Source organism: Dromiciops gliroides, chromosome 2 (assembly GCF_019393635.1).
Source record: "Dromiciops gliroides isolate mDroGli1 chromosome 2, mDroGli1.pri, whole genome shotgun sequence".
NCBI lineage: Eukaryota > Metazoa > Chordata > Mammalia > Microbiotheria > Microbiotheriidae > Dromiciops > Dromiciops gliroides.
In genome coordinates, this window is record NC_057862.1 from 157,794,024 (window position 1) to 157,847,744 (window position 53,721).

The following is a 53,721-nucleotide window of genomic DNA, read 5'->3' on the forward strand; positions in this document are numbered from 1 at the left end:
CTGCAATAATGAGTAAGAAGCAAAAAAGAGCCCTCTCCATTGAGAGTTTCTGTATCAATAGGGAAGAAGCCAACACAAACTCAGATGAGGACAATACCCTCAAATTGCCTACATGTGAAGCCTCACCAGGGAAGGTGAATTGGTCTCAGGAACAAAAAGCTTTCCTGGAAGAGCTCAAAAAGGATTTTAAAAATCAATTGAGAGAGGTAGAAGAAAAAATGGGGAGAGAAATGAAAGCAAAACAAGAAAACTATGAAAAAAGAATCAGCAGCTTGAAAAAGGAAGCACAAAGATTGACTGGCCAAATGGAAAAAAAAAGTGCATAATTTCACTGAAGAAAACAATGCCTTAAAAAATTCAGTTGGCCAAATGGAAAAAAGGTGCATAATCTCATTGAAGAAAACAATGCCTTAAAAAATTCATCTGGCCAAATGGAAAAAAAAGGTGCATAATCTCATTGAAGAAAACAGTACCTTAAAAAATTCACTTGGCCAAATGGAAAAAAAGGTGCATAATCTTACTGAAGAAAACAATGCTTTAAAAATTAAAATTGGACAGTTGGAAGATAAGGAATCCATGAGACACCAGGAATCAGTCAAGCAGAATCAAAAGAATGAAAAAATAGAAGAAAATGTGAAATACCTCATTGGAAAGACAACTGATCTGGAAAACAGATCAAGGAGAGACAATTTGAGAATCATTGGACTGCCTGAAAGCCATGACCAGAAAAAGAATCTAGACACCATATCCCAGGAAATTATTAAGGAGAACTGCCCTGATATCATAGAATCAGAGGATAAAATCATCATTGAAAGAATCCACCAATCACCTCCTGAAAGAGACCCCAAAAGGAAAACTCCAAGGAATATTGTAGCCAAATTCCAGAATTATCAGGTGAAGGAGAAAATACTCCAAGCAGCCACAAAGAAGCAATTTAAATATCATGGAGCCACAGTCAGGATTGCTCAGGACCTGGCAGCTTCAACATTAAAGGACTGCAAGGCTTGGAATATGATATTCCGGAAGGCAAAGGAGCTTGGATTGCAGCCAAGAATCTATTACCCAGCAAAAATGTGCATTTTCTTTCAGGGGAAAAGATGGACATTTAATGACATTGGGGACTTTCAATCTTTCCTGGTAAAAAGACCAGAACTGAGTAGAAAATTTGATCTCAACATACAAGACTCAAGAGAAGTTTAAAAAGGTAAACAGAGGGGGAGAAAAAAAAAAGGTTACCCTATTAGGTTAAACTGTTTATATCCATACATGGGAAGATAATACTCATAACTCTTAAGAACTGTAAATGTATTTGGGCAGAGAGAAGGACTTTACACAGAGGGTATAAATATAAATTGTCTTTGATGTGATGATACAAAAAAAATTTTAAGGGGTTAAAAAGGGAGTCTATGGGGAGGAAAGGGGAGGTGGAAGGGGATGAATTATATCATATGAAGAGGTGAAAAAAACCCTACTACAATAGAGGGAAAGAAAGGAGGGGTGAACATTGTTTCAACCCTATTCTCATTAGATTTGATTCAAAGAGAGAATAACATATACGTTCATTGGGATAAAGAAACAACTCATTCTTTAGGGAATCAAAAGGGGAAGGGAAAGGGGGGGACTGATAGAAGGGAGGACAAAAGCAAGGGAGAAAAGGGTAAAGAAAAGAGAAGAGGGTAATAAAAAGGGAGGGCAGATTGGGGGAGGCAGGGGTAAGAAGTAAAACATCGGTGAGGAGGAATAGGGTGAAAGAAGAGGGGGAAAGTACAAAGGGGATAAATAGAATGGAGGGGAATAGAGAGTCAGTAATAATAACTGTGAATGTGAATGGGATGAACTCTGCTATAAAACGGAAGCGAATTGCAGAGTGGATTAAAAACCAGAATCCTACAATATGCTGTTTACAAGAAACACATTTGAAGCAGAGAGATACACACAGAGTAAAGGTAAAAGGCTGGAGCAGAATATATTATGCTTCAGCTAAAGTAAAAAAAGCAGGGGTAGCAATCCTTATCTCAGACAAAGTGCAGGCAAAAATAGATTTCATTAAAAGAGATAAGGAAGGAAATTACATCTTGCTTAAAGGTACTATAGATAATGAAGTAATATCAATATTGAATATGTATGCGCCAAGTGGTATAACATCCAAGTTCTTAAAGGAGAAATTAAATGATTTACAAGAGGAATTAGACAGTAATACTATACTAGTGGGGGTTCTGAATCTCCCCCTCTCAGAATTAGATAATCTAGCCAAAAAATAAATAAGAAAGAAGTGAAAGAGGTGAATAGATTACTAGAAAAGTTAGACATGATAGATGTCTGGAGAAAACTGAATGGGGATAGAAAGGAATATACCTTTTTCTCAGCAGTACATGGCACATTTTCAAAAATTGACCATATATTAGGGCACAAAAACATCATAGTCAAATGTAGAAAGGCAGAAATAGTAAATTCATCCTTCTCAGATCATGATGCAATAAAAATTACATGTAAGAAAGAGCCAGAGAAAAGTAGAATGAAAATCAATTGGAAACTAAATAATTTCATTCTAAAGAATGAATGGGTCAAACAAGAAATCATAGAAACAATCAATAACTATATCCAAGAAAATGACAATAATGAGACAACATACCAAAATCTATGGGATGCAGCCAAAGCAGTGTGTAGGGGAAAATTTATAGCTCTAAATGCTTACATGAATAAAAAAGAGAAAGAGGAGATTAATGAATTGGGCATGCAACTTAAAAAGCTAGAAAAAGAACAAATTAGAAATCCCCAATTAGATACTAAATTAGAGATCCTGAAAATCAAAGGAGAAATTAATAAGATTGAAAGCAAAAAAACTATAGAATTAATCAATAAAACTAAGAGCTGGTTTTATGAAAAAAACCAATAAAATAAAATCGATAAAATATTGGTTAATTTGATTTAAAAAAAGAAAGAAAACCAAATTACTATTATCAAAAACGAAAAAGGGGATGTTACCACCAATGAAGTAGAAATTAAATCAATAATTAGGAATTATTTTGCCCAACTGTATGCCAATAAATTTGACAATCTAAATGAAATGGATGAATATTTACAAAAATAAAAACTGCCCAGGTTAACTGAAGAAGAAATAAAATCCTTAAATAAACCCATATTAGAAAAAGAAATTGAACAAGCCATTAATGAATTCCCTAAGAAAAAATCCCCAGGGCCAGATGGGTTTACGGGTGAATTTTACCAAACATTTAAAGAACAATTAAATCCAATATTATAAAAATTATTTGGAAAAATAGGTGAAGAAGGAGTTCTACCAAATTCATTTTATGACAGAAATATGGTGGTGATACCAAAACCAGGCAAAGCAAAAACAGAAAAAGAAAATTATAGACCAATTTCCCTAATGAATATTGATGCTAAAATCTTAAATAAGATATTAGCAAGGAGATTACAGCAAGTGATCACCAGGATAATACACTATGATCAGGTGGGATTTATACCAGGAATGTAGGGCTGGTTCAACATTAGGAAAACTATTAACATAATCAACCACATCAATAAGAAAACCATCCAAAATCATATGATTATCTCAATAGATGCAGAGAAAGCTTTTGACAAAATACTACACCCAGTCCTAATAAAAACACTAGAGAGTTTAGGAATAGGGGGAGCTTTCCTTAAAATAATAAAGAGTATCTACCTAAAGCCATCAGCAAGTATTATATGCAATGGAGATAAATTAGAGGCCTTCCCAATAAGATCAGGGGTGAAACAGGGATGTCCATTATCACCCCTATTATTTAATATTGTCCTAGAAATGTTAGCTTTAGCAATCAGAGAAGAAAAAGGAATTAAAGGAATTAGAATAGGCAAGGAGGAAACAAAACTATCACTCTTTGGAGATGATATGATGGTATACTTAAGGAATCCTCAAGAATCAACTCAAAAATTACTTGAAACAATGAACAACTTTAGCAAAGTAGCAGGATATAAAATAAATCCACATAAATCATCAGCATTTCTATACATGACCAACAAAGTCCAGCAGCAAGAGATAGAAAGAGAAATTCCATTTAAAGTAACAGTAGATAATATAAAATACTTGGGAGTCTACTTGCCAAGACAAATCCAGGAACTCTATGAACACAACTACCAAACACTCTTCACACAAATCAAATCAGATCTAAATAATTGGAAAGATATCAATTGCTCATGGATAGGCAGAGCTAATATAGTAAAAATGAAAATACTGCCTAAATTAATTTACTTATTCAGTGCTATACCAATCAGACTACCTAAAAACTATTTTATAGAGCTAGAAAGAATAATAACAAAATTCATCTGGAAAAACAAAAAATCAAGAATATCCAGGGAAATAATGAAAAAAAATTCACAGGAAGGTGGGTTAGTGGTACCAAACCTGGAGCTCTACTATAAAGCAGCAGTCATCAAAACTATCTGGTACTGGCTAAAAAATGGAGTGGTAGATCAATGGAATAGGCTAGGCTCAGGAAATGCAGTAGTAAATGACACAGTAATGTAGTGTTTGATAAACCCAAAGACTCCAGCTTCGGGGATAGGAACTCAGTATTTGACAAAAACTGCTGGGAAAACTGGAAGATAGTATGGCAGAAATTAGGCATAGACCAACATCTTACACCTTATACTAAAATAAGGTCAAAATGGATACATGATTTAGACATAAGAGGTGATACCATAGGTAAATTAGGAGAGAAAGGAATAGTATACCTTTCAGATCTTTGGAAAGGAAAACAGTTTTTGGCCAAACAAGAGATAGAGTATATTATAAAAGGCTAAGTGGATGATTTCAATTACATTAAATTAAAAAAATTTTGTACAAACAGAAACAATGCATCCAAAATTAGAAGGGAGGCAGAAAGCTGGGAAACAATTTTTATGGCCAGTACTTCTGATAAAGGCCTCATTTCTAAAATAGATAGGGAACTAAATCAAATTTATAGGAACCCAAGTCATTCCCCAATTGAGAAATGGTCAAAGGATATGAACAGGCAGTTTTCTGATGAAGAAACCAAAGCTATCTATTCCCATATGAAAAAATGCTCTAAATCTCTAATGATTAGAGAGATGCAAATTAAAACAACTCTGAGGTACCACCTGACACCTATCAGATTGGCTAAAATGACAAAAAAGGAAAATAATAAATGTTGGAGAAGCTGTGGGAAAATTGGAACACTAATCCATTGTTGGTGGAGCTGTGAAGTGATCCAACCATTCTGGAGAGCAATTTGGAATTATGCCCAAAGGGCGATAAAGCTGTGCATACCCTTTGACCCAGCAATACCACTTTGGGGTCTTTTTCCCAAAGAGATCATGGAAGGGGGAAAGGGACCCACATGTACAAAAATATTTATAGCTGTTCTTTATGTGGTGGCAAAGAATTGGAAGTTGAGGGGGTGCCCATCAATTGGGGAATGGCTGGACAAGTTGTGGTATATGAATACAATGGAATACTATTGTGCTATAAGAAATGATGAGCACGAGGCATTCAGAGAAACCTAGAGGGTCTTGCGTGGGCTGATGATGAGTGAGATGAGCAGAACTAGAACATTGTACACAGTAACATCAACATTGAGTGTTGATCCACTGTGATGGACTATATTCTTCTCACCAATGCAATGGCACAGAAGAGTTCCAGGGAACTTGTGATGGAAGAGGATCTCCAAATCCAGGAAAAAAAAAAAAAAAAGAACTGCGGAGTATAGATGCTAAATGAACCATACTATTTCTTTCATTTTTGATGCTGTTGTTTTTTTTCTATTTTGAGGTTTTCCATCATTGCTCTGATTTTTTTTCTGTTATAACATGACTAATGCAGAAATAGGATTAATGTTATTATGTGTATATATATATACATATATATATACACATATATATTATATACATATATACACATTATATACATATATACATATATATATATATAAAACCTATATCAGATTACCTGCTGTCTAGAGGAGGGGGAAGGGAGGAGGGAGAAAAATCTGAAATTGTAAAGCTTGTATAAACAAAGGTTGAGAACTATCTTTACATGTAACGGAAAAAAATAAAATACTTTATTAATTTTAAAAAAGGGAAACATAACAAAGTAAACATGATCATAAGGGACTAAAAAGATAATTTATATAATAACATGGGGAGATGACTTATGTTCCCCTCAGAATTCTATCAGAATCAGGGGTCATAGGAGGGTCTGGGAATAGCTCTAATATGCCTTGATATTCCAAAGAGAAGGAAAGTACAATACACTAGGGATGGAGAAGATAGATTAAGGATGAGAAAAATTATCACATATAATAGGGGTGCACAAATAGAGGTCTGTACAAACGATGACAAAGTAGTAGAGGGACTGGGAAATCCTTGAACCTCGTTCTCAGCTAAAATGGTCATATTTGTTTGGGTTTTTTTGTTTGTTTGTTTTTCTGCAAGTCAATGAGTGTTAAGTGACTTGCCCAGGGTCGCACAGCTAGTAAGTGTCAAGTGTCTGAGGCCAGATTTGAACTCAGGTCCTCCTGAATCCAGGACTAGTGCTATATCCACTGTACTACCTAGCTGCCCCTACACACACATATTTGGATACAGAAATACATTTCACTGAATAGAAAAAACAGGATAAAAAGGGGAGAAATAAGAGGGGGAATAAATGGGAGAGTAAATTAGGGATGGGATTAGTCCTGAGCAAAATAAAATCTAACTCAAGATGTAAAAAAAAAAATTATAGCAGCTCTTTTGTGATGGCAAAGAGTTGGAAACTGAGGGAGTGCCTACCAATTAAGGAATGGCTGAACAAGTTCTGACATATAAATGTGATAAAATACTATTGTGCCACTAAAAAATGATAAAAACAATGATTTAAGAGAAATCTAAGCAGATTGGTATGAACTGAGGTATAGTCAGGTGAGTAGAACTAGGAAATAAGTTTATACACTGACAACCATACTGTAAAGACCATAAAAATAATGAAAAGAATTTTGAAAGATTTAGAAACTCTAATGCAATAATCAACCACAATTCCAAAGAGCTCATGTTCGAACATCTAATGTAAGGTGATAGATTTATAGCACCAGTTCAGAACTGAATTGGTAATTAATTTATGAAATTATAAAATGGGACAGGCACATCTGGTTCTTTGATTACTTGCTGGGAAAGATCACAATGACAGCAGTAAAGCTGCAATCACTCTTTAAGGAAACTTAGAATACATAGGGTCAAATTGCACAGAAAATACAGAGATAAGATGGGGGGATGGGGATGGGGATGGGGTGGTGGAAGAAAGCAGGCAGAAGTGGGAGAGAAGATGAGGAAGAAAAGAGGTACAATCACTCACTCATATAACCATGGGTTTGAGTTGAGAGCACTCACTAAGCAGCATGGACCTGATGGAGATGCAAGAGTTCTTGGGAGGCAAGAGTTTGAGGTCTCATTTTTGTAGGGATTTGGGGGTAAACTAACTCTTGTATGTGTCCCCTTTGGATTAGTCCATTTACATATCCAAATCATCTCAAAGTTCTCAGTACAACTTTAAAGTTAACATGTCATCTCAAAGTTATCAGTGATATTTGGTATTTTACTAGTTTTACCATGGATATCTGGAATTCATCTGAGAGTTACATATCATAGGACCAAAAGGCTCTAGTGACAAAGTCTCATTGACTTCTCCCAAATCTGCACATATTATCAGGATATATTTTTGTTAATATGGGATATAATTTGTAAAATTATGCTCCTTTAATCCTTTGAGATGGTTTGTACCCAACTTCCATGTTCCCCCTTGAAAAATTATTTTGTGCTATTACTACTTTATACTGGCCACTTGGAGGCAGCTAAATGGCTCAGTGGATAGAGTGCTGGGTCTAGAGTCAGGAAGACCTGAGAGTTCAAATACAGCCTCAGACATTTACTAGCTGTGTGACCTTGGCCAAGTCTCTTAACTTCTATTTGCCTAGGAAGTAGCTAAGTAAACAAGCAGATAGCCCACTGGAGCCTGGAATCAGGTACAAATAAAAATAGCCAAGTACAAATTGGGTGTTAGCTGTGTGACCCTGTACAAATCTCTTAACCTCTGTTTGCTTTAATCTACTGGAGAAGGAAATGGCAAACCATTCTGGTATCATTGCCAAGAAAATCCAATGGACAGTATGGTTCATGGGGTCACTGAATCAGCTGACTATCAACAACTAGACACTTATAAACTTACTATGCTGATTAGAAGGGGCTCCATATTGAGGGGGGACCAGAACAAGATACAATTTTTACACAGACATATTTTAACATGGCCAATACAAGAATTTATCTTGCTTAACATTATACATCTATAACAGAGGTTTTCTTTTTCTTTCTTAGTAGAGAGGGATGTGAGTGAGATTTTCCACATCCCTTAGATACAAGTGATTTAACAGTAGTAGTAATCAGTTTATAGACTACAATCTGTGATTTAAAATATTCAGAAATTCTTAATAGCTTAAACAAATGATAGTGAAGATAGATATTAGTAGAAGAAAATGCAAATGCTATATTGTCAACTTATCTACTCTACAACTCACCTAAAATTCAACTATCTGACTTCTAGTTGTGGTTAGGTGTAGCTACCAATCATTTTAAAGGTCAGATACTTAAAATAGTAACTTCTTAGCTATAAGGGACCAATCAGAGCCAGTGAGGAGTTGAAAATCCAAGCTTAGCCAATATGGTGGAAATCCTTGACAGTAGCAAACAACTCAGAGGAATAGAGGTAAGAGAGGAATCATCTGAGATGGCAAAGACATATTTCAATAGATGGCTTCCTATGTTATGGGCCCATTACTTATTAATGGGGCTTTTAAAATAGAGTATATAGAATGGCAAATGACTATGCTGATATCTGACTAGTGGTTTCTTTCTTCCCATTCCATATATATTGTTTATGTACAACTTGGATTGTGTTAAATTGTGGGAGGAGTCGTCAAGTATAAATATCCATGGATCCTGAGGCTCGGGGTGTCTCTAGGTCCTAGACCTGAGACTGGCTTTATTGTGAGACAGGATCCCTCTCTCAATAAACCTATTTTCTTTGGCTTGGAGACTTCGGTTTTTTCTTCATCTAACACTGACTTAGAAATTTTCACAACAGAGAAGAAATGAGAGGGAGAAAAGGCAGATTTTCATTGACTAAAAAAAAAACTTCATTTGAAAAAGTTTTAAGAATTAATGCATGAGAACCAGGAGAACATTTTACATAGTAACAGCAATACTGTATTATGATCAGCTATAAATGACTTAGCTCTTCTCATCAATACAGTGACCCAAGACAATTCCAAAGGTCTCATGATGAAAAATGCTATCCATATTCAGAGAAAGAGCTGATGGTGTCTGAATGCAGATTGAAGAATACTATTTTTCACTTTCTATATTTTTTTCATTTTTTTTCTTTTGGTCTGTTTTTTTTTCTTTCACAACATGACTAATATGGCAATGTTTTACACTATTGCACATATATTACCTATATCAAATTGTTCACTGTTTTAGGGAGGGGGAAGGTGAGAGAGGGAGGGAGAAAATTTGGAACTCAAAACTTTTAAATGAATGTTAAAAATGTTCTTTATCCATAATTGGAAAAAAATAAAATACTATATAATTTTTAAAAGAAAGCACAGATTGGCTCTGTGGCTCAAAATAAGCTATAGTTCAAAACCAAGCTGGAAGTCTGAAATTCAAAGAGAACACTAGAATCTGAGCTTCAGGGAAGATAGTGATCAAACCATTCAGGATACAGATACTGGAGAGTAAAGAAAATAGTGGTCATACTCTGGATGGGCAGTCAGGAACAAAGGAATCCACAGGAACTGGGATCTGGGCAATGAGCCTAATGTCCAGACTCACAATTGAGACAGTAGTGAGTCATGAATGCTAAGTAACAAGAACAGCTAACAGTATAATACAAAGAGAAAAGAAGCCAAGCTATAGATACCAACAGCAAGGCTTGGAGAAGAGGAAACAAGTCAGGCATGGGAATGGAATTGGCCTTGAGAAGGCCTAAACAACAACAGAAGATGAACCTTGGGTTTGGAGCAAAATAATTGGTGCAAGTTCAGCTTGAAAATAAGTGCCATAAACCATAGAGTAAGGCTTGGGATTCAAAAGATACTCAAGAATCAGAAAGATTAACATATTCAAAGGCATGGTCATTGATTGGAGACTAACTGAAGAATCAGTAATACAAAATTTCAAATGAACCAAAAAAGGGTAATATAGCACTTTCTGAACCCAGACCAATAGTCCCTGAAGCATATGACCTCAGAAAAATAGATAGGTAAATTGAGCTGAGGATTTGGAAAATAGATCAGGTTTTTTGGTCAGATCATCTAAATAAAGACAAAAGGTCCCAGCTGTAGCAAGAGAATCTTGATACAGAGATAATGGTCTACCTAGTAAGAAAAAAGTCCAAATAGTCAGTTTCCTCAGGCCTTTGGAAATCTCTCTAACAAGTCACTTTGGGGTTAAAATATGAAGTATCCAGAAACAAATACAGAGTTCAGAGTTTAATTAAAGTCTTCCAAACAATGGTAAGAACAATTTTTAAAAATATAAAACATCAACACATTTTGAATGATCATTTCCCCAAACCATTCATTCCTTCATTCACCACTCTCTCCAATTCTTTTTTTCTACTGGTCATAGATGAACTCAAGAAATACTTGTATTAATTTGAATTAATCAAAAACTTCTTCCTTCTTTTTATCTGATCATTACACTAATCACTTCATGGCAGAGTCCCTTTTGGGCTGACCCAGGTCTCTCCATTTAGAAACTGGTTAGCTTTTGGATTAGAATGAAACTTTTAAAATTAAATAAAAGGCATTGTTTCAAAATTAGTAATTAAAGAAAAACTGATAAGGCTTTCTCATGTGAGCCTTAGGCTAAAGTATTATTCTAATATTAATTTGTAACATGTAGCCTAGAAAGGAAAGGTGTGGAGGTGGGAAGGGAAAGGGAGGGTTAATTATATGCCTCTATATTGGGAACAAATACTAGGATGCATTCAGGTCAACACTCCTGGGTGAGAGCAAACAAGTTATATTAGGCAACTGATGAGAAATTTGGCCAGGGTGAGGAAAGAATGTTAGAGGTAAGAAAAGATTATTACATTTAACAATTTTTTTTTGAAAAAGGAGAGAACCTATGTATCTCTATTTCATTCAAACATACCTATCTTAAGCCTTGAACATTTTGGTCAATGATTATGCATTACTTCTACTTTGTGATGGTGTACCAAATGTTGTGAAAGTGACTACTTCTGTGATACATGAAATATTTCAAATTTTTGTTAAAGATTCAGAACATAAGTTTATTACTCTGATCTCCATTCCTCCCTGCCCCCACATTGGTAACATTTCAGAAAACTCATCTTTGGAGATATAGATAGCTCTTTTGCTTTTTTGATATTGCTATCTCTTTTGGGGGGGTAAATTTTAAAATTTATTTCAGACAAATACAAAATAAGAAAAGAGAAAAAATTACCATGTACACAGCAGAACATAGGGGAGGATGCAATATAAAACAATAAATTTCCATTTCAAGAAAACCCATATAATAAATACTACATATTGTTTCCAAATCTGCCCAAATTTTCTTTACTTCCCTGGTGGTTTTCTTTTGTTTTATGCTGTGTCCCTTTTACTATATTATTTTCCCCCTCCCCCTCCAACCCTAAAGAAGGCTTCAATTAAGCATGGAGATATAAAGATATATACATATATATATACACATACATATACACATATATGTAAGACTATACTATGCTTATTTCTACTCATCTGTTTCTCTGAAGGTAGATACCATCTTCCTTCACAAGTCCAAGTCTTTCCATGCCTTTCCAAGTCAACCAGCTCATCATCTCCTGCACCACAGAAATAGTCCAATCACATCCTATCTGAGAGATTGTCTATGAAAGTTTTTTCCCCAATTTTCCACATTCCTTCTATTCTTGGCTACATGGGTTTTATTTATATTTATATTTTAAAATCACCTCATCATACTTAGGTCAGCCAAAGCCTTTCTATCAAACTATCCATATAATAACAACCATCATAAAAGTACTGCTAATATTTGCACAGAGAAGAAGACTTTGTCCTTATTGAGACCCTTATAATTGGTCCTTAATATTTACTTTATATTTCTTCTGGATGTTATATGTTGAATTTTCCCTTATGTTCTGAGGGTTTTGTCACAAAAACCTAAAAGTCTCTCAATTTATCAAATGTCAATGTTTTTGTTCAGAAATATACTTAACTTTGCTGGGAAAGTTACCCTTGGTCATAACTCCAGCTCTTTAGCTCTATGGAATATAGCATTACAAGGCTTATAGTCCTTCGATCTAGTATTTGCTAGATCTTGTATAATCCTTGTTGTAGCTCCATAATATTTAAATTGTTTTTTTCTTGTTGCTTCCAATATTTTCTCCTTAACTTGGGAGCTTTGAAACTTGGCTATGATATACTTATAGGTTTTTATCCTGGGATTCAAGTGGTAATCAGTGGATTAATTACGTATTTCTACTTTGCCTTCTTGTTCTAGAACTTCAGGGCAGTTTTCCTTGACAATTTCTTGTAATATTGTATGAAAATAATTTTTTATTTTAATTTTTAGGTAGTCTGATCATTCTTATATTATTTCTCCTTGATCTGTTCTCTGCATCAGTTGTTTTTCTACTGAGATATTTCACTTTCTCTTCTTATTTTTTCATTCTTTTGGTTTTGTTTTATGATTTCTCATTGTCTTAGAATGTCATCTTCCCCTTGCCAAATTCTAGTTTTCAAGGAATTATTTTCTTCCTTAAGTTTTTGCTTCTCTATTTCAAGTTAGTTAATTTTCTTTTCATAACTTTCTTGATTTTCTTGGATAGCTCTTAATTTTTCTATTTTTTCCCTAATCTCTCTTATTTGGTTTTTAAAGTCCTTTATAAGTTGTTTCAAGAACTCTTTTTATGCTTGGGACCATTTGATATTTCTCATTGAAAAAAAGAGTGGCTTTTTAGCTCCATTATCTTCCTCTGACCCCATAGTAACTGTCTATGGTAGGGTTCATTCTCTTTTGTTTGCTCTTTTGTTTTATTTTTTACAATTATTTTCTGAGATCTGTCTCAGGGCCAAACCTTGATCTCTCCTTTTCACTCCTAAGCCACGGCTAGGCCCCTAGCCACATTGTTCCCCAAACAATCTTGCTCCCTGAAGTCCCTCTGGTGCTACAAACTACAGTTGTCCCTTCTGCTCTGCAACTGAAACCAGGAACTCTGCTCTCCTGCAAGTGCCCACAACCAACAGGGTCCCTCCCAACCCTCCAGCTCTGCTACTGTACTCACCAGGTATGTGCTATGTGTAATTTAAGATTCTAAATGTAGATTCTAATCTGTTCCCCCAGTTTTGGGGGAAACTGACTAAAATCACTGATAAAACAAGTTTAGGTTTTTAAGGGTTTATTGAAAAATAGAAAGAAAAAGATTGAGAACAGAATTCCAACAGCCTGGCATTCCTATCTTTCCTCAAATTGCCTGTGAAGTCCTCTGCCGCCCCCACCACCATCCAGTCAGGAACCCAAAAGAGAGAGAGCTCTCCACGCAGGCTCTCTTTCCTCCTTCCTGTCTCCTCCCAGAAAATAGGAGGCTCCTCAACTTGATTGGCTGGTAGCCTTGATAGACAGCACCCATAAGCAAACATCATTTCCTGACGCCAAGGAAAAGCCACATGGCCTTGCCCTCTGAGGCATTTTCCTCATGGCAGAGCTTTCCCACAGTAAGTCTCCAGTAGGTGGCATCATTCCAATCATTACAGTCAGCTCCTTCTGCCTGAAACCACAGTCCAGGACACATCTGGCCAGTATAGGCTGTATTTGAGATCCCTCCACAGTGGAAGGTCTTTTGATCTCCTGCTCAGCTGTCAGACCCCCACTTTGTCTTCCAAATCAAAGTGTCAAAAGGTGAAGCTGCCTCTCAACCCAGCTTCACCCATGGCTTATTGTTTGTTGTCCTGAAGAGTTAGCCTGAAGGTCTTTGTACTTCATTCAGGCCAAACCTCCACACCCTGGAGGTTCAGTCTTTCTGCAGTCTTCTCTTAGGAGGACAACTACTTTACTCCATGTTTATTTCTGCTGCTTTGAGGTGATATCTTTTTTGTGGAGGATGTTTGGAGAGCTGAAAAGTTTTCTGACCTACTCCACCATCTTCCGAGAATCCTCTCTATTGTTATGTCCTGATATTAGTTGGCAATGTGGTATTGTTTTAAAGATTCTGAAGTTAATGGGCCTGAGTACAAATCCTGTTTCTTTCCCTTACTGTGTGACTGTTAGTAGATTGCTTCACTTCCTTGGGCTTTAGTTTCCTCATCTTTAAACTTCAGGAATGTACTAGATGGTCTCTTTTTTCCAACAAAGAACCTTGGGAGACAATATGTGGTATGTGCAAGGCAAGTCAAACAACTGGCCATCACTTCAACCACTAACTCTCCTTAAGACCCTGATGATGATAGCCTTGGACTCTGTGTTCACTAACCCTGTGCATAGCAGGGTGCCCTAGATCACCAGCCCTGCTTCCAAGTTGGTGCTCAATGATATAACCAAAAGAAGCAACCCTTATGTAAAATGGCCCCACCATGGCTGCCAGCCAACAACAACCACTCGCCTTCACCTTCCATCTACAGAAAAGTAAGCTCAAGATCTCATAGTTACTGAAGACCTAGAAAAGAAAGTTATCATCAACATAGTACTTGGAATTGTCAGCTGACTTAACACCAGAAACCTATAGGGTTCTATCAGGAGAAATAAAATTAAGAAGATACATTGTCATCTGTTGTGCTTCTGTACCCTAATTATCATAGAGCCTTTTAATTTAGCTTACAGCTGAAACCACCTATATGTGTCATCTGCTCCATTAGAAGGTAAACCCCTTAGGGGCAGCTAGGTGGCACACCGGCCCTGGATTCAGGAGGGCCTGAGTTCAAATGCAACCTCAGACATTTAACACTTACTAGCTGTGTGACCCTGGGCAAGTCACTTAACCCTCATTGCCTTAAAAAAAAAAATAAGGTAAGCCCCTTGATATCAGGAACTGGCTTTATTTTTCTAAGTGTAATCCTAGTATTGAACGATGTTTTGCACATAGCAAACACTTAATAATGCTTTTTCATTTCATTTCCTTCATCCATTCATTCATTCTAGCTCTAGGTTTCAGAGCCCCTGTACTGTTATCAACTGGTTAACTATTCCATTTATAGAGGATACTGACTCCCTACCTCTCTTTCACACTCATACAATCTCTGCTCTCCTTTGCATCCTTTTCTCCCTTGGCCATTTCATCATTAATAAATATTTCCATCAAACTATAATAAAACAAAGAGAAAAGTAGAAAAACTTGCTCCCTGTAGCATTATTTGTTATCATATCTGGAGACGTCTAGTGGGATGAAGCTGAAGACTTTGGTTACAATGAAGATTTGAGTGAATCTCCCTTCATCTCAAAATTCTTGTTTTCCTTGATCCTACAATTTATGGCATGAATAGTAGACTTGACCATTGTATATTTTGCTTAAACTTTCCTGGAAAATGATGATAACAAAGCAGTTTTTCCCATTTTTAACAAGGTACATATTCCTAATCACTATCTTCTTGTCAGCCAGAATATCAGTTAATTGCTAAGAGTCAAAACTTTTGAGACTTTCCAAGCAACATTGTTTGAGGCGAAGAACTTTGAGGAGTAACAGTGCAAGACAGTAGCTTGGAGGAAAGGGATCTGGCAATAGTGGGTGGATTCATTTATAAAGTTCTTATAAAAACAATCTCAAAAATATCAATATTCTCCAAAATGAAGTTGTGCTGATGTTAAATGCACCTCTTCCAGAGAATAATATCCCTTAAAATAAGTGGTTTCTTCCTATTATTTAACTTTCCCAAATTCATTTCACTTGGACATCCTCCTTGAAAGGTCACCAGTACTGTAAATCTGTAGGTAATTTACTTTTTCAATTCAAGCCTGATCCCTAAAAATTGATGGATTTTTTTTTTAAAAAAGAGAGCTGATAACAGTCAAAATGATCAAAGAGTTAGTGTGGTTAATATTGTAAATCTTTTAATGTTAAATATTATAGATCAGCCTCTTAAAAGTTATATGAATCTATTGTATCTGAAACCTTTTTGAACTTGAATTAATTAATTGGTTGAGGTATTCCCTGTACACATTATTCTTGACTGTCTCATTCTGTTATATTTCTTTTCTTATTATAGGTCATAAGCCATTGTTACATATTGCTCATTACTTCCTTTGGTAATACCATGAAACACAGGATGGAGGAGATGACTTAATCACAAGTCATGTGAAAAACACCTCAGGATTTTAGCTCCACCACAAGCATGGTTGAGTCAATAGTGTGACCTTGTCCTCTAAACCTGACAAATAACTAGAACTAGAAACAGATTTTCTTGCAAGTCACTCTATTCAAAATGAAATGCAAATAATTTTTAAGGAGATATTCATATAACCTCCTCTACAAACTCTCAAGAGTAGTCTTATTTTGACATGGTCACTCAGAAAGGTCAACAGACAACACTTTGGAAAGGAAAGAGTAGCCTTGGTAATAAGGAATGTTTTACTTTCTATCTGTGCACTTCTCCAACAAATTCAGGAGAAATAAATCACTGTGATGCCCGAAGGAAGGCAGACAGAATCAAATGGTTCAGAGTAGATTAGCAATAACATGTATATTGTTGAAATGACATGAGATCATGGAGGTCCTTGTTACAACCAAATTGATCTTTTAACCACCATGTGTGGAAGTACATGCACAAACATGAATATATCCATATATGGTCTGCATTACAAGCAGTTGAAAGGATTATCATATTGCACTAAAGAGAAATAATTAAAGGCTATCATTTTTAAGATGGCTATTTTAATGAACTTTCCTTAAATCAGAGACTATTAGAACCAAAAGGGACTTTATAGATGATGTAGTCCAACCCTTTCATTTTACAGAAGAGGAAACTGAGACTCAAAGAGGGGAAGTGAAGTAACTTGGCTGAGAGTGGTGGTACAAATCTTCCTCTTCTTACCTATTCTGCCTTTCCCCCTCTGCCTCTATCCATTTTTATTATCATTGTTTTTCTTTTTTTCCACTCATGTTTCTAAGTATTACAAGTTTGGGGGAAAGAGTTTGAATGAATACTGATTTATTTTCAAAATGTAACATGCCCATAAATAAATTATTTAATGTTGTAAATTGGACAATTTTCCACCCTAGGAAGGTAAATCTGGTATTAAGGAAAGAGTACTCAGAAACAGGAAAGCTGCATTTAAGCCCTGGCTCTGTCACTATTGATGGCATGGCCTTGGACACTTATTTTACCTCTCAGTTTCAACATCCTTAAAATGAATGAGTCAGATAAATTTTATAGGAGAAGGATGGACTGGAAAGAGCTGATACTTTCCAGCAATGTATCCCAACAATGTCTACATGAGAAGTGCCTCTTGTACCTGTGTAGACCCCTTTGAACATAAATCCTGCTCATGCACTGTCTGAAAGAAAAACTGTTGCTCCCACTTTCCAGTGTGATATACGATGCACACAGGGCTGTGTCTGACAAGATCCCCATAATTTTGTATGTGGTTGTAGTTGATGATCCCTGATGTTCTCAAACTACATGGGACAAATGGGAAGAAAGGAACCAGGTCAGAGAAGGCACCATGACTGCTTGCCTTCCTGTCACCCTTTCCATGACTCAGCCTCACATGGGGCCAAACGGTAAGGCCATGCTCCTCTTGGATGAACTTGGAGTCACAAACTGCCATCATTCCAGGGAGATGGTGGACCAACAGTCCTTGTCATCACCCATCTATTTATTCTTAAGTCTTCAAGGGCTTACTACATCCTCTGAAAGTATAACCTCAATATTCCCCTGATACTGCCACTTCACATTCTGATACACCCTAAGCATCTCTGGACCTTGCCATCCACCCCACCATTACATCCTTAGCACTTTTGGGCTTTCCATCTGTCCTGCAGCTAAAGCCATTTATTTATATGTATTACCTCTTCCAAATAGATTATGAACTCTTTGAGAACAGAGACTATAGTACCTTTTCTATTTCTGTCAAAAATACTTAGCACAGTGCTTAGCATCTATAAAGTACTTGATAAATGCTTTTTCATCCATTCACTTCTCTCTATCCATATTTCTCTCTTTAGAGAATTATGTGCAGATATCCATTTTCACATGCCATGAACATATTTTCTACTTTTTTCTACACAATTTGTGAATGATAATAAAACCACTGAGTACCTATAAAAATGAATAGTTAGAGTAGATCAGCTCTAAGGGCCCTCCCTATTCCAAAATTCTCTCATCCTAAACACTTTTTTCTGCATGAAGAACAAATTTAGATATCTGTGATTTACCATTATGACTGGTTTTCCCTACATCCAAAAATAGTTTAAAAATTTTTTTATATTTTGAAAAATTAAAAATCACATGAACTGAAATTCCAGTTCATTACCATGGGCCTAAAAATACCATGGAAAGGTTAATTGATGATTAACTACTGACCACCACTCCTAAAGTTGTCCAGCTTAACTTGCTTTTCAAAGAACCTTGCAAGCCTGAGGCAAACAGAGGTAGGCATAGGCTATTAAACTTTTTATGAGATTGTTAGCCTTGTGTATCTCCTACAAAATCATACAGCCCATAAACATGTACTCCAGTTGCCTGCAGTTGATTTGATTTGATGTGATTTGATTTGATTTCCTTCAGTGTGCTGTGTGATGGTTATAGTTTCTTCACTATCCATCAGTTTTTAAAAAATAGTACAAATGGAAAACTGGCCAATATTTTAAAATAGAAATTCGTTCATTCTGGCCACGGGTGGAAGGCATTCTGAGTCTTCAAAAAGGTGAAAAGTCAGTGGACAACACCAGATCATAACAAACTTATTTTCATTTGAAATCTTGTGAAGTCATTGGAAGCTCATTATATTTTATAGTCAGACAAAAAGGTAATGGCATCTGTAGCTATGGAAATGTAATTGGGTTTTTATTTAAATGTAGTAGGGAGTTTATGCTCATTATAGAAAACAAATGAACGAAGACGAATCACCCCTTGGCTTCATCGTGCACATTGTACTGGTGGTTAGGCAGTCGGCGGACTTGGGCACACACCCAGAGCCTTATGATCTGCTGCAACTGAGCTGCAGAGCCAGCAACATTTACTCTGATGATCAGGCTTCTGTAAGTATGCACACAATTTAAGAGAAGTGTTTTTTCTTCATATGAGGAAAAAGGTAAATCAAACAATTTATTTAACTTGTGTACATCTATAATATCACCATTATATTAGATGCCATATTCCTCCATCTCTTTACCTCTTTACAGGCCAGTGAATTCTCTCTTGTCTTCTCACTAGAAGTACCTCTACCTAACTTAAATTCATGTCTTACAGGCAGTCTTTAAGACTTCCTAGATAACTCTGGCTAGGAATGTGCACTTCAGGACATGGTGCAAGGTACAGTGAAAAGGGAACTAGATTTGCCCAAAGCCACACAGGTAGTAAATGTAAGAGTCGAGGTTTGAATCCTTGTCTCCTGACCTCAAATTTAATCTATGATTATATGTTCTAGCAAATTAAAGTCACAAATGGGGCGGTTTCTTGAGTCTGTAGAGTTGAGGTTTTTTGAAAGTTGTTTTGTTCTTCAATATCTTAGATGATAGATAATAGATCACTGGGAGGCAACAGAATAAAATGACAAATGCTTTGGATATGGTGTCAGATGTAGGATTGAATTCTTTTACCTGATTGACCTTGGATGAGTCACTTAACATTCCTGGGCCTCAGTTTCCCCAATTGTTAGATGAGAGATTTAAACAAATGGCCTCTGAAGTCCCTTTCAGTTCTAGAGTTCTGATTCTATAGAATTTTAAAGCTGAAAAAGTCCTTAAAGATAATTTCAAATGTTGTCACCAAATCGTGTGTTTTAAATCCTCAATTTTTGTCCCCAATCCCTTTACCTAATGGTCCTCATCCAAAGTTTTTTGCTCTAAATGGGCAAAGCTTCTACAATTGCCATGTGTCCAGTCTACTCCTGAACTCAAGCCATCCTCTGGAAATGTTCTCCCCCGTTGTTCTCTATGAAATAATGTCCTATTCTTCAAATAAAATTTTAAGAGAATTCTGCATGTATATCTTCCAGATGAATCCAGCTCAGATCCAGCTTCTCCATTCATTTTTGCAAGTTCTATGCTCTTCACTTTTCCCTCCAATCCTTTAATTGATTCCTCAGCTCACTGATGTGGAACCTCTGTCCAGGGATACAGTGTGTAATTTATCAATGCATTCTCATCCTGAGCACCTCTTGTCCATGAATTCCTAATTCCTCTAAAGGATATCCAGTCAATGGTCTAGGAACCTTCATCTAGTTCTTTGGGCATTGTGTATGTATCAATGGAGTACACGAATTATCAGTTATCTTTTCTGATTGTACCTTTCTCTATGCTATCCTTTGCACAGCTGCTGTTCAGTTATATATGGCAGTCTATTCTTGTCTACCAAGCAATGCTCCATTGCTCTATGGGGTATGCATAATTTTAATTCTTTGAAGACTATGGGAGTCCATGCTACCTATCAGCAGAAGAATATTGCTAAATATATGGGCCTCTGTTTGGGGAGAAACTTAGGGTAATTAAAAGTTCTCTAGAATTTCCCAAAGGCAATATTATTTTCTTTGCCTTCTGTTCCATTTTGGGCCCAGATCATTGCCCATCTGTAATATCAATCCAATATATATGTGCTAATAACAAGCTTTGTGTTATACTACTTTCACACTGCTTCCCTTCTTGATATTCAAATAATATTTCAAAACTTCAAGGATCTTTGAGTCCCTTTATGTGGCTACCCCCTTCATTAACAGATATGAACACATTCCATCTTAATGCATTTGTGTAGCTGAAAAATGCATTACCTTGTAGCCCCTCCAAACTTCAGTTGGCTGGTCCTCTGACAACAGAAATAAAAAAATACATTGCCAAGGTCATCTGCAAAGCCTTTCTCACTTAGTTGGACACGACAGCTGGAACTCTGCTAGAATAACTTTGGAGAAGAAGGCCTTAGAGTAGGAGTTTAGATGAGGACTCAACAAACAAAAATTCTTCCTTGAAATTTTTTCTGAATAGGCAACATTGTCTATCATACTCACTCCTCATTCAATTCCTTATCAGAGAAAAAATCAGCAGCAAATTAAATATACTCCTCTACGCATTAGACTCCTGTGTGTGACATGAACATCAAAATGAGTCATCTCAATTGTTTTATTTCTGTCAGAGGCTCCATTATTCTCCCAATCAACCAGGCTCAACAATTCATAATTATCCTTGACTCTTCTCTCTACCTCTCCCTGACTCATCTAGTCATCAAATCTTATTCATTCTTCCTTTGTGATGTTTTTAGAATCAGTTTCTTCTTTTCCACTCCCACCACTACCATCCTAGTCAAGGTTCTCATCTTCTCATGCCTACACTTTTGCAATAGGTTCCTAAGTATTGGTCTTCCTTCCTCCAATCTCTCCCCCTCATTCAATCCATTGATTGATATTCCAAAAGCAGCCTCCTTGCTCAAAAACATTTAGCGGCTCACAGTTGTCTATAGCAAAGGTGTTAAGACCACATGCAACCCACAACACTCCTGAGTATAGCCCAAACCATAAAAATCCTTTAGTAATTTCCCAAAGGCAATATAATTCTCTTTGCCTTCTGTTCCATTCTGGGCCAAGAGCACTGTTCATCTCAGTTAACAACTTTTGTGTTTGAAAATTCATCCCACTCAGACAGCAGAAGGAACATTTACCCCAAGCCTTTTTGGGAAAGGAAGTAAACATAGTTCACTCTTCAAGTGTTCCAATTGCCACTATATGCCAATATATATGCACTAATGACAAGGTTTGTGTCCTACTCCTTCCATGCTACTTGCTTTCTTGATATTCAACTATTTCAATGTAATTGAAATGTAATTGGGAAATATTTAATAAAATAAATAAAAATACAATAAAACATAGATAATTTTAGCGTGCATCTTTTTAAGCCATTATGTGGCCTATCCTTATGTTTGGTTTAATAAGGCCCATTTCTATTTGTTTGTTACCACTGGTCTACAGGATCAAATCCTAATTTCTGAACCTGGAATTCAAAGCCATTTGAACATCTGGTTTTTAATGACCTCTCCAACCTTATCTTCCAATACTGTTCTACACAAATTCCCTATTTCATCCCACTAGTATATCCATTGTTCCATGAATATGGCATATATAGTCCATTTCCACAACTTTGTTCATGAACTCTCTCTACTTAGAATTCTAAGCTCTTCTTCTCTGTCTTAGTACTACCCATCAGAAAGGTGGCACAGGGCAATAGAAAGGGTTCCTGACTTAGAGTTAGGAATACTTATGATTAAATTCTATTTCTGACAGTAGGTGTGCCACCCCAATTTTAGTGGGACACTCAACATCAAAGAGTCTCAGATTCCTCAATTCCTCATCTGCAAAATGAGGTTAAAACCTGGAATATCTACCTCCTGGTGTTGTTCCAGACTGAAATGAAATCATGTAAGAGGAATGCTTATCAAGCTTTTCAGCACTATATAAATGTAAGCTAATATTATCCTTCTAGATCCAGTTCCAGTAGTAGCACTTTAACAAGGCTTGCTTGACCACCCCAACTTTCAGTGATTACTTCCTTCTCTAACTTCCTTTAGCACTTTTTTTCTAGACTACTCATTTATCACATGCTATGTTACTTTGTACTAGTATTTATCTTTTAACATATACCTCTGCAACTATTATAAGCCCCTTGGTGGCAGATACTGGGTCTTATTTTTTTCCTCTAGCATAGTGACCCATACATGGCATATAGTATTTAATCAACAAATATTTGTTGATGACAACAACGAACAGCTGATCTAATATAACATAATGGCCACTAGACAGAACAGGATAATGTATAGCCCCTTTTTAAATAAAATCTGCTAGTTGTTCTTTAATTTTCCATGCTTAATTATGATAATTAAACAACCTGGACTCTTTTGAGTTTGGGTAGGCTGGAGTTTCTTCAATCCTGTCGATTTCTCACCTACTACCAAGTTATTTTTTAAAGTGACAATGAAAAATAGTGGCAATTGGAACACTTGAAGAGTGAACTATGTTTACTTCCTTTCCCAAAAAGGCTTGGGGTAAATGTTCCTTCTGCTGTCTGAGTGGGATGAATCTTCAAACACAAAAGTTGTCAACTGAGATCCGCTTGAATTAATAACTCTCACAATATTGAAACTAAATAGGGCTAGCCTTAGGAAAAATTAGCAAGCAAAATTCATCCTTTATGTTCTCCCACATCTGTTTATAACATTCCTTTTCCCTTTCCCCAAGCAACTATCCTGTGTTCCATTCCACTAGAGTGTTACTCTCAAATGGCTAGGATAATCTCCCAGAAGTCATTAACTTATTGAAATCAACAAAGCATTTATTAAACACCTATATATCTTATTTGAAAGATACTGTTCTGGACACTGGGAAAAGATAGCTATGACATACACCTTTTTGTTAAAGAGTTCTCAGTCTATTAAAAGAACAAAGTGGACAAATGAATGACACAAAACAAGTGTAAAGGAGAGGTACAGACAATGCTGAGAGACAGGGAGAGAGAGAATTTTCATGGGGGTGTATCAAGAAGTATTTTATAGAGTAGATGGTACTTGAGTTGAACACTGAAGGAAGGGAGGGATTTCAATGGATGGACATGTGCTGTGAGGGGATATGGCCTAGATTCTATTATAAAGGCTTCATAATCACAGATTCATAATTCCAGAAGGCCAAACTCCCAGATACTCCTTGTATTGGAATTACCAAGCATAGCCTCAGCACCCAGATAACCAGAGGGAGGGAAAATACATAAGCAATGTCCCTCTTCCCTGACCATTGCCATTGGTCATTGTATTAGGAGAGATACACAGAAACATGTTCATATAAAGGAAGTCTTCCAGGAAGCCAAAAATTATAGCCACACCCTAAAGGAGGGTGAAATATATAAAATACTGGACTTCTAACCAGAAAGACTTGGGTTCAAATTCCACCTCTAATACTTACTGTGTAAACATGAATGATTCATTTAACTATTCAATTTAGAATTGGGTATTTCTTAATACATAAAATGGGAATAACAGTTGTAAATTCCTATCCCTCAGGACTATTTTAGGGCTCAAATGAGAAAACTCATGAACTGCTTTTCAAATTTTAAAGTAATAAATGTCAATTACTTCAATTACTATTAACTTAGTCTAAATAACTCTGAAAACAACCAAATTTTCCTAAATTCTCCACAGCAGAGACCACTGTTTTTCTTTTTAAAATTTGTCTGTGATATTCTGTTCCCATGTGCTCAGACTTAGTTGTTCCTGGCATTGTAACTTTCCAAAACCATAATGCTGATTGTACTATTGCTAGCTCCGCAGTTATCCTTGGCCATGGTGCTAAAGTAGGAATGCAACAGTAATAAGGGTTCTTTGTAGCTCTCCCTAGCTTTGTGTGTACTCCAGGCTGGTGGAGAGGGAAAGTGAGCACAATCATGAACATAATTAAATTCTCTAAACAAAATCACGTGTACAGAAGTAGGAGAGATGGTTGAATGTTCAGAGAGGAGACAAAAGAAAACAACACATAATTTGATATCAAAATAGGATCATGGAGAAAGGAACACCCAGTTCAGTAAGATGTAATAGTATTTGAAGAACATTAAGAAATGAGTGTATTTTTTTCGTAACTGAACCAATATAAATACCGTAAAAATAATCCTGTTCAGTACAGGACACTATAAAGTCTAGATTTATACCAGATGATGTGATCTGCTTTGAAACTTTTGACAGGTCAACTCCAAATATATAATAGTTTCTATCCTTGTCTGGATAGACCCCCAACAAGGTAAATTTAGTATCATTTATGTGTTGTTACACACTGGCATTCTCTTTTTAGTAATATCTTGCTTTTTCTACATCTGTCCTTCTCTCTAAGCTGTTGCTTAATAGCCAAGGAGAATGGGAACAAATTAAATTTTACATCATGACCTGGTCAAGGAAAAATGACAAAAGCATTTTTTTTCTTTCTTGTGAGTAATATTTAAAATATTATCACCATGTCTGAACTTCTCCATTGATTAAACTCAATGGATAACATTAATATTAAAGAAATGTAATAAACCTCCACAATGTTTGGTTTTTATGACTGACTTTGGGTCAGATAATGCTGCAGAGACAAATGTTTTTTTCACTAATGTACATTAATCACCCATCTTAATTCATGAGTCAAGCCTAGCTGGGCATTTTAAAATAAAAAAGAAAGGTCACTGGAATTATTGGCAGATGGCTGTTATGGAAAGGTTAGTATAAATTCTGGGCAGTTTCTCTTGTGCAAACAGACTGGTCATTTGGGTTGTGCCAAGAATAGATAAGCATGCTATTTTAGACAGAGCTAATTGAATTCCTTTTAAAATGGGCATATTAGAGGAAAGATGTTTTAGTGGGGAAAGCACAACTTCAAATCAAAAGACCTGGGTTCAAATTCTAGCTCTGAACCCTATTAGCTGTGTAACCTTGTCTCTAACTTATGAACCTCATATGAAAAATAGGGATAATAATGCATGTAATGCTTATATCACAAGGTTCCTGTAACTATAGTACTTTTTAAATCTTAAAATAATATAAAAATCAGGGCAGCTACTGGCACAGTGGATAGAGCACCAACCCTGGAGTCGGGAGGACCCGAGTTCAAATTTGGCCTCAGACACGTAATACTTACTAGCTGTGTGACCCTGGGCAAGTCACTTAACCCCAATTGCCTCACTAAAAATTTTAATAATAATATAAAAATATAAGTTATTATTAGTTGTTAGTTTTACAATCAAAATCCTCTCCTTTGCCTCTTCTTTCATTTATTCTATTCAAGCTACAAGCTCAAAGATTCACTTTTCTACTTTCCTTCTTTATCCCTTTCTTCATTTCTAGGAGTATATCCTAATGCTTTCTTGGATACTCTAAGGGGTACCCTAAGGGGTATTCTAATGGATACTCTAATTGATGGTACTCTAATGGATGATACTCTAATGGATGATAATCTAATGGGTGCCCTAAGGGGTACCCTAATTGACAGTACTCTAATGGATGATACTCTAATGGATAATCAAATCCATCCAGATGGCAACTTCTTCATTTTATAGATGAAGAAACTGGGGTAAATAGCAGTAAGCAGAAGGACTGGAATTTGAACCCAAGTCTCCCAGCACCATTTCGATTGTACTATGCTCTGAAGCTCCAAGTCACTTTGCTTGCTCATCTCAATTAATCATATTCTGCCTTGTATCATAGCTATCATCACTGACAAACATTTGTGGAATACCTTCTATGTGCAGAACACTATTACTTTGCTTTATATATGTATTCTCTTTTATACATAACATCACTTGTTCTAGATTGTAAGCTTCTTGAGGACAGTGACCATATCCTCATCTTTGTACTCTACTACAACACAAAACAATGTCTTACACATTGTGAGGGCTCAATAAATGTTAGTTGAATGAATAACTATGGTATTAAATTGCTTTTCCAATGAAAATATACATATAGCTTGTCATTTATTTCTCTTTCATAAAAGTAGGATGCCACAAAAATCTATTTGAACTTTCTTATTTTTTGGATAAACTGGAATTCCCTATAATTATGTTTTATGAATTGGTTCTCTCTCCAAACTCCCATGGGGAGGGAACAACTACCTTCTTTCTCTGTTCTGTTTACCCAATCCAGAGACCCTGGGTCAGTGCCAGCCACATAAGAATTCTTGAGAAATTGGAATTAATTTAAATGTATTTCATTCCTAAGCTCTGCCTCCTGTAAACACTAGGTATACCCAAAGTCAATTCGGTGCACAGGTTATCTTCCTGGCATCCAAGCAGCATGAAATGGAAATCTGGTTCAGAATAAGGAATTTAGCATCTTCATGGGGGGAAATGAAATCTCTATGGGGGATTTTCCCCCACCCCCCATTTTCCCATTTTTTTTTCTCCAATGAGAGACTCATGGCCTGCTGAAGACATAGCCCATGTTATCTGCCCCTAAATATTTTGGAGAGAGGATATTGGGGCCCCAGTCCTGTCCTTGAGGCACCCCTAGTAATATGAAAATGTGCATTTGGAATGTAATTATCTGGCCTGAGGAGCTCTCCCTGTGGTTACAACTTTCTTAGATGACCCTGTGTCATATCAATAAAATTTTAAGACCACAAACTCCCAGCTAGTCAATAAATAATGCAGGCTAAGATCACTGAGTATTATGCCTCAGAGGGCTGTTCTGTCAGGACTCACTAATTCAACATTTTTTCCGGAGAATTTCTGGCTAATTCAGCATTCCATACATGGAGCTTGCCAGCCTCATACTATCACTAATGGACCTCTAGAGCTGATGCAATTTATGTAGCTACTCCTTTCTGGATCTGCACAGAGCATGGCAAGGGGCAAAAACAACATTGACTCCTGAACAATCAAGGTCCAGATCTCTGAATGGACCATCTTTGATAGGGTAGATCTGCAGGAACTATCACTAAAGAGTTTTCTATCTTTGTCTTTATAGTTCAAAAGGCAGGTGTGTTTTCAGGCTCACGTAGTATGAATTAGAGGAATATTTGATAGAGCTCATCAGTGTGGGTACTCAGTTCACTAGTGCATATTGCAGCCCTTCCATACCTTTTGATATATGTGATTGTTATTTATTCTTCCATCAATACTTCTGAAAATATTTGCCCAGTGTGACAAAGGCCTTACTCTCATCCTTCAAAATTCAAGGTCTATCCTATACCCTTTGACCCAGAGATCCCACTGCTAGGTATATACCCCAAGAAGGTCAAGGGTAAACAGAAAAGTCCTTATATACAACAAATTATTTATAATAGCAGTTTTGTAGTGGAAAAGAACTTGAAACCAAGTAGATGCACATAGATGACAAAACGTCTAAACTGAATTGTGGCACATGAATATAATGGAATGTTGCTGTGCTCTAAGAAACAATGAATATAATGAATACTGTATAGAGAAGGATTGAGAGGCATGACCTAAGCAGAAAAAGGAGAACAATATACATGAAGTCTACTACAAAAAAGACAAAAACAATTGAAATTGATGACTGTACAATTATAATGACTGGCCTGATCCCAAAGAAAATATAAAAGAAGATATCTCCCCTGAACTTCATTGCAAAGGTGGGTATATGGATACAGTGCCCCACATATCAGATGTCAGATATTTTCATCATGTAGATGAGTTTTGTTGAATTATTTTTTCTCTTTTATTCTTTTATATGCAATGTCTCCCTTGGGAGGACAAGGGGAAAGGAAACATTATAAAGTCTAGGTGATTTAAAAAAAAAACAAAAGACATCAATAAAAATGTATTTTAAAAGATTTAGGGGCTTCCAATAGCTATCTCTTTTCTTTTACTATCATTTCATGACTAATCTATTAATTTACTCCTACTTTAGCAATTATCTTAACAATTCACATTTACATTGTGCTTTAAAGTTTACTTGGGGTAAACTGGACTTAATGAATAGAAAGCTGGCCTAGGAGCCTAGAAGATCTGAATTCAAGTCCTACATCTGATAATTTGTTCTTGTAAGACCGTGCACAACTTTTACTTAATCTCTCAATACACTAGGCAACTCTCTAGGCTCTAAGTTGTTGAGAAAGTATCATCCTACATTATTAGAGGGAGTTTCTATAGCTGGGAATTCTCTATGGAGGGAAGGGAACAATCATTTACTAAGAGCCTACTATGTATTAGGCACTGGGTTAAGTGCTCCACAAATATTAGCTCATTTAAGTCTCACAAAAACACAGCTAGTAAGTGTCTAGGGCTAGATATGAATTCAGGTCTTCCTAACTCCAGGCCCAGCCTCCATCCACTGAGCTAGCTAGCTACCTCTAGCAATGAAATCATAGATCTAATTCCTGTCCCTTATTCCATTATAAAATCAAAATTTAAAGATGTCATCTAGTTCAACACCCTCATTTTATATATAAGGAAGCTGAAGGCTATGTGGATTAGTAACATGACCAAAATCATACAGGGAATAGCAGAACCAGGATTCAGATCCATGTCCTTCCTCTGGCTCCAAAATGACCACTTTCCACAACACTCTTATGCCCTTTAAGGCTTACAAAGCACTTTCTTCACAATAATCTGGTGAGGCAAATAGTGAGTTACTTTGTTCCATTCATTCCTTATTTCACAGATAGCTTCATCTGGAACTGAGGTTCATCTTCCCATGGTAACATAGCAAGCAAATGGCAGAGTTAGGACTCAAAAATCAGCCATCTTTACTCTTTTTTTTGGTAGGGCAATAAGAGGTAAGTGATTTGCCCAGGGTCACACATCTAGTGTCAAGTGTCCGAGGCCAAGTTTGAACTCAGGTCCTCCTAAATACAGGGCTTGTACTTTATCCACTGTGCCCCTATCTGGCCCAACCATCCTTACTCTTAGGTTAAATGCACTTTTGAACTAGACAGATACTAGGGGCTTTCCTGGCCAGAAGAGTTTCTGAAGTCCACCTTATGAGCAAACCTCTTCAAAAAGCACATAATTTGAAATGAACCATAATTACTTTTCCCTCTGTTACCAGGAAAATCATTTCTACATTACATTATATTGCTGTGATTTTATCACCAATGCGTCATCATGCTAGGACACTAGAAGGCAGGTCTTCATGAACTAGGTCTTAAGTAGACCTAGGCATTTTCATACCATGAGCAAAATATTTTTCAATTCATTTACATGTGAAGGAATGAGTCTGGATATGACAGAAGTCTTGGGGAATGGGGATTTTAAAATGAGCCATATTGTACCTTAAGAATTAATGCTAACTAAATGTAAATGATGCTTGGAGGCCAAGTGTCCCTAGGCTTACATTTCAAATTCATTCTTCCATCTGTTTTCCAGAGTCTACTTGTCTTTGGGAGTAGAAGTGGTTGATAAGTAGTAACCTTGCTTTTCTTCTCTCTGTGTTGTCCCAGGGTTCATGAAGAAAAAAATTGTCTGACCAATACACTGTTGGTAGAATTGTGAACTGATCCAAATGTTCTGGATAGCAATTTGGAACAAATTTCCCAAAAGGCTATAAAACTAAGTGTAACCTTTGACCCAACAATACTACTACTAGGTCTGTATTTCAAGGAGTTTTGTTTTAAAGGGAAAAGGACCTATACATACAAAAATATTTATAGCAACTTTTTGTGGTGACAAAGAATTTGAAATTGAGGGGATACCCATCAATTGCATAATGATTGAACAAATGGTACATGATTGTGAGGGAATATTACTATGCTATAAGAAATGACAAGCATGATGCTTTTAGAAAAACCTAGAAAGACTAATGTGAACTACTGCAAGGTGAAGTGATTATAGAATTATTTTCTTGCACTGGAGTGGAGGTGATTCTTAATTTTTTGTGTCATGAACTCCTTTCACAAGCTAGTTATACCCAAGGACCTTTTATGAGAATATTGTTTTTAAATAATAGAAAGAAATGATCATATTCTGTTAGAGGTTGTAAAAATAGATATAATCTTTCCCATCCACATTCAATGATTCCCTGAAATCTATCTGTGAAACACTTATAGATCTATGGACCCCAGGTTAAGAACCTCTGCAATTAATAATTTGGGGCAGCTAGGTGGCACAGTGGATAAAGCACTGGCCCTGGATTCAGGAGGACCCGAGTTCAAATCCGGTCTCAGACACTTGACATTTACTAGCTGTATGACCCTGGGCAAGTCACTTAACCCTCATTGCCCTGCCCCCCCCCAAAAAAAAACCCACCACCAACAATAATCTCCAAGACTTCTTATTTACAATTGTAGATCATATGATTTCTGGGGCTCCATAGACAATTTAAATATAAAAAGGATATGACCCCTTCAAGTTCCAGAGAGGTTCAAAGAAAGGGTGGAATAAAACAAATAAGCCTCTAAGGCTGAAGGCCTTTCCTTGCCACGCCCTCATCTTTACCTCAGCCATTTTTAGTCTGTTGTTGAGTATATACTACACATACCCCACTCCCATTGGCTTTCTACTTCATTATCTTAGAATGTAATCAAATCACCATTATCATTGCTTCTGAAAATGGGGCATTAATGGACTACTTTATTATTTTACTTACCATCTTCATGACTTCCCAGACCATAATTTCCTTCTCTGGCCACAAATAGGTGCTGTCTCCCTCATAGAATGTAAGCTCCTTGAGGGCAAGGATGACCTTGATTTTGTATTTGTATTCTCAGCTTATACTACAATACTTGGCATTCAGAGATATAAAGACTAGTATAAGAAACTCCAATATGAGGAAATCCCCAATACCACTGTAGGCTGGAACTGTCTCTGCAGCTCAGAGCCTTACAGAATTTCCTAAAGCTCTAAGAAGTATCTTCTCCAAATTTCACTCAACCAGTCTGTATCTATTTATTTATTTATTTAGAATTTTTCCCACCTTACATGCAAAAACAAATTGTAACATTGATTTTTAAAACTGTGTTCCAAATTCTCATTCTTCCTCCCTATCACCCCCTTAAGGACCCAAGCAATTCACTCATTCATTCATTCATTCATTTAGAATTACCAGTATAAACCAAAGGTAAGACTTGAGCCTAGGTCTTCCTAACTTTGGGAACAAACTCTCTATCCCCAAAGTAGACAGCTAGGCTGCTCAGTGGATAGAGTTCTGGGCATGAATTCAAGAAGACCCAAGTTCAAATATAGCCTCAGATACTTACTAGCTATGTAACTCTGGGCAAGTCTCTTAAACTGTTTGCCTTAATCCACTAGAGAAGGAAATGGCAACCACGCCAATATCTTTGCCAAGAAAACCCCATGGAGAGTATCATTCATGGGGTCATGAAGAGTTAAACACTACTGAACAACTAAAAAACAAACTCTATCCCCAATACCACACCTATATCCAAAATGCAAACATAGTACTTGGCACTTGTAATCAATAAATGATTTCGGTTTTTTCCTCCATCTTGGAGCCTTGGAGGCCTCCTGGAAACAGGACTTCTAGAACAGCAAAATTTCTGGAAGACTGTGGTCCAAGGCCATTTTTTCTGGCTACAAGCAAGGCCTGTGAAACCGGAGGGAACATACAGCTCTTTTGAAAATTGAAGGACTCAATGGGGCAGCTAGGTGGCGCAGTGGATAAAGCATCGGCCTTGGATTCAGGAGTACCTGAGTTCAAATCCAGCCTCAGACACTTGACACTTACTAGCTGTGTGACCCTGGGCAAGTCACTTAACCCCCATTGCCCCGCAAAAAAAAAAAAAAAAGAAAGAAAGAAAATTGAAGGACTCTATGCTCGGGATGAAACTGAATTCTATTTGGGCAAGAGACACGCTTATGTATACAAGACAAAAAACAACACAGTGACTCCTGGTAGGAAACCCAACAGAACAAGAGTGATTGGGTGGAAAGTTACTCTGGTTCATGGTAATAGTGGAATGGTTCGGGCCAAGTTCAGAAGCAATCTTCCTGCCAAGGCCATTGGACACAGGATCCGAGTGATGCTGTATCCCTCAAGGATCTAGAATATGAAAACTGATCGAATAAAATTACACATTTTTGCAAAAAAAAATAAACAAGTAAATAAATGATTTCATTCATTTATGTCCTCAAAAGCAATTCAAATAATTTCTCTCTCAAAGAATTTTCTAGGGTGCTAGACTGTCTAAAGCTCCTGTCTCTGTTCCTGACCTAGGAATGAGCCTACGATATTTTTCCCACTATTTCTACTATTGGTAACCTGCCATTACAAATAATTAGCTTGACTATGACAATTGTCTACACATATATTATATTATTGTATAGCCCTGCAATTGTATGTTCTCCCTACATACATGTGAAAAATCAGGTGGAGAGGCAGCATGGCAATGAATAGAGTTCTAATTAGAATCAAGAAGATTTGAGTTTAAAGTCTATCTCTGACCTTTACTAACTGTGTGATGATGGGCACATTGTCTTCTCTATTTGTTCACCTATAAGTTGAAAAGATATCGAATACCTAAGTTATCAGGCTGTTATAATGTGCAAATAAGATAACTCCAAAAAATGCTTTGAAAATTTTAAAACACAATATAAATGTCAGTTTTATTGTTTTATTGATATATCATTGTGGTGAAGGTTCCCCCCTCTAAAAGTCTTTGAAGTCAAAAGCTTTTACCATCTGAGAAAATTTGCATTAGTTTTATCCTCTGCCCAATTTCCTCTAGACCTATTGCTTCCATTTTTTATGCTTTGGACATATTCCAACATATTAGTTTGAAGAGATGAAACCCTGTTGAAAGGATTCAAGCCTGAGAAATGAAAGCCTTGAAGAGTACAGTATCAGTAGGAAAGGAGAGAAAGATATGGATATGAGAAACATTCTGGAGGCAAAATTGATATTAATCGATATAACTTGTTGGGTTTAGAGGATGAAGAAGATAAAAGAGCAGAATGTAAAGTCTGAGGGACAGAGATATTGATGCCATTGGCCGAAATGGGAAAGTGGAAAAGGGAGTCGACATTTATATAACACTTTTAAGTTTATAAAGTGCTTTTCATGTGATATGTGTAAAATGGAAGGTAGGAAGGGAGGGAGGAAGAAGTATAGACACTGTGAAGTAAGCACTGCATATATTATTCAGAGTATTTTATAGATGAGAAACTGAAGCTCAGAGAGATTAAGTGATTTGCCCATGAACTAGTAAGGATTCAAACCCACATCTCTTAATTCCCTGTCCAGTGCTGTTTTTAATAAATTATGTTGCCTCTGATATCAAAACTAGAAGAGATCATAGAGATCATCCAATCCAACCATCTAATTTTACACATGAGAAACCTGTAATTACGTATTAGCTGTCAGATGATCAACAAGGCAAGTTCAATGTACATCAATGATAAAGACAGATCTTAAATATTTACATTAAGGGGCAGCTAGGTGGTGCAGTGGATAGAGCACTGGCCCTGGAGTCAGGAGTACCTGAGTTCAAATCTGGCCTCAGACACTTAACACTTAATAGCTATGTGACCCTGGGCAAGTAACTTAACCCCAATTGCCTCACTAAAAAAAAAATAATTAAAAAATTATTTACATTAAGTTCATGTCTAAAAAGTCATTTGACTTAAATTATGATGCATTAAATTTATCTATAATATAAACTGTACCTGAATTTAGACCACAGTCTAAAATGGAACATGAGCAAATCCAAAAATGGGACCACCCTCTTTAAATGTTGATGCATTACTTGATTATTTTTCTGTATGTCTTTTTTGGCTCCTCTGTGAACTTTTGAGCATTTGAAAGACAAGGAATTGTGTTTTTGATATTCACTTCCCACCACTCATCCCCACAGTATCACCTAATATGCTGTAGGTCACATAATATATGCTCAATAAATATTTTCTGAATGAGTAACTTTTACTGAAGGAATCTTTGTTTCTTTGTGGACTTTCCATAAAATTAACTGATTAGTCTGCACACATTGTTACACAAAATAATGATGTGAGCTATAACACTGTGCAAACCCAAATTCACATGATAAAACATTTTATATGCCATTTTATCTAAACTCATTTCCCACAAGTTGGATGGGCTGCCATGCAAATTAGTGAGTTCCTGTAAAGTAGTGATCTACTCATCACTGGAATAGATGGAAAATTCATACATTCAGAGGATGGATGAGTACTTTAAAAGAATACCACATAAGGACTTCCTACTTTATTTTTTTTTTTGATTGGGCAATGAGGGTTAAGTGATTTGCCCAGGGTCACACAGCTAGTATCAAGTATCTGAAACTGGATTTGAACTCAGGTCCTCCTGAAGCCAGGGCTGGTGCTTTATCCACTGTTCCACCTAGCTGTCCCAGAAGTTCCTACTTTAATAACTAAAAGATCATACTAAATGACTCATTCCAATTCAATGATTCTATAGCTTACTCTGTCCAAGAGTTGCTAACACATGGTAATGGAATGATGCAGTCATTAGAGATCTATAAGCATAAAACCTAAGTATAATAGAGACAAATAACAGCTCAGAGTCCTTTCAATCCTATTAACCTCCCACATTTCTTAAAACAACCACTAGAACCATCTTGTGCTAATGCACAAGAAAGAACTGGAGAAGTAGAAGGAAAAACAAGAATCAATGTTACACCACAAATAAAACCCCAAAAGGAGTTGGAAAAGACCCAAGAGATCATCTTTGTAGAGACCCCTACATGCCTTGAATACACTTGCTTCTCACTTCTGCCTATAATTTTTAGTTTCCTTTGAAGCTTACCTCAAATGTTATCTCTTATAGAAGTCTTTTCTCAATCTGTTAGTTATTAGTGCTCTCTCTGTCTTCAAATTATTTCATATCAGGAACCTCTAGTAGGCCCCTCATCTATGAACCCCCTAGAAGACTACTCCAAAGTTAAGGCACTATGACTCAATATGTATACAACATCATAGTTGCTAGGCCCCCACTAGTGTATTTACTTTCACTAGTAACATATAAGTTCAAAACAAAGAGTGCATAATAAAAGAGCATAAGGGGAAAATGTCCAGAAAATATTCCTCACTGCCAACTCCCACATAGAGACAAGGATCATTCTCCCACAGGTTGCCAAGATACCAGTATAGAAGACCTATGAACAGAGGGCTGACAAAAATGTGACCAAGAAACATATGCAGAAAACATGCAGATAGGGAATCTATGAAAGTAAGACACAAATGTGGTCAAAGCTACTCAGAACCCTGACATCTGAGAGCTACTGAAGTTCTAGGGTAATGTTATCTCTGGGTTTGTCATTGCTTTTCTGATTTCCATCATGATATCCCTGATGGGCTTTCCCACTAATATGGAAGATGCCAAAGTAGTTTTTGCTTCATCTGACTGTGCGTCAGTGAGCTAGCCTACCTTGGATCACTGCTGATCTCTGCTGCCATCTGCTCAAGTTCAGTGGCTGATATTGTTTGCAAATCAAAAACATCTCAAATAGTTTTAGAAACAAATATATTAGCTCATTTGGAAGAGGAGAATGAGCAGGAAAAGAGGTGTGGCAGGTCCAGGAAAAAGGTGAGGGAGTTGAGGGGATTAGGACAGCAAGGGGTAAATTGTGGGAACTGAGTGAACCACACTGACTCTATCTTGTGACTCAATTCTGGAGTTAGTTCCCTATTCAATTATGGATCTAGTCCAAATTCTGTCTTGTGAGAAAAGTTTATTCAATTGTGGGAATTGGGAGAAAACCTTGCTGTACTATTTGAACTTAGCCCTATGTGGCTGGGAAACTGGACCACCTCTAGCTGCTACTGAGAGACCCTTAACCAAGAACCTAGGTTTGCTGACCAGAAACCCTGGCCAGATTCAAAGGTTGAGGTAAGGAGTTTTTTCACAATTGTACATCTCAAGCAATTCATATGTCTTATATCAAAACTGGCACCATACAATCAGTTATTGTTTCCATGTTCCTCTGTTTACAGACTCTTGAGAGGAAGGAAGTGAGATACCTTTTTCTGAATTCAGAGAAATGCATTTGTTTGTTCTCCCCCTCCCAATTTGCAAAGTCCCTATTCTTTCTTCTATTTAGAAATTAGAGGGGGCAGAGCCAAGATGGTATAGGACAGGCAGTAACTTTCTGAAGCTTCCCACAGGATCCATCCACATACCTCCAAAGACAATTCCTGGAGCAGCAGAACCCACAAAAGAACAAAGTAAGATAATTTTCCAGCCAAAGACGGCTTAAGAGGATAGCAGGAAAGGTCTGTTGTACTGGGATGAGAGGGGAACTGTGCCACACAGATCCAGTCCCAGGCAGGTCACACTTCCAGAGTTTTGAAATCATCAGAGTCAGCAGCTACTTCTGAAACTCAGCTCACACACCAGTGAGGGGGTCCAGCAGTTAGCCAGGGGAGATAGCAGGGGTCTCCGCTATAGCTGAGGTGGAGCTCTGTTCAGAACCAGGAAGCAGACTTGAGTGGCAGTGGCCCAGGTCAGGGAAGGGCACAGGCACACCAAGCTTGCAACCACAATAAAGCAGATTTCTGCTTCTGGGTTAAAGGGCAAGCAGACCTGTGGTTACTTACGGAGCAAAACACAGGCCAGGCAAGCTGAGAGAAAACCTCTCCTTAAATTGCACCACCTGGGGGAAGCTAGGTAGCACAGTGGATAGAGCACCAGCCCTGGAGTCAGGAGTACCTGAGTTCAAATTTGGCCTCAGACACTTAACACTTACTAGCTGTGTGACCCTGGGCAAGTCACTTAACCCCAATTGCCTCACTAAAAAAAAAATTACACCACTTGGGACCCCCTGATTCTTGGGACAGTGAGTCCTGAAAGCAGTGTCCCACTTTAAGAAGGAGTTAAAAGCCAAGAAATAGGCTTTTAAAAATGGACAGAAAAAGATACAGACCATTGAAAGTTTCTTTGGTGACAAGGTAGATCAAAATACATCCTCAAAAGAAGATAAAAAAGTCAAAGCTCCTACATCCAAAGGTTACAAGAAAAATGTAAATTGGTCTCAGGCCATAGAAGTTCTCAAAAAGGACTTTTAAGACAGAGTAAGAGAGGTAGAGGGAAAAATGGAGAGAAATGAGAGTGATGCAGGAGGTTCATAAAAAAAAAAAAGGTCAACAACTTGAAAAGCCAAATTGGCCAAATATAAAAGGAGGTACAAACGCTCTCTGAAGAAAATAATTACTTAAAAAATAGGATTGATTACATAGAAGCTAATAACTTTATGAGAAATCAAGACACAATAAAGCAAAGCCAAATGAATGAAAAAATAGAGGGCAATGTGAAATATCTCCTTGGAAAAATAGTTGACCTGGAAAGTACATCTAGGAGAGATAATTTGAAAATTATTGGACTACCTGAAAACTATACCTAGTTAGAAATTATATTACTGAATATTGCCTTTTTCTTTTAATTAATTGGCCTTTTTGATGTTTTTAATGCATAAAAGTCTGTCTTCCCCTGTATCTGGGGTCCAGCCCTAAGCTAAGGAGGTCTGGTCCCAGTTTGTTAAGCACTTGGCATGCACTGCTTAATAAAACAATATGTTCAGGGGGTGGCTAGGTGGCACAGTAGATAAAGCACTGGCCCTGGATTCAGGAGTTCCTGAGTTCAAATCCAGCCTCAGACACTTGACACTTACTAGCTGTGTGACCTTGGGCAAGTCACTTAACCCCCATTGCCCCGCAAAACAACAACAACAACAACAACATGTTCAGAAGATCAAATCTTTGTTTCCTCAGTCATTTCACATTTCCCCTGTCACAAAGGTTTACATTATGTAGAATTTAGACAAAAGAACCCTCACACAAATCATACACATTTAGTTAAGCAATTTTGCTGAGAGGGCAACTTGAATGCAAAGTAGATTGAGATGGTTATTAGTAAATATAAGCATTCAATAAAATTTTAGCAAACTCAAAACATAAAGAAACCCAAAACACAAGCTTGGGTGGACCCAAAACAGGACCTGGGTCTGGGAACTCTAAAACAAGAATGGTTTAGGTAAGCTAGGAACTGGGAGATTCTAAAACTCCAGAATTCCTGAGGTCAGGGCAACATTCTGGGTTCAAACAATCTTTAGTCACATAAAGTTAAGTTCAAACAATATTAATAATGATAAACAATAACCCACACTAAAAATCTCTCCCTGGGAGGAAGAGAAACAACTCTTTAAATGTGACAAAAGTCAGACAAGGAAGGCAGCCAACAGAATCCATCAAAATCACCTGGTTAATATTTGTTTTTATCTGACCGTATCTGGTGCTAACCATAATCCATGGTCCCAAATAACTCTCTGACTTAGAGTTAGGAAATTCCTTTTAACTCCTATTTAAGATTCTATGTCAGGGACAGAGCCAAGATGGTAGAGGAAAGACAGTGAGCTCTTGAACTCATGACACAATCACTCCAAAAAACATCCAAATAAAGCCATAGGACAATTCTTGCAGCAAAATCCATAGAAAAATGTGCTGAAATCATCTTCTAACCAAGGATGGCTTGGAAGGTATAAAGGAGGGAGCTGCTGTGCTGAGACAGTAGTAGAGCCCAAACCCACAGTCACTGGACACAGATCCAGTCCCAGGAAATCTTTGCCAGAGAAAGAGACCCCCCGCCCCTCCCCGAACCTTTGAATCAGCTGCAGCACCAGTGTCATCTGGAACTAAGTACACAGTCTGGTAAGAGGGCTGAGCCCTTGGAAGAGGGGAGATTACAGAGGTCTATGCTGGTGCTGAGGCAGAACTTGGGTCTTTCACCCCTGCTGAGAACCAGGAAGTAGACTTGAGTAGCAGTGGCCTAGGTGGGAGAAGGGCACAGGCTCATCAGAGCTGACAACCACAACACACAAAACTGTTTGATTAGCAAGGTGGTCTGGGGTCATCTACAGACCAGAGAACAGGCCAGACAAGTAAAGAACCTGATCCTCCTTAAATCATACCACTTGGGACCTTCTGAAGCTTGGGATAGTGCAGCCTATAACAGTGCTCCACTTTAAGGAGCTAAAAGTCAAGTTAAAGAAAGGCAAGATGAGCAGACAGAGAAAGGTAAGGACCATAGAAAGTTTCTTTAGTGACAAGGAAGATCGAGGTGCAACCTCAGAGGAAGATGTAAATGTCAGGGCCCCTATATTTAAAGCTTGCAAGAAAAATATGAATTGGTCTCAGGCCACAGAAGTGCTCAAAAAGGACTTTGAAGATAAAGAGAGATAGAGGAAAAATGGAAAGATAAATGAGGGTGATGCAGGAAAGACATGAGAAAAAAGTCAACAACTTGAAAAGTCAAATTGGCCAAATGGAAAAGGACGTACCAAAGGCTCTCTGATGAAAATAATTGCCTAAGAATTAGGATTGAACAAATGGAAGCTAGTGACCTTATGAGAAACTAAGACACAATAAAGCAAATCCAAATGAATAAAAAAGAGGGCAATGTGAAATATCTTCTTGGAAAAACTGCTGACCTGGAAAATAGGAACAGGAGAGATAATTTGAAAATTATTGGTCTACCTGAAAACCATGACCAAAATAAGAGCTTAGACATCATCTTCTAAGATATTCTCAGGGAAAATTGCCCTGATATCCAGAAGGTAAAATAGGAATTGAAAGAATTCACTGATCACCTCCTTAAAGAGATCCCAAAAGGAAAACTTCTAGGAATATTATAACCAAATTCCAGAGCTCTCAGGTCAAGGAGAAAATATTGCAAAGTGCCAAAAAGAAAGAATTCAAGTACTGTGGAGCCCTAGTCAGGATAGCACAAGATATAGCAGCTTCTACATTAAAGGACTGGAGGGCATGGAATATGATATTCCAGAGGGCAAAGGAATTGGGATTACAACCAAGAATCATGTATCCAGCACAACTGCGTATAATCTTTCAGAGGAAAAAATGGGACTTCAATGAAAAAGAGAACTTTCAGGTATTCATGATGAAAAGACCCAAACTGAATGGCAAATGTAACTTTCAAATACAAGAAGACCCTAGAGAACCATAAAAAATTGGAGTTGGGGGACATACCTGAGGTCATGCAGTGGGTGACTTTCTTGTGTCTGAGGCTGGGTTTTGGCTGGGATACCCCTGGGTCCAGGGTGGATGCTTTGTCCACTGTGTCACCTAGCTGAGGGGTGAGGGGAATGCACTGGTGAAGGGGGAAGGGCAGAGGTAGCATGGAGTGAAATCCCACATGAAAGAAACAGGAAAGGGCTTATGGAGTGGGGGAAGAGATAGAGGAGGAACAGGGCAGGAAATGAACTTTACACTCATCAGAATAGGCTCAAAGACCTTAATCTCATCAGAGTTGCCTCAAGGAGGGATTAACACATACACTCTAGTGGGCAGAGTAATCTATCCAATCTGGGCAGTAAATGAACCCAGCATTCATCAGAATTGGCTCAAGGAGGGAATAACATACACACTCAGTTGAGTGCAATAACCCATCTAACTATGCAGGAAAATAGGAGGGGAAGGGGACAAAGAAAAGAGGGGAAAAAGAAGGGAGGGAAGATTGGGGGAGGGGACAAACAGAAGCAAACCCCTTTTAAAGAGGAATGGAGTGAAAGAAGAGAAATAATAGAGTAAATATAATGGGGAAGGGAATAGAATGGAGGGAAACAGTTAACAATAGTAATCATGAAAAAGAGGAAAGGGGGGGAAATTGTACAAAAAAAATTTATAGCAACTCTTTGTGGTGGCTAAGAATTGGGAATCAAGGGAATGCCCATCAATTGAGGAATGACTGAAGAAGCTGTGGTATATGATTGTAGTGGAATGGTATTGTGCTACAGGAAATAACAAACAGGATGATACCAGAAAAACCTGGAAAGACTTATATGAACTGATGTATATTGAAGTGAGCAGAACTGGGAGGACACTGTGCATAGTGACAGCAGTATTTTTTGATGAGCAATTGTGAATGACAACTACTCTCAGCAATACAATGATCCAAGACAATCCCAAGGGACTAATGATGAAGCATACTATCCACCCCCATAGAAAGAACTGATTAAAAGAGCACTTGTGGATTGTATGTATGTATGTGTATATATGTATATATATATATGTGTATATATGTATGTACATATGTATGTGTGTATATATGTATGTGTGTGTATATATATACACACATATATATATACACATATATATATACATATATATATATAAAACCTATATCAGATTGGTTGATGTCTTGTGGAGGGGGGAGGAAAAGGAGGGAGTGGGAAAAATTTGGAACTCTAAATCTTATGAAAATGAATGTTGCGAGGCAGCTAGGTGGCACAGTGGATAGAGCACTGGTCCTGGATTCAGGCAGACCTGAGTTCAAATCTGACCTCAAACACTTGACACTTACTAGCTGTGTGACCCTGGGCAAGTCACTTAACCCCAAATGCCTCACTTTTAAAAAAAAGAATGAATGTTGAAAACTACCCTTACATGTAAATGGAAAAAATAAAATAAATGTTTGATGCACTTTAAAAAAAAAAAAGGATCCTATGTCCCCAAAACCCATGTCAATGACATTATCAAAAGAAAAATATTCACAAAAGTGATGTGGAACCTGTGACAAAGATGTTTACCTTACTCCCAAGAACCTCTTTAGCATGCAAATGCAGATAGGAAAAAAAACAAAGATTTGATGGGAAATGGCAAAGTCATTCCCTTCTATTTTCCTGGTCTTTATTCTTGCCCTTATTATTTGTCAGCAACAAAGTTCTTTTAGTTTACTTTAGTGCAAACTAGCACAAAGCCTGACAGTATCTCTACATATCTACTTCTCTGTTCATTACTACATCTCTTGGTAAAATGTATACTACTTAAATATAGTGAGCATTTTTCATTTTGTCTTTCTAACTCTAGTATCTGGTATAATGTTGTGGTGCCAGAAAGTCCTCTAAAATACTTGAATTGATTCTAATCCACTCCCCTCAATTTACAGTGTATAGAATTGTTACTTGAGGTTTTTGTGCCTCAGCACACACTGGCCTGGGGCTCCGAAAACCACATGGTGCTCTGCCCACTGGTTGTAGCCATTGCCACGGCACTGGCACGTCACATCATCACCACTCACAGACGCCTACATGGGCCTGGCAAAATTATAATGATTGGAAGCCTAGTGAGGGCAGTCATGTGACTGTCAGAGCAGCCATCCAATTGACTGGGGGCTGTGGGGTTTCTGGGATTGGGGAAGGAGAAATCGCCATTCTAGCTGGATGCTGGAAGGCAACAGGATCTCTGCTGTATATTTTCAGCTGATTCCTGGGCGGTGGTATTTCTTCAGGTTATATAATATCCCTTTCCCCATTTTATTTCCTTTCCCTTGATCCTATTGATCCTGTTTGTGTTTGGTTTTTTTGTTTTTTTTTTAGTTCGTTCTTGTTAAAATAAATCTTATTCTGTTTTGAGGGAGGCTGCCGGTCTCCTTCCTTGCCCCAATATTGTGGCAAGCTGCTTAGCTAACACTCCCCAATTAAAAATTGGTCCCCACAGCAGATAAGAAAATTCGAACCCAAAGAAGTTAAGCAACATCCTTAAGGTCACACTTAGTAAGTTGCAAAACAAAGATTTGAACTTGGGTGCTTTGGCTCTACCTATATGATCTAGCTCGACAGCTGATTAAATATTCATTAGACTTTGGAGAAAGTGGTGGCTTCAACTCCAACCAATTTCCTTTTTGAAATTAAGCCCTAAAATGAAAATTATTTTCCAAAGCTCCAGTGCCCTGAATCTGGTAGTTCTTGTTACATTGAATTCAGTAACTGGCCTTTGAGAAATTTGGTTAAGCTGTTCATTCCAGAAGAATGATCTTAACATTGTTAATGAGTTGCATTGCCTAGGTTATTAGCTTGCAATTCGACCTATTAAGGATTGAATACAGTCCTTCTTCTCCAGCTTCAATGGTAATTACAAGTTTAATTGCAGGAATTAATTAGGTGAAATGAACTATGCTTTGCAAGCAATGGAGAAACCTGGTGTCATTTAGAAGAAAAAATCCCATAGTCCAGTAAAACTGACAAACAAAGCAAAATGTGTTTCATTAAGTCAGTTTTTATGTATAATTTAATTTAATTTGTTTGAATTCAATAGCTGGGGAGCACTCTTCTCCAAACAAAGACAGCTCATATGGTATAGTTACGGTTACATTGATCTTACTCCCATGCGTCAATAAGAGTTTTACTGAAAGAAGTAAATGTCATTCATTTACTTTCCTGAAACTGGTCCACATTTCCTCCCGTGCATCTAAGGTGGCAGCCAATGGCAAGGACCTACCATTGTAAAGTTTGTATAAGTTATCATTCTTCTGTACCTGGATCATGGCCGAAAGAGATGACCTGAGAACACATTAACAGAAAGAAGAGTTTTTTTCATCCTAGTACAAAACTGTGTACACTGCCTTTACAAAAATCAATGAGTTCTCATAGTCTACCAATCACACGCTAATTCGGCCAACCCAGGGCCTTCCATAGGCTGTGCTGAGCCCCTGACAATTGTTTTTTGTGGGACCTCTATTTAAATAATTTGATTTAAAATAGTCTTATAAAATTCATGGCCCTATGTGAAGTCTACTGATTTATCAATGAATATTAGAGTAATTAGCTTACAATATTCTTTTCATAAGAAGTTTTATGATTTAAAGCACAACAGAAGAGTAGACAGCCAAAATTAATGTCTATATTGGATTACCACTGTAGACAAGGTGACCACTGGGGTCATAATTCCCTGTGTAGTCCAGATCCTCATCATCACTTGCCAGAATTACTGTAATCACCTGCTAATTGATCTCCTGGCATTTAGCTCTAACCTTCTCTCAACCATCTTCCATTCAACTGCTAGACTGATATCCCTAAACTGTAGGCCTGACCATGTCATTGCTTTATTCAAGCAGCTTGATTTGCTCCATACTGCCTTTGGAATCAGACTGAAAGGCCTCAGTCAGGCATTTAAAGCCCTTCACAATTTGGTCCCAGCCTATCCTTTAAGGCTGATTACACATTCCTTTTCTTCCTATACTCAGTGCTCCAACCATTACCATTTCCCCAACATGACATTACATCAACTTTCTCTTTGTCTTTGCACAAGTCATCTGGCCTACAATGCCCTTCCTTCCTCATCTCCATTGATAGAATCCTTTAAGCCTCAGCCCATAAGTCACCTCCTTCAAGTCTTTTTGCGATTCTCCTAGTTGTTAGCACCACTGCAACCACTGTGTATTTATTTTGTATATAAACTGTATTTATTCATCTGTAAACACATCACTTCCCTTAATAAAACGTAAACCCCTCAAGGGCACTATGTCATCTTTGTATTAGTATCTCCAACACCTAGCACAGTACTTGACTCAGAGCAGGCTCTTAAGACATCCTTATTGATTAGGTACCAATAGTACAAAGGTAAAAATATGATCCCTTCCCATGACATATACACTAGTAACTATAATGTAGAGTAGGCTATGGTGAGGGAAAGGTCAAAACACATAAAGCTCAAAAATTTAGATGACAGAGAACTGAAAGCAGAGAAAAATGGAATCGAAGTTGAATATTGGGGGGAAAGAAGGCTTTTGACAGGCTTGAGATGCAGAGGGAGTGATTCAAGGCTTAGAGGACAGACTAGACAAATAGTGGCAGGGGAGAGCAGATAAACTTTGTGCAATAGCTCCCAGTCCTGTCTGGCTGAAATATAATTGTATAAAACTAGTTACACAAACAAAATGTAATAGTAGCAACACAGAATTTCAAATAAAGGATGGCATGAAATAACTCCACCAAAAATCATACAGAAAGCAGTAAAAAATTATGAGAGGCAATATAGAATATTAAATAGAGACTGGCCTTGGAGCCAAGTCGACCTGGATTTCAAGTCCTACCACATACACATACAGGCTGTGAGACTCCAGACAAGCTAGAGCCTCTCAGTGCAAGGTAACTAAGTCTATAAATTGCAGAGAAAATTCAGGCCAGCTTTTAAGTAAAGAGAATTTCCTCACCTTGGAGCTTGCTGTATAAGCAATGAATACATGTGTTTAGTCCTTATCCCAAAGCTGATTGCTCTGATTAACATAAAAACATTCACTGACTTATGACCTATTATTGATTGCTGTATTGAGTATCTTTCAATGAAGTAGCTTTTAAAAAAAAAATTACATGCTTAGCTAACTACATAAATCAAATTGATTGAATAATTACCAAAACAACTATAATATATGTATCTGCTCTCTCTGCCAGAACATAGGGTTTTTTAGTAAAATATGTTTATCGACACTCTCACTAACACATTAATATTTTGAAAGCAAAAAGGGTTTTGTGTTCTTAATCAATGAAATAAAATATTTCAAATTGCTTATTTCATCTTAATCTCCTTTTAATGTTTATTTTTGTCTATGTTCCATAATATAACACCTTAGTACAGCAGTATATACACATAATTTATAAATACACATTTTACTGATAGGAAAGCACTGTCAAATAGTTTGGTGAATACAAACCTAGACTTAAGAGATTATAAATAACTTGCCTATGGACACCTAGCTAGCATACATCAGGGACCCGCCTACTTCAAGCCAAGGTACTCCTCAACAATGAATTGAAATCCTCCTCTTTGCAAATTATATCCACTAATTCTATTCCCCCACCACCAAAAAAAAAAAAAAAAGAAAGAGTATCCCAAAAAAAAGCATATTTCCAAATGCAAACTTACTATTTCCCAGATTTCAAAAATAGTAATTGAGATATCAAGTCTAGGTGGCCCAGTAGCTAAAAGGCTTCACTTGGAGTGTGGAAAGCCCAAGATAAAACAATCTTGGCTTATGGTTCTTAGACACTGGCTATGTGACCTTCAGCAAGTCACTTAACCTTTGTTACCTGCAGTTTCTTCACCTATAAAATGAAAATAAAAATAGAATTTGCCTCCCTCAGTTGTTGTGAGGATTAAATGAGATAACACATGTAAAGCAATTTACATAAATGCTAGTTGTTAGCATTATAATTGTTTTTAGGTCTCCAATGTGTACTTCATCCAATCCCATAGTGTTTGAGGATGGAAAGGAAAGAAGCATTCAAACAAGGGGCATGGCAATAATAAGCCACTACTGGTTGTGAACTGATCCAACCATTCTGAAAAGCAATTTGGAACTATGCCCAAAGAGCTATAAAACTGTGCATATCCTTTGACCCAGTAATACCATTACTAGGTCTGTATCCCAAAGAGATTGTTTTAAAAAAAGAAAAGGACCTACATGTATAAAAACATTTATAGCAGAATGGGGAATGGCTGAACAAGTTGTGGTATATGAATGGAATGGAATAGTATTGTAATATAAGAAATGACGGGCAGGCAGATTTCAGAAAAATCTGAACTTACATGAACTGATGCTGAATGTACAGTAACAGCAACATTGTGTGATGATCAACTATGATAGACATAGTTCTTCTAAGCAATACAATGATCCAAGACAACTCCAAAAAACTCATCATGGAAAATGCTTTCCACATCCAGAAAAAGAATTATGGAGTCTGAATGCAGATCAAAGCATACTATTTTCATTTTGGCGTGTGTGTGTGTGTGTGTGTGTGTGTGTGTATGTGGTTTTTCCATTTTCTTCTTTTTCTTCTTTCACAACATGACTAATATAGAAATATGTCTAACATGACTGCACCTCTATTAGATTGCTTGACATCTTGGGGAAAGAGGAGAGGAGGAAAGGAGGGAGAAATTTTCAATTCAAAATATTATAAAAAGGAATCATTTAAAAAATGAATGTTGAAAACTATTTTTACATGTAATTGGGAAAAATAAAATATAATTTACAAAAAAGATGAAGGAGGAGAAGAAGAAACAGTAAAGATGATTAACTCATCACCCATAAAGATGTTAGGCTGCCTTTGCCCCCACCACATTTCGCCATTATAATGCCTACTTGCAATCCCACACATTATAATTGCAATCTTGTTATACTACTAGTACAGGCATATTTACTTATTAATTTGTACACTTTCTTGTTCACTTATTTGTAGTTCTCATGTCTGTGATAAGTACTTTCTAATAATAAATACCAAGTAAGTTATGACATATGAATGGGATAGAATATTATTGTGTTTTATGGCATGAGGAAACAGATTATTTCAAAGAACCATAGAAATACATGAACTGATACAGAAAAAGTGAGCAGAATCAAAAAGATGATTATTCTATAGCATCAGTATTAGAAAGATGAATAATTTTGAGGACTTTTATATGCTGAGAATGAAATGAGGACAATATCTATAATAACACCTTAAAAAACTGCAAAAACTCTAAGAACTATGATCAATACAATGACTAGTGATGATTCCAGAAGACATGACAAAGATGTTACAGTGGAGGGAGAAAGGGAGAGGGAGAGGGAGAGGGAAAGAGAAACAGAGACAATGAGAGACAAGAAGAGACAGACAGAAACAGAGAGATAGAGACATATAGAAGCAAAGATAGAGACAAAGGGAGAGAGGGGGAAGAGGGAGAGGGGGGAAAGGGAGAGAATTGTTTGACTATGCACATTTGTCTAACTGCATATATAGCAAATAAATTATTTTCTTTTTTACAGTGGGGTAGGATACAAGGGAGAAAAAATAGATTTCTGATCATTTAAAAAAGAGGGGTGGGGGATGCTACAAATGTAAATTGTAGCCTTACTTTCAGATAAGTCATTGTATTATTCAATTTAGTTAACTGTTTTACTTTGTTACAAGAGAACTCTTACACTGAGGGTAATGTGAAAATGTTGTCATGGGAGGATTATGGGCCCTGGTCACCCCAACAATTCTCTGGGGGGTTCAAGGAACTTTTTCCTTGAAACCTCAGGGGTTTTCCCTTGAAATCAAGTAGGCCTCTCCTTGAACTCAATCAAGGACACACACAGGTACCTAACGGAGATAAGTGGCACAGATCGAACTGAGCATGCTCCAGGACCATCACCCTACATTCCAGTCATCCTAAGCACCTGGATGAGGTAATCCAGGAGAAGACCATCTGGAACCACCCATCAACAGACTGCTTAGACCCATCAGGACAAAGTTGACACCCACCACCAGATCGCTCACAAGGGATTCCTCCTACCCCACAGCAACGGGGGAAGACCACCAGCCCCTTACCCAATAAGAGACTCTTACCCACCCCATCTAAATCCTATAAAATGGCACCCCACAAGTTAGCCGGGGAGGAAAGTGTTTTGTTCTGGTAAAACCTTCCTCCCAGCCGGTTTCTCTTGTACCCCAATAAACCTGTTCTCTTATTCCTAATTAGGTCTTGTGCGAGAGTGTAATTCTTTACAGAGGAATCCTAAGGACCCGCGTGCTTTCTCCTATCGGTTTCTCCCCCATATCAATGTGATATAAAAACAAAACATTAAAATCTTTCTTATTAAATAAAGTAAATGCCTTTTAAGGCTATGTCTGTAAAACAAACAAACAAAACAAAACCAGGTCTTCCCCGAATACCTGCTTCATCCAGCTGTTGGAGAAGATCCCTGGTGCCTTTGGCCATGTGGGGTTTTTCTCTCCTGCAGAAAACCACCTCCGTAAACTTTGGCGACAGTCTCGGCCTGCACAGAGGACGAAGGGGATGACTGAGAAAATCCATGCCAAGACGTCTATAGTCCCAACTTTGGCTTAGGGGCTGGGGCGGGAGTGGGGGGAGGGGAGCGATAGGGAAGGGGCTTAAGACCACCTGATCCCAATTCCAGGGAAGGGGAAACACAAGGGTTTCCTCTGTTCTCCTCCCACGCCCAACACAAGTTCAGGTGAAGCACAGGACTGATGTTGGAGATAGGGGGCAAATTGAAATTCTCTTCTACGTGCTCCAACTGCTCATCCTGATGGAGGGGAGTAGAGACCCGCCCCACCCCCCCAGCTCCACACCTGCAAAATTGAGCTTGTTGCACACAGTGACTCAGCAAACAGCCTCCTCAAGTTCTAATCAGGAGCCTTTCCCCAGGACAGCATTCCACAACCTGTGCTTGGTAGAGCTTCTCATCTTCAGCTGCCTTCCCACCAAAAAACCCAAAACTGGCTGGCTTCATTTAAGGTGTACTCAGAGGGTCCCATATCCCATGCAATATATCCCATGCACATGAGGTCACACGTGCTGGGTTGCGAAGGTCATTCATAATTCTTTTTTCTCCATATTTTATTTTTATCTTAATAATTTTTGTGCTGAAGAATAATGGTTACCCCAAAAATAGAGGTGTCAGACTGGAGACCCATGGGCTTCACAAAATTCCAGTGCTGCCAAACCCAATAAAAATGTAATTGGGAAGTAATTAAGAAAATAAATAAAAATACAATGCAATGTGCATAATTTTAATATGTGCTTTTCTAAGTGAAGGCCAGCAGGGAACCCCACTGTTCCAAAGCATTTGAGCCCTAGAAGCACTGGGTAAAAACAGGGGTCCAATTGCCTAAGGACACCACTGAACCCACTCAGAATTCTGGAACTGTTCCCCAACAATGTTTCTAGTACCACCTGTACTAATGACCAAACTGGCTTATTTTGTATTGATGCACTCTAGTTTTTGGGGGGCAGCTAGGTGGCACAGTGGATAGAGAACAGAACCTAGAGATAGGAAAACATCTTCCTGAGTTCAAAGCTGTCCTCATATTCTTACTAGCTGTGTGACCCTAGGCAAGTTACTCAACCGTGTTTGCCTCAGTTTCCTCATCTGTAAAATAAGCTGAAGAAGGAAATGGCAAACCACTCCAATATCTCTGCCAAGAAAACCCCAAAGGGGTCGCAGATTGAGACATGACTGCAATGACTTAAACAACATGCTAGCTTTGAAATAATCCTAGCCTATTAAACTTGAAAGAGAGATCCTCTAGTCAAACCTCATTTTCTAGATGAGAAAATAAATTCAAAGAGGTTAGGCCAAGTTAACATGGAGAAATGGAAAACATTGGATTTGGAGTCAGACAACCAAGGTTTAAGACCTGAAATCAGGAAAACTCATTTTCTTGAGTTCAAATCTGGCCCAAGACACTTAATAGCTGTGTGACCCTGAGCAAGTCACTTAACCCTGCTTGCCTCAGTTTCTTCATCTGTCAAATGAGCTTAAGAAGGAAATGGCAAACCACTTCAGTATCTCTGCCAAGAAAAACCCAAATGGAGTCACAAAGAGTCAGACAGAACTGAAAAACAAAGATGGAACAGCAAGTCAAATCTAAGCAATTTATTAATGCTGAAATTGGGAATACATTTATTAAGCATCTATTGTATGTAGAATGGTGTACTAGGTACAGGGAATAGATTTTTTTGAAAGGTCAGCTAAAAGTTATAGGGTTTTTTTTCCTCTCAATGTTCTAACCACCTAGTAGGGGAATAAGATTCCCATACAATATAGCTATAATATGAAATATTAGATGATAAGTGCATTCGTGGGGGCAAAAAGTACTATGGGAAGCATCAGAGAGAAGGTTAATATCATTTAACAGGATCATAAAAGTTTCATGGAGTAGATGATATTTAAGCTTAAATAATGGGTAGAAATTCAAAATGTGAAGGGGAGGGGAACATTTCATGCTTACATTTCATGCTTACAGAACAGTGCAAGAAAAGGCATGAAGTTAGGACAACACAGGGATTAAATAGAACAAGTTTGGCTGAAAAGTAGAGTACATGAAGACAAGGAGAAATAAGACTGGACAATTTCAGAGGATCCAGTTTGTGGAGATCTCCCAACTCTAAGATAAGGACTTTGAATTTTGCTGAGGAAGCAAAAGGGCATCAATGAAGAAAATTCATGGGGCAGCTAGATGGTGCAGTGGATAGAGCACCTGCCCTGGATTCAGGAGGACCTGAGTTCAAATCCGGGCTCAGACACTTTACACTTACTAGTTGTGTGACCCTAGGCAAGTCACTTAACCCCAATTGCCTCACCAAAAAAAAAAAAGAAAAGAAAAGGAAAAAAGAAAAGAAAAGTCATTACCAAATCCATGTCAAAGAAAGATTATTCTCAAGAATTGATATTACAGACTGAGACAATTGTGTGTGTGTGTGTGTGTGTGTGTGTGTGTGTGTGTGTGTGTATTTGGACATGGCCAATGCAGAAATTTGCTATGCTTGACAATGCATATTTGTTACAAGGTTTTTGTTTTTCTTTCTCTTTCAATGGGGGTGAAAGATGTTGGAGGGAGACAATGTAGATTTTCATTCATTGAAAAAAAAATTTGAAGATTATTCTGGTTGTGATATGAAAGGTAGATGGGGTCTGATCTGTAAAAGGTTGAGAAGACCTTTAAAGAGTCAATGGCAAATTTTCCACTTGATAAATGGTCAAAGCATATAAATAGGCAGTTTTCAGAAGAAGAAATCCAAACTACCAATAGCCATATTTTTATAATACTCTAAATCACTAATAATTAGAGAAATGAAAATTAAAACAATTCTGTGGTACCATCTCACACCCATCAGATTGACTAAGTTAACAAAAACGGAAAATGACAAATACTGGAGGAGCTCTGGGAATACAGGTACTTTAATGCACTGTTGGTGGAGCTGTAAATTAATCCAGTCATTCGGAAAAGCAATTTGGACCTATGCCCCCAAAACTATTACATCGAGTATGCTGTTTGACCCAGAAATACCACTAGTAAATCTATACCCAAAAGAGATCAAAGAAAGAGGAAAAAGAACCCAATATACAAAAAAAAAATTAGCAGCTCTGTTTTCAGTGGGAAAGAATTGGGAATTAATGGGATGCCGATTAATTGGGGAATGCCTAAACAAGTTCCTTTATGTGAAGATGATACAATATTATTATGCTGTAAGAAATGAGGAAATGAATGGTAATTTTTTTAAAAACCTCAGAAGATGTGTATGGCCTGATGAAAAGTGAAGTGAGCAGAACAGGAGAGCAATGTATACAATGACAAAAAATAATGTGAAGTTAATCAACTTTGAAAGACTTGGGAGTTGTGACCAACCACAATTCCAGAGGACTCCCAAATAAACATGTCACCCACCTCCAGAGAAAGAAGTGAGGGACTCAAAGTACAAAGCATAGATTCTTTTTCTTTCTTTTTTTTTCTTTCCTTCTTTATTTCTGACATGGCTAATGCAGGAATTTGTTTTACACAATTATATATTTGTCATGGGGTAGCTACATAGTACAGTGGTTAGAGCACCAGGCCTGGAGTCAGAAAGACCTGAATTCAAATCTGCCCTCAGACATTTACTAGTTGGGTGAGCCTAAGCCAAGTCACGTAACCCTAATTGCCTCAGTTTCCTCATATGTAAAATGAACTGGAGAAGGAAATGGCAAACCACTCCAGGATCTTTGCCAAGAAAACCCCCAGTGGGGTCATGAAGAGTTGGACATGACTGAAACACAACTAAACAACAACTATATATTTGTTATAGGCTTTGTTTTTCTTGCCTTCTAAATGGGCTGGGGAGGGAAGAGAAAATTTGAAACAGAAAATAAAACTGAATTTAAAACAAAAACACATACAAAGGATATGTCAATAGTCCAGAGAGGTAATAAAGAGAAACTATACAGGGATGGTAGCATTGAAAGTAGAGAGTTGGGGACAGATATGAAAGCTTTGGTGGAGGTAGACTTCACAAGTCTACTTGATGATAATAATGATAACAACAGGGGCAGCTAGGTGGTGCAGTGGATAGAGCACCAGCCCTGGAGTCAGGAGTACCTGGGTTCAAATCCGGCCTCAGACACTTAACACTTACTAGCTGTGTGACCCTGGGCAAGTCACTTAACCCCAATTGCCTCACTAAAAAAACAAAACAAAAAAAATGATAACAACAACAGATAGTGTTTATATAGTGCTTTAACGTTTACTAAGCACTTTTCTTGTTGTTCAGTCATTTCAGACTCTTTATGACCCCATTTTGGGTTTTCTTGGGAAAGACAATGGAATGGTTTGCCGTTTCCTTTTCCAGCTCATTTTACAGATGAGGAAATTGAGGCACACAGGGTGAAATGACTTGCCTAGTGTCATCCAGCTAGTAAGTGTCTGAGGCCCAATTTGAACTCAGGTCTTTCTGATTCCACACCTGGTGCTCTAACTACTGTGGCACCTAGCTGCCAACTACAAAGCACTTTACAGATACAT

The 53,721-nt window shown here is 37.4% G+C and overlaps 1 pseudogene; it reads left to right on the forward strand.

Moving 5' to 3' along the window:
* Positions 1-19,114: 19,114 nt before the first annotated feature.
* LOC122738429 lies at positions 19,115-32,733 on the forward strand (annotated as a pseudogene).
* The last annotated feature ends 20,988 nt before the right edge of the window (positions 32,734-53,721 follow it).